The sequence below is a fragment of the Taudactylus pleione genome, unplaced genomic scaffold (genome assembly GCF_031769625.1).
Source record: "Taudactylus pleione unplaced genomic scaffold, aTauple2 ptg000487l, whole genome shotgun sequence".
NCBI lineage: Eukaryota > Metazoa > Chordata > Amphibia > Anura > Myobatrachidae > Taudactylus > Taudactylus pleione.
This window is the reverse complement of record NW_028284889.1, coordinates 415,355-487,443: the sequence shown is the minus strand read 5'-3', so window position 1 is coordinate 487,443 and position 72,089 is coordinate 415,355. Positions and strand designations below refer to the sequence as shown.

Genomic DNA, 72,089 nt, shown 5'->3' with positions numbered 1-72,089 from the left:
ACTGTATGGGGAGGGTGGCCGCTACTGGGAGCACTGTATGGGGGGACTACTACTGGGGGAAATGCATAGGGGGGATTGTGACCGGGACCAATACATAGGGGGGACCACTACTGGGGCACTGCATAGGGGAGACCACTACTGGGGGCACTGCATAGAGGAGACCACTTCTGGGGGCACTGCATAGCAAATTTGTTGTACTGTACATGTTCACACTGTGACTTGTGTTTTTTTCCTGTAAATGACTTCTGTTTTTCTGCCGATAGCCAAGCCCCCCACCTCTACCCCTCTGCCGGCACAGCCTCCACTAATAGCATTCCATCCCCGGCAGAGGAATGTGTAATAGGGGCCCCAATGTATTGCTTTGCCCAGGAGCCTGTACTGCTGTTAAGACAACTCTGATGCAAAACCAACACATCTCTACTTGTAACATGCTGCACAGTGCCATGTAGCCCCGCCCCCTTTGCTCAGACTTCTCCCTCTTCCTTTCGCTTTTTAGTTTCTGATAGTTTCTAATCTGTGTAATCCAAGGCTGGGGGGACCCGATAGAGGGGATACCTGGAGCACTGCTATGCCCTCTCCCCCCACCCAATCCAGCTCTGTTATTGCTGCAATACCACTCTCCAGCTCAACTCCCCATCCCTCCCCCGCCCAGTTATCTCTCTGCCCGCAGCGCAGCTCCCATCACAGATCACCCCCCCCCCCCCCCTGACCACTACGACTAACTATTACTTATTTGCAGAGGAAGAAGGAGAAGCCGCTGCTGTCCCGCTGAAGCAGGAGAGAATTGTCGTCTCTCCCTGCAACGACAAGTCATACATGAGGCTCTGCTCTGCTTGCTGGGGAGGCGGCTAATGTTACCCACATCCCCGCGGTGCATGGCCAGGCATACTGCTGTCATGTCTCGCCCCTGTCACAACCGGGCCTGTGCATGCGCATTCTGGATTTCAGACGGAGCTGTGGGGAATGCGGGGTATTCAATAGTTTTGCGGGGCAGCGGGAGGCTTGTCAAAAAATCGGGAGCGGTAGAGTTGGCAAGCATGCTCTGTATGAAAGAAAATTCATATGTAACCTGTCCTGCCCCCTATGTATGTGTGATGCTGGGAGCTGCAGGCCAGGCATACCACTGTATAGCATGAGGCCCAAAAGTGCTTTTGGGGAAACTGCAGATCATCATTATTTTGATAAAGTGTTGTTTATTTGAACACCATGTGTAGGCTTCTCTGTGTATTGAGCATGAGCACCAATTCCAGTACCAGTTAAAAATGAAACTCCACCTTGAGCAGTTTAACCTGTCTTCTTTATCTTGCTGCTATCCATGCTTTTGCTACAGATTATAAGCCCTCTACTCTTTAGGGTTAGCGTGTTTTCATTTTCAGATTCCTTCATAGGAGGTATGACCAGGAGTTGTGGCCAAATCTGCAGTAATTTTACTACCATTTTATTTGGCAGATTTCAGACCATTTTCTTTCCATTCTAATAAAGAGCCCTTCATGCCTCTTTATGTGTGTCAGAGCCACCTCGTGCCTCTTTATATGCATCAGAGCACCCTCATGCCATTTATATGCCTCAGAGCCCCCTTGTGTCGATTGAAATGCACCAAAAATCCTCTTATACCCCTGTATATACATCAGAGCACCTTGTGCCCTTTATATTCCTCAGGGCCCCTTCATGCCCTGGGGGGTTCTGGAAGAAAGAGGCCTGGTCTCATGAATCACATTTTCTTTTACATCATGTGGACAGCCAGGTGTGTGTGCGTTGTTTAGCTGAGGAAGAGATGGCACCAGGATGCACTATGAGAAGAAGGCTAGGTTGCGGATGCAGTGTGGTGCTCTGGGCAATGTACTGATGGAAATTCATGTGCATGTTACTTTGACATGTGCCAACTACATAAACATTGTTGCAGACCAAGTACACCCTTCATGGCAATGATATTCCCTGATGGCAGTAGCCTCTATCAGCAGGATAATTCTCCCTGTCATACTGCAAAAATTGTTCAGGAATGGTTTGAGGAACATGACAAAGAGATCAAGGTGTTGAATTGGCCTCCAAAGTCCACAGATCTAATTCCAATAAAGCATCTGTGGAATGTGCTGGAAAAACAAGTCTGAACTATGGAGGCCCCATTTTGCAACTTACAGGACCTAGAGGATATGCTGCTAATGTCTTGGTGACAGATGTGGTATCTGTCACCAAGACATTAGCAGCATATCCTCTAGGACACCTTCAGAGTGTCACGACCAAGGGTTCCTAACCGGTAAGTCTGCGGTCTTTGCCCGTTAGGGGGCTCTGGCGTGGACCTTCCAGTGGTGGTGCTGGAGTATGGAGACAGGCACGGGGTGCATCTGGTGGTTCTTTGTTGGTAGGCTGTGCCAGCTTGGGAGTGTTGCACAGCGTTCCCAAGCTGCAGCTTTATGGGCGCCACCATCTTGCATTGGGCCATGTGACCTAGGGAACCAATCCCCTAAATGTCAGCTGTTCTGTCCGGCCAATCACGCTCTGTTGTTGGGGATTTAAGAGAGTTCACAGCTTCCTTACTTTACCAGTGCAACGTGTATCAACTGAGTCTGGTCACATTTATCTGAGCTCCTCTACGCAGCTGACTTCGGTTCTGCCTAGCTCTCTGCTGGTTTCAGGTAGCCAAAGGATTCCCAGCACCTACCAGCAACTCCTCCTCCCGCTACTGCTGTAATCCCACTCACCAGCCAGACTACATTCTTACTGCATCGACCCCTGTCTACAGTTTGTTTCCCTCTGTATCCACCCCGGGTCCACAAAACAACCAACCCCTGACAGTTTGCACTGGCCTAATGGATTCGGCCAATAGACAGTAGTCCAGAACAGTTCTGCTTCAGGACATAGCTACCCGACTGGGTAACATGGAGACACTACAGCAGCAAATGGACCAGTTCCTACAGGAAGTAACGCACCGGCAGGGGCGTATCTACCCATTGGCCAGGTTGGCACTTGCCAGGGGTGCCAGCCAAAGGGGGGGCGCCGTCCGGCAGTGCCACCAGCAACCAATGGGTGGACTACCCCAGGGGCTTGAACTAGCCCCGCTAGTCCCCCGGGCCTCAAGTGTAGGGCAGACCACAGTGAGAGCGGTCTGCGCTACACAGTTACAAACACACAGCCACCAGTGGTGGCTGTCTGTCTGTTATAGCAGCCAGCCAATGAGAGTCAGACAGACTTTCATTGGCTGCTGCGTCGTCCACGGAGGGAGCCGGCTGGAGCTCACTCATGAGCTCTGTCTTCTGGCTCCCTCCACAGCGGGTGATGGGAGAGATGTCATGTCATCTCTCCCATCCATAGTGCAGAGCAAGAGCGGGCCCAGAGGAGTGGACAGTGGCAGTCGTCGGCAGGAGCGGGGATCAAGTAAGTTGCTTTTTTTTTCTCTGGCACAGCACGGGGGGGGGGAGTATGGCTACTGGGGGAACATTATGGGGGGGATGGATGCTACTGGGGGCACTGTATTGTGGGGGACACTACTGGGGGCACGTTTGGGGGGGATGGCCGCTACTGGGGGCACTGTATTGTGGGGGCCACTACTGGAGACATGTTATGGGGGGGATGGCTGCTACTGAGGGCACTGTATTGTGGGGGCTGCTACTGAGGGCACGTTATGGGGGGATTGCCGCTATAGGAGGCACTGTATAGAGGGGACTACTACTGGGGGCACTGCATAGAGGGGACTACTACTGGGGTCACTGCATAGAGTGGACTACTACTGAGGGCACTGCATAGAGGGGACTACTACTGGGGGCACTGCATAGGGTGGACTACTACTGGGGGCACTGCATAGAGAGCACTGGTACTGGGGACACTGCGTAGGGGGGACTACTACTGGGGGGCACTTCTTGAAATTATGGGGGAGGCGGGCGCCAGTCCATTACCTTGCCAGGGGTGCTCGGATCCCTAGATACACCCCTGCGCACCGGCAAGATACCCTGCAGGCCTCACTGACCTCCACTAGATCCCCTGCGGTTATATCTGTACCCACATCAGTGGTTTCAGCTTCAGGAGCAGTTCCTCATCTACATCTACCTACCCCAAGTAGATTTGATTGGAACACCAAGCTATGCCGTGGATTTATCAATCTGTGTGATGTACATTTTAACCTACAGCCCTCCAACTTCCCTACCTCTAAAAATTAAGTGGCATATATTGTGTATTTGTTATCCGGCCTAGCCTTGGACTGGGTTTCCCCGCTCTGGGAATGCTCTGACCCCATTCTGGACAACTATTCAGTGTTTCTGAAGGAGGATATTTGATGAACCAGGGAGAACTACTTCTGCAGCATCTGCTATTATGCAATTGAATCAAGGCACTCGTCCTGTCAGCCAGTACGTCATTCAATTTCTTACATTAGCATCAAAGCTAATGTGGAATGAGGAGGCCCTAACATCAGCCTTCTGGCACGGACTTTCTGATCACATTAAACATGGTCCATTAACTTTTCACCTCGTCCACCCATCTACCTGCCCCCTAGATCCCATACTTCCCAGATCCTCCGCTCTCTCTCATCACTTGCTCTAAATTCCCCCATTTCTTTAACCTCTCAATCCATTGGTACTGTCCTTTCCTCCTTTAAACATCTCTCACTCTCCCATTCTTAAAAACTCTCTAAAAATCCTGACTACCTCTCAAACTTCCACCCCATAGCTTTTCTTCTGTTCGCTTCAAAACTCTTAGATCAACTAGTCTTCCATCGCATTTTCATCTCATTCCCAGCTTGATTAGCTTCAAACTGACTTTTGCTCTCTTCGTTACAAGGATACTGCTCTTCCCAATGTCACAGTGACCTTCTCACCACTTTGTCTAAGTGTTAGTTTTCCATTTTCATCTTTCTTGACCTGTCAGCTGCCTTTGACACTGTTGACCATCCTCTCCTATTTCAAACTCTCTGCTCCTTTAATGGATGTCCTACCTTTATAACTGCTGTCTAAGGGGACATGGCGCGCCGTCTGCGATTAGGCCACACCCTCTGTCAGTAATGTGGCACATACCGGCTCTTAACGGCCCTGCAAGGGGGTAAATTTACTAAAAGACAATTTTGGTTCTGTTTAAAACAGACCAAAATTGAACCAACATCCACACAAAATTGACCACAGTATTTCTATTCAAAATGGATCATTTACTAACAGGTGATCTTGGGTTCCATTTTGATTTCGATGGTGCATTGATTTCTGTTTGAAGGTCTATTTGAAGTTCTAAATGTGTGTTATTTACCCTCAATAGAACTCAAAATCAACTCAATATTTACACAAAATTATACAGAAGCATTCATATTGGCCAAAACATGTCACATTCACTGTATTACCCATAAACACCTTCATCCCAGTGCTAATTTGCACATATACGATTTTTAAAAAGTCATTGCTATGCCTAATTTATACTGCCACAGCCATGGAACTGCATGTGTATTCTATTATACACAGGAAAACATCAGCACTTTATATGTGGGTGGCTTTACAGATGTCTTATGAAGACAAAGGTCTAATGATAAGAATCAAGGCACACTTTACATGACCCAAAGCTCATTGCATGCAAGAATATGAATGAATACATAGATAAATGCCTATCTCTCAGCAAATGACTTCATCAGTAGTCATCCAAGTAGATGACTCCACTGAAACTGTCCTGGCCAAAGTCCCCAATGATCTGCTTGCAGCCAAATCCAGGGGCCACTTCTCTCTGCTTATCCCCCTGGACCTCTCTGCAGCATTCAACACCATGGATCATCCTCTCCTCCTCCTCACCCTTCAGACTTTTGGCATCTCTAACACTGTCCTTCCTGGTTCACCTCTTACCTCACCAACCGCTCCTTTTCTGTGTCTGCCAATGACTCCACCTTCCCCCCTTCCACCCTTCCCGTTGGAGTCCCGCAGGGTTCTGTTCTGGGCCCCCTGTTCTTCTCCATTTACAGCTCTACACTAGGAGAACTCATCAGCTCCTTCAGCCTCCAATACCACCTCTGTGCCGATGACACGCAACTATACCTCTCCTATCCTGAACTCTCCTCTTCTGTCCTCTCTCAGGCATCCAGCTGCCTCATCGTCATCTCTTTGTGGATGTCCGAGCGCTCTCTGAAGCTCAACAAGGACAAAACCACTCCTCGTTATCACTGTTGACAAGACCATCATTTCCCCTGTCACCCAACTTCGCTGCTTGGGTGTCACCCTTGACTCCACCCTCTCCTTCACCTCACATTTAATCTCTGGCTCAATCCTGTCAGTTCCAGCTATGTAACATCGCTCGCATTAGGCCTTTCCTCTCCCAGAATGCTACCAAACTGATTGTTCATTACTAATAATTTCTCGGCTCGACTACTGCAACCTTCTCCTCACTGGCATCCCACATTGCCATCTTGCTCCCCTCCAATCTGTTCTCAATGCTGCAGCTAGAGTTATCTTCCTCTCCCGTCATTCCACTTCTGTTGCTACCCTCTGCCAAAACCTGCACTGGCTTCCATTCCCCTACAGAATCCTCTTCAAATGCCTCACTTTCACATACAAAGCCCTTTCTAACTCCACTGCCCCCTACATCTCCAACCTCAGCTCCTTACATACTACCTCCTGCCCACTCTGGTCTGCCAATGACTGTTGCCTCTCCTCCACCCTGGTTACTTCATCTCATGCTCGTACCCAAGATATTGCCAGTGCAGCCCTCACTTCACTGGAATGAGCTCCCTCGCTCGATCAGGCTCTCCCCGACCTTGCAGAGCTTCAAATGTGCACTGAAAACCCACCTGTTCATCAAAGTATACCCTTCCACCACATAACCGAGTCACCAGGTCACTCTCCTTCCTGCCTCAGCCATCTCTAACTTGCCTACTTCCTGCACTCAGGTCCCTTCTACACACTCATGCCTCATGTCATATGCCTGTTTCCCCTCTCCCCTAGATTATAAGCTTCTGGAGCAGGGTCCTCCTCCCTACTGTCTTACAGCCCTCTTCTAAAGCACTTCAATGACAGCCTTCACCTTCCCAGCTGTATTGTGTATGGTGAATTGTGTTGCTATTTGTTACTTGTGCTATGTTTATATTTTGGTTACTGTATTGTATTGTAATGTTATGTGCACCCTGTACTGTATGTATGGAGCTGCAGATTACTTGTGGCATCCTAAAATCCAATTTTATAATAATAATAATGATGAGGAGGTTGCAATGGCAATGCTGCAAAACCTTATGCCAGAGTATGATTTCCTAGTAGTGGCTTTGGAGTCTTGGGCTATGAAGCTATCAACACAGATTGTATGGGCTGAGCTGCTGCAGTTTGAAGAGCACATGCAGTACCTGTTAAGACCAATGCTGAAAATTCTATCCTGCTCTCAAAAGGCATAAGACCAAACAAGCCAAAGTACAAATGCTTCAAGTGTCACAAAATGAGACATAAGGCAAGTGCAGTGCAGAGCACGTGAACTAAGTGTTGCTTCATCATACAAGTGTGTGTTAGAAATGGATGGTTAGTCTGGCAATTAAAGTCTGGTGACAGCCTTGAGGGCAGGTATGCAGTGACTAGTCATGGCCAACAGGCTGAGGGTGTGATGCAGCCTTTTAGCTGTTGAGGCAGCCTTGAGGGCTGATTTGTATTAACTAGTTGTGGCCAAGGGGCCCAGGATGTGATGCAGCCTTTGGGCTGTAGAGGCAGCCTTGAGGGACTGTTTGTATTAGCTAGCTGTGGCCTGCAGGCCGAGGATGAGATGCAGCCTTTGGGCTGGGGAAGCACCCTTGAGGGCTGGTCTGCCTTGGCTAGTTGTGGCCTGGGAGCTGAGGGTGAGATGCAGCCTTTGGGCTGATGAGTCTTTGGTGGAGTGTGCACAAGACGAGGAGATATTACCAATGTCGCCAGGTTGACCCTGGCGGTGGTGTGCCAGTTTGCACACTTGAGATGCTGAGTTGCGACCAGTGCCACCAGGTTGACACTGGCGGTGGTGCACTGGATTGCACACTTGGGATGTTGAATTGCGACCACTGCCGCTGGGTTGACACTGGCTGTGGTGCGCAGGATTGCACACATGGGACGCTGAGTTGCGGCCAGTGCCGCCAGGTTGACACTGGCAGCGGTACACTGGACTGCAAACATGGGACGCTGGAATGTGGCCAATGTTGCCGGGTTGACACAAGCCACCAGATGCTGGCATGTGCCCGGGATGGGAGTACACTCTCAACCGCTGGGATGACACACGAGGCTGAGGGCAGAGATACACCACGTGCTGCCTAGATGGTTCAAACAGCACACAGCAGTTGGAAATGCCGCCTGGGTGGAACAAACAGCAGGGAACTACAATCAAACTGGACACCAGGAACTCGAGTGAGAATCAGGATACTGGAACAACCAGAAGCACGAGTAACTCTATCACCGGCATCGGAGCAGTGCTGACAGCAGCAGGATATGGATTTTCGGAGCCAATCCGGAGCAGCCCCAGAATGACAGACGGGAGGTAGGTGGAGTCTCAATGAACACTAGCCCGGCATTCAGCTCGCACAGCATTGTCTGTGCGGCGGCTTGTGACAGTGTGATAGAAATGAATGAATCAGCATTTAATGTAGCAAGCAGTTACCGCAAAGACTGTTTGTACATGTACATGTAACGAAAGTTTAATTAAGAAATTAAAGTCATGTGATCCTGAGAACATTAGGGGAATAGGAGATAAATGCCATGTCAGGAAAATTACTGAACGCTTAAGAATTAAAACCGAAACAGTTGTCACAGACATAGAAGATGTACTATTTGTGCCAGATCTAGGAACCAATCTGATTGCCATCAGTGTACTGGAGAAAATAGAATATGAAGTCCAATTCACAGGTTAGTGTGTTGTGTACAACAAAGGACAGACTATAGTTACCACAGCAACCCAGTGCCAACAACTGTATTTCCTGAACACTGAAGAGTGTTGTGTGATGGCAGTTTCTGACTCCAAACAGTCCATGGAACTATGGCATAGGAGACTGGGTCAACTAGGGTATGATAATGTACTGACGCTTTTAGATGGCATGACAACAGGGATATCGGTTAACAATCCTGAGAGACCAGGCTATTAAAGTTGTGTGAAAAGTAAGCAAACATGCTGCCCCTTTCCTAAATCAGCATCCAGAGGAATTAGTGCATACTAATGTATTTGGAACAATAAACTGTTAATAAATAAACAATAGAGTTGGAGTCAATGAGCAGGATCCATTACTTCATGACGCTCATAGATAAAGCCACGAGGATGACACAATTTTACTTCCTGAAAATGAAGATGAAGTTACAAGCAAAATTGTTGAGTACAAGAGTCTAGAAGAAAATCAGACATTTGTGGAGAATATGAAATTATAGATCTAACTGCCTACCTCAAGAGGAATGGCATACACCAACTACTCACCAGAACAGAGTGGCATAAGCGAAAGAGCAAATAGAACAATAGTTAAAAGAGCACGGGCTATGCTAAATGATGCAGGTCTGGAAAAGATATTCTGGGCAAAAGCAGTCCAAGTTGCAGCCTATCTTAAGAATCGAGCACCTACAGATGCAGTCAAAGACAAGACACCTTTGGAGGCATGGTCCAGAAAAAAGCCAAGTGTCAGTCATCTACGTGTTTTTGCATGTAAACCATATGCCCATATCCCTAAAGAAAGGAGGCGCAAACTACAGTAGATCCCAAGTCCACCTTGTGTATCATGCCAAGATACTGTAAACAAAGCAAATTATACAGATTGTGGGACACTAAAAATCAAAAGATTTTAAAATCAGAGACATAGGGCTCTATTTATTAACATTATTTTTACTAAAATAAAGTGAAAAAGGGTGTTTTCACACCCTTTTTACATTATTTTAGTATCACCTATAGTTATTACAGGGCAATTGGAGTAGAATTCGTAAAATTCTACTCCAACCCCTAAGTATCACTTATTTTTTGTAATCAGATCGCATTTCCCATAATTGTAATGGGAAATATGATCTGACCAAAGTTACTAAAAATAAATTGTAAAAAAATATCGGGGAAAGCCCTGTGATAATAACGCCACCTGGATGTGGCGTTATCCAGGGTCTCCCCCGGTTACCGGCCTCCTACTCCTCCTACTCTTCTCTAACGGGCAGAGCAGAGCCGGGAGTCGGTCCCAGTAATCAGCTGTGTGGTCTAAACAGACCGCAAGCTGATTACTGTAAAAAAAAGAAAAAAAAATAGTCACATTTTTTTTTTACTTACCTGACTCCAGGGACCGGTGATTGGGCCTCCGGTGATGTCTCCCCTCCAGTCAGCTAGTCTCCCATAGTGCACTGCGGCCCGGTCATCAGGTGATCGGGTCCCAGTGCAGTATGGGAGATCACCTGATCGGAGGCATGGAGGACATCACATGAGGCCCGGATCATGCAGGTAAGTGCTATTAAGGGAGGGGGGTCGCGCGGGGGGTCCACGATTGTGGGGGGCATGGCTTAATGACAGGGGAGGGGCTTAGCACCGGGGGGTAGCAGCGGCGACCGGTCGGCGCATGTGCGGGTACTTTGTCACAGTATTTTTTGCGAAAATACCGTGACTAGTGTGCGGAAAGGATTCACAGGGACAGAGCTTTATCGCAAGCTCTGTTCCTGCAAGGGATTTGTAGTAAATCCCTGTGATATTGCCTGAATTCGCAATGCGAATTCAGTTGATAATATCACACTACAATATGCATTCAATATGCGGATTGTAGTAAATAGACCCCATAGGACCAAATGGAATAGGGTGAGAGTTCCGAAAATGTGATAGTTTAGCAGTAAACTCTCACACTACTACATTGGTCGAGTTGTTTTTTCAAAATGGGAAAACATCTGGATGAGAGATTAAATCGTGAGAGTTTTTGAGTCTGAAAAACATGGGAGTTTGCATGTTCTCGGATTCTATTACATTGGCTGAGTTTAAAAAGTGTGAGAAAGCTTTCACATTTTTTAAACTCTCACGCTATTGCATTTGGCCCAATGTGTTTTAGGAGACCACTTCAACTAAGACAATCAGGATATTGTAACACAACAAAAATATGTGATGCTAGATATGCCATCAGCTGGAAGCGTGTCCAAGACTGAAACCACAGGTGCAAGTGATCAGCCGTAGAGCAGCAGCAGCGACAAAGGAAAACGTCCTAAAGGGTACAGCGAGGAATTTGCAAACTTAATCAGCTGTGACCCTCAAACCCCAAGAAGCAAAGTCAAGTTGCTGCTGGCAAAAGTGGAAATCACCTACTTCTTGGGAAAGCTGTTCAATAGGGAGAAGCGCATTGAAGTCCACAGGTGTTTCTCCATTTGGAGCATTGTACATTATTGAAGCTGCCTCCTGCCTCCTGCTCTAAGTAGCCTGACAATTCAAGCCGTGCCGTAGCCATACCAACATAGCTGCACGGAAACCTTTTCCTCAGTGGTCTGTTAATCCAAGCCTTGCTGGAGCTTTTACTATCATAGCCAGGACTGGCTGACCAGTCTTTGGCTGGTTATGTTTTTTTGGGGGGGACCCTACGTAATTTTTTAAAAAATGTAACCTTTCTTTAACAGACACATATAACACACAAGCAGCCTTCACATAATGTATCTCACTGATATCTTACTGATATGTGCAGGCGGTATACGATCGGGAAGCCGGCTGCCGGAATCCCGGCAGCCAGCTTCCCGACTGCTTTATCCCGCCATGGGATAAATGACCGGCGTCTATATCTAGATGCCACTGATTTCCCCCGATGCCGGGAGACAGGCGCCCGGCATCCCGATCGAGCGGATGCTGGGCGCCACGAGCGGACAGCCGTGGGGGGGAGGGCTAGGTTTAGGGCACCCTGGGGGGATTTAGGGTTCAGCACCCCCCCCGGGAGGGTTAGGGTTAGGCACCCCCGGGGGGACTTAGGGTTAGGCACCCCGCCGGGGGACTTAGGTTTAGGCAGCGGGGAAGGGGGGGGTTAGGGTTAGGCACCCCCGGGGGGACTTAGGGTTAAGCACCCCCCCGGAGGATTTAGGTTTAGGCAGCGGGGAAGGGGGGGTTAGGTTTAGGCAATTAGAGGGGGGATTAGGGTTAGGCACTTGGGGGGGAGGTTAGGGTTAGGCACCCCTAAGGAGGGTTAGGGTTAGGGGGGTTAGGTTAGATTAGACAATACTTACCTTACCACGATCGGGATTTCCAGCGCTGTCGGGCTTCCGCTGCCGGGCTCTGCTGTTTTGTCGGGTTGCCGCTGCCGGGATTCGAACTCCCAGCCATGCGGCAGCCGGGATATCTTACCGATTCCGTGCAGGCTGCTAGTTCGGGAGAGATTTGCATAGAGAAAACACTGCAATCTCAGGTGAGTAATCTCATATAAACTTGCAACTCAGGGGAGATATCCCAATCTGCATCACCATTGGAAAACTCACTTTCAGCTAAACTCACTTCTTAGTAAATTTGCGAGATGAAAAACGGGAAAAATCACCCGAGATTTGGCGATGCAATTCGAGATAAAAAAAAAAAAAAAAACTCGACCAAACTCGAATTTTAGTAAATTTACCCTTAAGTGTCCAACATCAGAGCCAGAAATTAAGGAAGTGAGGAAGCTTCCCTATCAAATTGCCATTGGAACTTTAAGGTATGCAAGTATTGGTACACACAAGACATCACCCATGATGTTAGCCGTTTAAGCCACTTCACACTCAGGGCCTGATTCAGAGCCGCTCGCTTGCGCTGTGCGTTCGCAAGCTGCCCGATGTTCTGCGTACACGCATGCGCATGTTTCGTTCTACGCGTGCGCGAACTACACACTGCGAATGCAACCCTCTCGCTCGCCCAGCAAAGGCAGCCTAGGGTAATGAGTGACAGGAGAGGCCGTTTGTGGGTGGTAACAGGGGCAGGACACTAATAATGGGGGGTTGGAGATGCGAACGCAGGCATCCCTGAGTGTTTCAACACCGTTTTAGAGGTGTGCATTATTAACAGGCAGTGTCATAGTACACGTCACATGCCTTTTTTTTACACTGATTTCCTCGCAATGCTTGCTGTAGGGTAAAGCTACCTCAAACACTGCGTTCACATCCGATGGTGCTCGATGTACCAATGTTTTAATACACTTCCTGGAGATGACGTGTTGCTGGTGGGCGGCTCTGCCTGTGCGATTGGGCGTACGCATACACAAAGTGGCCGCTCGCTAAGACATGGTGGGAGTGCTTATGCCTTGGCGAACGATAGCTTCCCGTGGCGTCACTTTGACAAATTTGCATACGCATCCAGCGAGCGTACGCAGATAGCGAACGGGCCTGAATCAGGCCCTTAGTCCAGAAAGAGATAACTGGACAGCTTTTAAGTGCAGTACTTAAATGGAACAAACTCAGTAAAGCTAAAGTTCATGATAACTGAAGCTTTGTAGTTAGAAGCATTCTGTGATGCAGATTGGGGATCGGGTTGTTCCTACACAGGCTATCTATATGCAGCCATCAGCTGGCAAGTATATAACAGCCAACCTTTGCCTTATCCAATACCGAGGTGGAGTATATCTCTCTTACAGATAAAGTAGTATTATGGCTGAAGGGGTGTATCATATTAAGTTCACATTTATCATGTCGATGTGCATCAGGTCGACATGAGCATATTGACATGGTTGTAATGTGGACACACATGTTGACAGTGACCATGTCGACATTCATCATGTCTACACAAATTATATTTTCACTTTATAGAATGTTGACCTAACATCCCTGGTGGCCCAACGGTCACTAACCTTGTCCTGGCGGTAGCAGCAATTACAGCGTCTTCTTATGGGTCCCGATGGTCATATGTGCAGCACTTCCATGTGTGAGGAGCGGCGGCTCTGGAAAGTGTTATTCCCCTATCCCCAATCCCTAACCCTACCATTAACCCTCAACCTTGTGTCTAACCCTAAACCCCCCTGCAGCCTAATCCTAGCACCTCCCCACAGCCTAACTCTAACCCTCCTGGCAGAGCCGAACCCTAACTGCCAGCATTACTTCAAATGATGACATTTGAAAAGGTGACAGTGTGAACACGTTGTCATTCTGCGGACACAGAGATGTAATAGACTTACTGTATCTTCCAAGAGTAAACATCGTAGTCATACTTACATACTGTAGATCTGAACCTTAGTCAGTGTTTCATGTGACCAGTGAGGGAAATATTGCTGACATGTTAAATAAAGGTCTGATGTCACTTGTACTAAATATCTTTCTACAAAAGTGTGGACTGTAATACATTTGAAAGGTTGATGTGTTTTGCTTTACATAACACCCTTGTGTTTTGGAGAGACGCCCAAATGTGAAATCTTCATACTATTGTTGTGTAATCAGAGCCAGCCTTGACGGAGGGTGTGTGTGTGTGTGTGTGTGTGTGTGTTAGGAGAGTGCTCTCAGCGTGCTTTCTCTACCACTCGTCACTAGAACCCAAAGCAGCAGTCGGAGGCTTCCCCTATGTCTTTCTCTCCTGATCTGTCCTATGTAACGGACGTGCCCCTGAGAGTGTTCCCCATAATAGAGGATAATAGAGGATATATGCAGTATACAGATGCATTATTATTACCACTGCAGTGCATTACATAGATCCTGCTGCAAACTGCTATATCTGTAGTATAGGAGTGTGTATTACAGACACATTACAATGCCTAGCATCATACCCTGTACGCTCCTGGCTGCAACTAGAAATTCTTACATCCTGTACCTGCTATACTGTGAACTCTGTGTTATTTAGCTTCTGATCTTGCCGGTTAATAAACCATTCCCTGGTTACATTTATCTGCTGTGTGGACTGACCTCCATCACACACCACTGCCATCTACTACCACTGTAGGATCTGCCAGTACTGAGATTGTGCTGAATTGGGATGCTTTGGCTATGCTTGATGCTGAAAGTAATGTTCTGCCGGAACATGCAATGGGAAAAGAGATAGATGAGAAGGACTATGGTGCATGTACGGCTTCGGAAAGAATAACGGTAGCTGTGGCTATATACATCAATGGCTGTGATTGTAGGTAATGGTATTCAAGTGCAAGGGACTGAAGAGGAGAACATATACTGTTATGACTACATGTGATCTTATTAAAAGACACTCAGAAGATTGATAAAGCGTGCACAGAGGAAATCACAGTTGTAGATGAGGTGGATGGAAACTGTGGCCAATTAGATGGGTTATGTACACAGGCCCTGATTCAGAACCGGACGCTCTGGCAGAGCGCTCGCTCTGAATCAGGGCCGTCCCTTCTCCTTTTTGGAGCGGCCTCCTGTCTGCTCGCATAGCTGTGGGTGACCACCCACAGCTATAGCGAGCGGCCAAAATGATAGTTGCGATGGTCAAGACCATCGCGACCATCGGACTTGCGACAAGACCCTGCGGTAGGGTCTCGCTGCCGCAAGCCCTGGAGTGCTTTTGGCTCTATCAGAGCCAAAAGCAGTCCCACTGACATCACTAGTGATGTCAGTGCGGCCGGCCCCAGACGGTAGGCGTTCCCATGGGAAGGTAAAGAGGAGGGGCCCCAGAAGGAGACAGCACACGGGCCTCCTCCTCTCTTAATACACCCCTGCTCTAGTTATTGTTTAACCGCCCATGTGTACATCTAACATTTGTTTAATATAAACAAATGCACTATTTTGTTTCTCCCTCACCACATTGTTACCATATTGTGTCATGTGTGTGACAGGCAGGAATTCACGGATGTAAAACCGCTGGAGGGTGAAACACACAGTCGCAGAACCTGCAAGTCTCGTCTCTCGCACGCAGTGAGTACTCAAGCAGTGGCTAATTTATGCAAGCCCATGCAACGGTGTTCAAACAGACAGGCACACCTGCATTTCTCCAACCACTCCCTTGTCACCACCCCCAAAATACTCACGGCCTGTCACTTACTCTGCGATGGATTCCTATGTGCAGTGCAGTGCATATGCATGCACGGTGCTGAACAATCGGCCGATCTGCGTATGTAGTTGAAGTTGTGTAAGCGTGTAACATGTTTCGATTTGCAGTAAATAATGCTGGTAGGCAGGACCTGCCTTTTACAATTGCCAGGCTCAAAATAAGATTTTGTTACTAGCGGGCACCCTGCGGCTCCTTCCCTGCAGCCGAAGGCTGAAGCTCACTCCTGAACTCCGCCTTCCAGCTCCCGCAGTGGGTGTTGGGAGAGACGTCATGACATCTCTCCCACAGTAGTAAGTGAAAGTAGCTGTTGGATGGTGGTGAGCGCAGGAGTGGGGCTTCAGGTAAGTACTGATTGTGTGAGTGTGTGTGTCAATATGTGTAAGGGGCTCTACTAGTGTGGGCATTGTATAAGGGGCACTACTACTCTGGGCATTGTATAGGGGCACTACTACTGTGGGCATTGTATAAGAGGCACTACTACTGTGGGCATTGTATAAGCGGCACCTCTACTGCGGGCATTGTATAGGGGGCACTACTACTGTGGGCTTTCTATAGGGGCCACTACTACTGTGGACATTATGTGTATAAGGGGCAGTATTGTGGGAATTATGTACAAGGGGCACTACTGTGGGCATTGTGTATAAAGGGCACTACTGTGTCATAACGTGAATAAGGGACATAACTATGTGGTGTAATGTGAATCAGGGGCACTGTGCTGTGTAATGTCAATAAGATTGTGCTGCTATGTTGCGTAATTTGAATTGGGGGTACTATAGTGTGGTCACGCCCCTTTCTTGTGAGACCATGTCCCTTTTTGCTGTCCCTTTACACAAAATGGGAAGGAGGGCACAAATGTATAGTTTGCAGGGGGGCGCCAGACATCTTAGCACTGGCCCTGCTGGTAGGTATGGACTGAGAGTCTGTTCATTTTCAGAGTTGTCATGTTGTTCTGACAACTCTGCACCTTTTCTCAAAAACAGCAGTTAGTACCTAGTACATTTTATACTAGACATTATCCATGTAAGAGAACTGTTGAATATCCTAATTATAAACATTTCTCATTTTTATAACTGACTTGGAAAGTAGATGTGAATTTTCAGTTATCTCTATATAAAATTAGCTGAAGCATTGCCCAGGTTTAAATTTTAGTTATTATATGTTATTATGTGATGTTGTCCAAATCCATCCAGTGGAAGGCCCAAAACAGGTTCCCTGGGTCAAAGTTCTCCCCAAGTCAAAGTTCAGCGTACACCAACAGGAAGTCTGACATGGGACCATAACACCCTAGTATGTCTTCTGGGATCCAATATTACCACTTGTGAAATTTCATCTAAATCCATCCAGTGAAAGGCTCGGAACAGGCTCCCCCGGTTCCTAACAGGCTCCCTGGGTCAAAGTTCTGCCCAGCACACTCCGTCATGGGGTCTGATCAGGACCCCAACTACTCCATTAGGTATTCCAGACCAATTGCTACTCCACTGTGAAGTTTTCATCCAAATCCATCCACTCTAAGGGCCAGAACAGGCTACTTGGGTCATAGTTCTGTCCATCGTCCCTGGGACAAAGTTCTGCCCAGCATACACCAATGAGAGGTCCAACTGGGTCCTCAACCCCCTAGTATGTCTTCTGGGATCCAATGTTACCACTCTGTGAAGTTTTCATCCAAAATCATCCAAGGGAAGGTTCAGAACAAACTCCCTGGATCAAAGTTCTGTCCAGCATACACCAACAGGAAGTCCAACTGGGTCCTAACCCCCCTAAAACCTGGTCAGGATCCAACTGGGCCACCTCATGTTGGTTTCATCCCAATCAGTGCAGGGATGCCTGAATGCATAACTGGACATGCAAACAAACCAACAGACCAATTAATTTTATATATAAGATTTGTTGCTCTGTCACTTTGTTACATTGTTGCTATGTGGTCCAATAACTTACTTTTTGATACTAAATAACTATGCAAGATTTGGCAGCTTTACCTTGGGAGCTGTTGAAGATATTCACCAAGAAACAAACCAAAAAAAGTAAGTCAGAAACAAACTTCTTCTTTTATGTATGTATGTATGTATATATATATATATATATATATATATATATATATATATATATATATATATATATATATGATAAAGTCCCCAATGTAGGGGTCTGCCAGTTAGTTTAGGCTAATCTCTTGAACCACTCTATCGATTTTGATGGGGTTTTGACTATTCTATACACATTGGTCAAAGAAGGTTTGGATGTATCAACCATACATCTGTGGCAAAAGGGAGTCGAGCAGTGACGATTTTAGTTAAGTAAGCCACAGAAAAAAATCTTGCACCAAGCTGCAGTATAGCAGCTGGCCAGGGTGCTGAAACAGCAAGAGAGTATCTGAAACTGAGGCTTGGAATAAAGCAAGTCACAGAAAAAACTGTTGTGCTTTGTGAGTGACTAACTGCTGCTACTGCAGGGCTGGGGGCTGCACTCTTATTGGCTCTCTGAGACAGTGAGAACGAATTAGAGATACCAATGTGCCCTGCTGCCTAGCAGTAGCCTAGAGAGGGGATGGAGTCAGGGACTGAGCAGGGTCATGTCTGAGTCAGACAGAGTGAGAGCCAGCTTCCAACAAACACATGAAGATGCCCTTATGCAGACACAGTAGCCAGGAAGGAGCCAGAGGAGCCATAGCTATCAGGAATTAAAAAGAACCAAACAACCATCGGAACACCATTGAATGATTTCCAACGCCACCATCAGATGGTAAAAAAACTGCCATCGGAACCAAAACATTGATGGTTAGTAACTATCAGATTCCGATGTCCAACTCTATGTTGAACCTGCAGGCGGACTCCAGACACCACTCCTCAGTGGAAGCCCAGGAAATACAGGGTACATTGTGCAAAATGGACATTGTTCAATGCCATGTTCAGCAACTGGAGAAGGGTGCGCAAGGAAGCTGCTGAAATACTGTACCAACAGGTGCCCTGATAATGCTTACGGTAGCTGCAATACAAATCTCTCATCCATGAGTCTCCTGTCCTTCCCAGCACATCCCAATGGCCGGGCCCAAGTCGGTGCAGTGAGAAGCAGGGGGCTGTGGTGAGATGCAGGGGATGGTGGTGACATGGCGTAGGTTGTTATAAGATGCAGGAGGCTTTGACGAGATGAAATTGCTCCTGTGTGAAGCCAGGTTGCTAGTGTTAAATAAAAGTATGCAAATAAAGCATAGCTCAGCCGAACACTTTAAAGTATGCAATATATTTTACTGTCTATTTAAGAAGAACTGCTAAAAATACATAAAGACATACAGTTACAGTAAAACTTTATATGAGACTTTAATTTGCATTTTAAAAATATGACAAATACCTCACTCCCATCATATTTCTTAAGATAAATGACTAAGGGCCTTATTCAGAGATGTACGCAATCCCAACAGTTTACGTACGTCTCTGATGGCGTGAGAGATGAAATGCAGCAGCAGATCAGAGAAGCTGGCAGGAGGCGTCTATTTCCCCACATGCCTCCTGCGCCATTAGCATATTATTACAAAGTGCAACAACGTCCATCTCTGAATAAGGCCCTAAGTCACTAAGTAAACAGTGCCGTCATTTGATTGAGTAGCACCACTTTGCATGTGTGTGTTAATGATTAGCAAATGTACAAATTGCACGAAGTTCAGAGTAAAAGCGCAGATAAATGAACAATCGTATAGCGATACATAAGTATCAGACATAACCTATTAACAATTATTTTTGGATTAAGCATGACAGAAATATATATTTTTAATAAATAATGGTTCCCTGCTAACAGCTCCGTAATGGTTTTTCTTGTTTCTCAACTTTCCTGTTGACATTTACGCGGAGTAAAAACTTTGTTGCAACAGCAGCTAAAAGAAAAAGAAAATATTTCATTTTTAAATATAGCATTTACATGAGATGCCATACATTAATTTTTTTTGTAAGATTCACATAATCTAAATTCTAACATGATGTGTTACTATGCTACATCCCTTTCCTATATCATACTTGCATACTGTATCAGAATGTCTGTGAGACCCCAGAATTTAGGGGAACCCTCCAGGATGCATAGGAGAGTAAGCTATCATTCCGGTTCCTGCAAATCTTCCTAATAAAGTGGATTAATGTTCTAATTCTCCAGCAGGAAAAGCCTTGTATTTAAATCAATCAGCAACTTTTGTTTGCAGCTCCAGTTGTAGGAAATTGTCATTGTATTTTTTAAACACATATATTTGGAGGTTTGTTATAGCCTTCCTATGTATCCACTAGGAATGCTATGTATCCATGATAATATATATTAGAATCTTCTACCAATATCATATCTCAGATGCTGTGGTCCATACTTTATAGAGCTATGGCCCTGATTCAGACCCGCTCGCAGGCGCTGGCCGCTCGCTGGGTCTGTGGGCATTTTTTTTTTCTCCAGCCACTTGCAAAGCTGTGGGAGACCACCCACAGCTTGTGCCTGCGGCCAAGAGACCATCGCGACCATCGGCCTTGCAACAGGACCCTAGGTAGGGTCTAGCCTTCCACAAGGCCGAGTGGACTTCCTGCTCTAATAGAGTCACTAGTGATGTTAGTTAGCCCTCTTACAAATGCTATGCGTTCATCTGGCCACCCCCCCTACCCACCCACAAAACGGGACGAGCTGTCAATCAACATCAACAGCCTCCCCGTCTTGTTGCGAGCCCCGTAGCGACTGAACTTCAGCCGCTCAGCGGGACTCGCGCACGCCGGACATGGCGCATGCGCAGTGGGCAACCATCGGGCCACTTGCAAGCGCACAGTGCTTGCGAGCGGCTCTGAATCGGGCCCTATGTCTGAAATGCACCTAGAAGATTGTAGTTGATAAATCAATCATAAAGTATTTGATTGAGCCATCCAGGGGTGTATTAAGAGCTGAGGGGTCACGTATGCAGTGCCCCCACATCCATGAAGCAGCCCGTCCAATACTTTTTTGAAAATGCTAGCCCATGTGGTGCGCCGGATCAATATACTTGCCCCCATGGCACCATCTTTCTGGTGGTAAATGCATAGAAAAGAGTGTATCTTGAATCTTTTGAAGATCACCAGAGGTGAATAGGATTACCTTTTGATTAAGATCTAGGACTATTTATTTCAACTTCTCTTTGAGATTGGATATACATTTGTAAGAATCCCCAGAAAAAGTAATATTTACCTCTTGAATGAGATACTACAAGTATCAGTTACATAGGATCTTATATTGTATCGATTTTGAGACTATTACATTACTGCTCGAAGACTAAAGGATAACAGCTGAACTGTGTTGCTATTGCAAAACATCCTATGGGACACATTGTTCATTTTTAGCCAGAGCCTGATCAGCTCTGATTTAGTATATTATATTTGTAGATAAGTCTATGAATAGAACGTATGTGTACAGTATGTTATATGGAATCTGCTGCTATTTATTTTTATTTGTTATTCATATTTCTATATTTTGTTATTGCTTTTATGCATCTATTAGATTCATTTATTATTGAATAAATAAATAAATATATATAAACAAATCAAAAACCGGCACTCCACTGTAAGCAAATTGCCCAGGTGCCCTCCTAAAGGTTAATGAATAACCTTATGCAGACAACAGAAAGGGGTACAAGATTCTTCTCTTAAAGGACTTGTGAGTGCCACCATTGTACCCCTTTCTGTTGTCTATATATATATCCAGTGGTTCGGCACTCCAGATATAGCAGCACTGTTGCGCAAGTGCCCACCGCAAAAAAATGCATAAAACAAGAAAAAAGACAGCGGCACCATATGTATATGAACTTTTTATATGTGTGTTCTGATATTATAACTAAGGTGCATCAGCGTAGTGAAATTTATTTTGAATGTAAGACTAATGGCACAAAAAATTCAGAGCTGGCCATGGCTCCTGCCCCGACTGCTTGGTGTCATGAGGTCATGCTGAGGGGATGCCAGCGCCAGTACGGACAGCAGTACTCCTGGAGCATCCTGGGGATGTTCTGAGCTGTTGTACCGGCTGCCGGCTGCATTTCTGGAGCATACTTGGGGACCCCCCCACAGTCTATTTTGCTAGTTTAAAAGTTTGTCCCCCAACTTTTTTTTTGGGCCCCAAAGCGAAAGTAAATTTTTTGGGGTGTCCTGTGGAACTTTTTTTTTTTACACAGAATACCTTTTGGAAACAGTCCAAGGGATGCAGGGTACTTTTTTTTGTTTGCAGCCCAAAACCACAATTCTGCACTTTTTTTCGCCACCTATTCTATGGTGAAAACAGGTGTGAAAAGTCTTTGAAATTGAATATGGGGAAAAGTGAAAACGGCGAAAATGACATCATCAGCGATAAAGTATCACCGATAACGGGTTTTAGCAGCCTAATTGAATATGGCCCTATGGGATAAAAAGTTTTATAAACTGTAACTCAAAATATGTAATTTATCTATTGAAGTGTGGATGCAGCTTAAGCTATATTGGTAGGACCATCACAGAAATATCATCCATAGGGTACAAACTCACAATGTCTCCAAACACTTTATTGATTGCCGCAATGGAGATCCAGGATCAATAAGTCTGACAGGAATTGGTCTAATCCCTATAACCAAAAGGGGAGGTGATAGGTAGGTTCAAAAGATTCTCTAAACAAGAAATATTCTGGATGTTAAGTGGTAAGAAATTAAAAGCCGTCTAGGGATCTCTGGATTTTGAGCACCCACCCGCTGGCAGTGTAATACGGTGTCAGGCGGAGGTCCGGACCCCGAAGCAGCCTCAACCCCTCCACCTACTTTAGTTACACGCTTGCCTACACCCCTTTGACATGAATGAAATGGTGGAACTAAACACTTTGCTTTGAATAAACTAAGATCTATGGGGGTGATTCAAGGTCCGACGCTATTGCCATCACAGCTGCTACCATGTTAGCAGCCGCAATAGCACTATGATGGTAACGCAGCAGGAGGCATCACACCTCCCGCATGTATTACTGTTCCGAGCTGGGTCCATCGGAACATCTGCGTGATTCTCTGCTGGATTGAGTGTCCATGGGGTCATTCAAGCCGGTGAACACAGTTGCTCAAAAGACGGCCTGGAAATATCCATCAACTGACGGAGATCCTGGCCTCCCCCCCCCCCCCCCAACGGCAGTGTCACACCTCGGTTTTAGGTAATGGATGCCGTCACCGCCCCCTCCCTGCCTAGAAACAGCAGCAGACTGTCAATCACTGACAGTCTGCTGCTGCTCTGCATGTGGTCACACAGGACCCTTACTGCCCATGCACAGTACAGGTCTTGCACCAGTGCAGAAGCGCACATCTCTGAATCAGCCAAATATTTTTCTCTAAAGCTATAATTCTCCTGTTCCCTTGCACTTTTATCTCTCTGTTCCCCTCCCCCTTGCATCGGTATCACTAAAATATTAATTGGCTACCTCCACTGCTATTTATGAAAGATTATAGTTATACAACCTTTACATAATTAGTATTAGGAAAATCGTTATGGTGCCTATGTACCATATATTATATATTGAGTATTTTATGTAACAATTATTCCACTATCATAATGAATATTTTATATGTGTAAATATATGTTGTCTGATTTGATTTTATTGAATATTAATTATTGACATCAGGAAGGAAATAAATATATAGCTTGGTAACTTGGCACTGAAAACGTTTTACAAAAGAGGGACTTGTTTATGGTTTAGATCATGTGCTACAAATGCTAAATATTGGAAATTCTGCAACATTATTATATCTCTTTTTTAAAGCGGATGAAATGTTAATTATTCACAGCTGCCAATTAGCAGTCACATTTTGACTAGTATATAAAGCACTTATTTTGGGCTTAATTGATACACCTTTGAGAAAGCAGCCAGTTGGCGCAGCAAAACGCGTCCTACGCTGTTAGCAATACTTGCACTATAAGGACACACTACAGCGATATATCTGCAGATGATGGTCATTTATACACACGCAACGTCCATCAGCTGGTTCTGCCCGCGGGTCCTGGCGGCCGCGCGGGGGGGAGGGGGTGTGTGTCGGAGGCATGTCCCACCCCCTTTCCCGCAGCTGCCGCTGTATGTGCCGATGGACAGATATGCCTGCAGATATATCTGTCCATCAGCTGTGCAGCACAGCCAATGCGATATGTCTGTGAATGATGTCGTTCACAGACATATCGCCTGTACACACTTGCTGATGGCCAGCAGTTATATTGACTGATCAATTGATCGGCCAATATATCGACCAGTGTGTACTCAGCATCACAGAACCTCCTTACCAGCAAATTTACTGTGTCCAAAGGAGAGCCATCCTCTGTGCATTGATGTTCATCACTAAACCAGGATGCCAAACAAATTACCGTATGCTAGATTACTTTGGCATATTTAATGAGCGATACACCTAATTTTAGGTCCATTTATATTTTCAACTAACAGGACAAGTGGAGGATAAAGAACTTATTTCCACAATATTCCTGACTTTATCCGCTGACTTATTTAATTTTAAGGCCTACACATGTATACTGCTATCTAAATGTTTTATAGCTATTTAATTGTATCTGTTGTTTTCTAATAAATGTTATCTTGTATTTTATCTGCTTAATAATTGATTAATGTTGACAGGCCTAGTATGCACTGGTGCGCTGTTCATCTTTGTTTGTATTATTGTATTATTATTGTGGAGACGGACTCTCTGCATTATTCAGCTGTCTATATATATACAACAAGGAAATAGAGAAAGAAGAAATTAGAATTAAAATTAAACTGAGGGTCTTCTCTTTAATGGGTTTATTAGTCAATATCTTCTAGTGAGAAGATCAACTATCTCATCTGTGATCGGATATAGTTTAAATTATACGTCTATTATTGATCCATATCTTGGATCTCCTATGTGAACTCCCACAGTATATAATTTGTATAATCTATAAAATTTGTAGATTATATTCCAAATGTTGCAGATTCAGCTGCTTCTATAATATCGGTACCTTCATATCAATTAACATTTACAAATTATATTCAAAACATCGATGTTATGCCGATTAAATCATTGGTCCAATTATCGCTATACTAATGTTTGGGTTGCCTCTATAAATAGGCAAATAGATCCCTGATGTTGCGCAACGATTGTACGTCGATTAATACCTGCAGATTATATTACTGCAGTCAAAAAAAACAAAAAAACAAAACAAAAAACACTACAGCCACTTTATCATAAATCTCGATGAATATCGATGAATAGCAGTATTCAATTTAAATCTCAATATTACAGATTCAGTTGTTGAAATATCAGCAGCTTTGTATCTTATATAGTATCAGCCGTTTACTATCAATTATCGTTTGAGAGTTGTATCGCTGGAATAAAAAAATCGATGTTATGCCCATTAAATCATTGGTCCAATCATCACTTTATTGGTATTAAGATTACCTTTATGTATAGGCGAATACGTCCCTGATATTTAAATATCTTTATAGAGCTGCTTCTATACTATCTGCAACTTTAACATTTACAGGTTATATTGCCAGATTCAAAACATCGATGTTATACCGAATATATCAATGAACCACTCATCACTATACTGATATTAAGGTTGCCTCTGTAAGTAGGCAAATAGATCCCTAAAAATGAGCAACATTGATACATCGATTCATCTCTGCAGATTATGTTGCTGCAGTAAAGAAAGAAAAAAAAAAGGGGGCTACAGCCACTTTGTCATAAGTCACGACAAATGGCAGTGTATGGTTTGAATACAATTGTAGCAGATTCAGTTGCTTTTAAAGTATCAGCAACTTTGTATCTTCTATAATATCCGCAACTGAAAAATCGATGTTGTGCCCATTAAATCATTAATCCAAATGTTGCTTTGTTGGTATTTAAGTTGCCTTTGTATATAGATGAATGTGTCTCTGATATTTAGATATCTTTTTAAATAAAGTTTTTACATCGATCAATCCCTGCAAATTATCTTACTGTGGTCAAAACCATCGATGTCACACACCAGGTACTGATAGCAGTCTAATAAGCTATCATGTTAGATTACCTGCATATTAAAGCAGAAATCCATCAATATGTTACTTCTATGTAGCAATTGTGTGTCAATGGAATCAATTATCTTACTGTGGTCAAAAACATCGATGTCACACCAGGTATTGATAGCAGTCCAATAAACTATAATTTTAGATTTAGGTAATTTATTTTTTTTTTTTTTACTTTACAGTAGTTGGTAGCACACCACCCATATATACATTTCTGGATAATAAATTATGATTCTATGTTTATAGGGTGGTTGTCGAATAGAATTTGTGCGGTATTCTAAATTTTTTATTCAGCTGTCTGTAAGAAATACCCAGAGTAGAACCTGATATGTTTTATATATCTATATATAAATCTCCCCCATGGTCTGATATCTATGAAAAAGTCTTACACAGAAGAAAAAATGCATCGATTAGATCAGCGGTGAAGCTAAGTTATTACAGTGGTATCCAATTAGCCCCGAACATTGTTCGGGCGCTAATGTATAGCCACGATCGGCAAAAAACTGGGATTTTTCGCAGATTATACCTGTTTTTCGCCAATGTTTTTTTTCACCCTATCCTGTTATTTCTGTCGAAATAATAGGATATTTCTCCCAAAAACACATAGGATCCACGGTCAGCTTGCCGACCTATGTGTGTTCGCCATTTAGGTGGTGAAAAAATGACACTTATCGTGGATTATTTTTCGGGACACATCCGGTCCCAAAAAATATCCACGATAAGTGCCGGCGTCGGGCTATTCAATTAGCCCCACCTCGATCAATTAGCAGTGCTACTTTAGCCCTGCTAATTGGATACCCCCCTTAGTATTTATTAGCGTTCCCCAGTATCTATGCATTAATAGTGGGGTTTAGGACACATGTTTGTCTATGGTCCTGGCCATTACATCTTTATACTAGTGTACCTGTCCAGTACTTCAAGTATGTTCTAGCCATAGTATCTGGCATGGCTCCCGGTATTTCACAGATGACGTGGATTCATAATTACCATGTTACACCTCTCAGCTCATACTATTTACAATTCATTCACTGGACAGACCCAACATTTGTGCTGTAGGTAGTATCTTTGGGCTATCTCTGGTAATTATATTCAGGAGCAGTCATACTTGGGACATTGTTCTCATTTATTGACAAGTGAGAATTACAGTAACTCTTATTGTGGTGCATTACTACATTTACTGGTTAAATGTTAATTTTTAATTTATTTGTACTCCTCTATTCATATATTGCTAGTTATATTTTATTTTTGGGATGGTATGTGTGCATACATTTTATTTAGATACATCATTTGAAAGCATCTCTGCAGTCAGTGATTGCATGTGGAGGCATCAGAATATTTAAGTATCATTAGCGTTGTCATCTACGTAGGGTTTGGTGATAGAACTTACCAGCTCATGAATAAAAGACTGGAAAAGATGGCCAATAACACAGCAAAGAGGATGGGGAGGATGGTGGTAATTGCTATCATACCAGCACTGTGATGATCAATTGTAGTAGAAATCGAATTAAAATCTTTTGCTGCAAAATAAAACATGTGGTCATTATTACCAATATCAAATTGTGATATAAATCACATTCTTATCAAGGCATAATTAGAGCATTAAGTAGTAAATAGTATGAACACCAACACTTCTCTATTTGTGTGTGTAATAATAACCCCTTTACTGTATATAGGTATTTTTACAGTGCTCCCAATGTCTACTTTACATGTGACATATAGGATGAGGTGAATCCTTGGTGCATAAAGGTTTAAGTGTAAATTTTAAATAAGTGTAAACTTAAGAATAAAATGTTTTTAAATAAAAGCAGATTATTTAGATAAATGTGTGCAGCATTGGTATAATTAAATCTTAAACATGAATGCTAAATATCGTTATAAAAAATATAGAAAAAATAAATAAATATATATATATCATATAAAAAACATATAAATAGTAGCAGTTGATAAAAATGATTGTGTGTGTACACTGCACAAACAAGATCTACCAGCCCTGAAGTTTATTATGACAATTACAAAAGTAAAACATCATGGAGACAAGGAGACAAAAATGAAGAAATATCCATAGAAGAAGCCAGATGGATTATACCATAGATACACTTACACCTAAAGGCCTTATGATTGACTGATTTAGGCATATTGCTATGGAATAGCAGGATCAGGATCCCGACCAGTCAGAATGCCGATGGTAACAATACCAACAGTGATGTATTGTTAATGAGGTGGCAATTTCTTGTTATTTACTTTAGGATGATGGCAACACATGTGGCACTACAAGTACTACTGGTGGCTATTTGCATGCTAACTCTTAGAGATCTACTATAGCATTCACATTTTTTATGGAGTATGACATTGGTACCCATCTGCCACAGGTACTATGAGTGCCCCAATGCTAGGCAACATTGGGCTAGTACTCTAGCTGTGGGGTTCAGATAATTTTATGGCTCCCCCATAGGCAGGCTTGCTATATCATCCCTTTAATTCAGGACACATTTGAATTACACAGGTTCTCCGGCTGATTAAAACCAGGTGAAATGGAGACTTGAAGTCAGACAGTCACAGAATCTGTAACATGGTTCTAAATGAAAAGGATGATATGGATAGCCTACCCATAGGGCACCTCACCCAATTCTGATTAGGCGGGGCTTAATAATCTTGTAAAAGCAGATGGAAAATTTTGTTACATTGTGTTTTAGCCTCAACCGCATTCTGTTTAAGGAATTGCAAACTGCATCACATTGGATATATTTTGGATGTGAAAATTGCATCTGATCTATGGCATCTTGCAAATCTCCCTATCGGGTATGTGGGTTTTCAGATATGATTTCTTTGCCACTTTACGTGAGATTTTTTGGAACTTCTCTTCAAGAATGTTTTTAAATTCGCCGCCCTCCCTCCAAAACGCAGCGTTGCGATAGGCTAATGTTTTCCCCTGAATAGTTTCTCCCAACTCTGTCATTCAAGACTCTAACTCTGTCAGAATTGCCACAGACGTCTTAGTAACGTCCCTAACAAGTGTTCCTCTTGTATGGATGCTTAGTTTTGGAGGAAGGCCTGTTTTAATCTATTTGCTGCTGTGGGTTTTCTCATTCCTGTGCTGGGCCCATTTTCCCATATTTTGCAATCATCAAATTCCAACATCAATATCAGTATTTTTTATATTGAAATTTCCAGGGCTGTGGAATAGGAGACATTTTTGGGTGGAGTTGACGTCAGTAGAAACGTTCCAACTCTGACTCCTGCTTCAAAATAAAAACTTATAATATTATATAACTATCAATGATAGCATTAACGCATGTACAGATGTCTCTGGAGCATATTTACTAAAGTGAGAGTTTTTAGAAGTGGAGATGTTGCCCATAGCAACCAATCAGAATCTATTTATCATTTATCTAATACCTTGTAGAAGATAATAGCTAGAATCTGATTGGTTGCTATGGGCAATAACTCCACTTCTAAAAACCCGTACTTTAGTAGATATACCTCCTTGACTCTACATTCACAATTTCCAAGGCACAGTTTCAGATCAGACTCATGCATCTCTGAACATATGAGCATGGTATCTTGCAGAAAAGAAACGCTAAATGGCAGGAGAAGAAAGTCAATAAAGTGTTATTGACAAGCAAAAAAACTCCAAAGACCAGCATAGCAGTGTTTCCTGTTCTGAAAACAATAAAGTTTTGTTTAAAACATGAAAGAAAAACTAGCTACATAGAAAAGTGAAGTTGAATTATGTCTTGTCCAGATTGGTCTGTTTAAGTATAAGTAAAACATGGGGGGAATTCAATTGATTTTTTTTGTGCGCCTTTAAGCAATGGCGCACAACGAAGCTATTCAATGGTTTAGCCATCAGGCGCGAGTGCCGATATTGCCCATTATTTATTGCGCTTGGCTCACCCAAATGTACTGGGTTTAGCTGCATAAGGAGGCTAAACCCATCTAAAGTTCTGGTTCGAGCATCCAAAGAATTGACTTTTTGCAAATGTCTACTCGCCACCTAAGGAGGGTGCGGGCAGAAATCTGGAGACTCCCCTCCTTAAAATTTGAATGTCTGATGGGTGCATGGGCAATTATGGACATGATAGGGCATGTTGAGCCCTTCCACCCATTTACGAAAAACTAATATTTTTCCTTGTCTGGTGGTCACAAACAATCATCAGACATTTATAAAGGGCCCCATAATTTGAAAGATGGCTTCCCCCTCTTCTTAATGTAGGTGTTCCTTAAATATTGTTTTTTTCTGTAGTGCATGGGGTTATTGTCTGATGATCACCATAGCTTTTATGGGGCACCTATTTTCAAAGAATGGACTCCACCCTTTCAAACAATTGTACAGGTACCTCCATCTTTGTACTTGCTATGGTGGGGTAGATAGAGGGACTTAAACTTCTACCCCCGTGTGTTTTTCATACTCTCCATTTATTTTATGGTAAATTTGATAGTGCTTCTGGTAATATTAAAATACTTTTTTATGCATAAATACTTCCATATTGGTGCTTTTCACTAACTTTTTTTTATTTTATTTGCCTGTTCTTTGGTATTCATGATACAGCTCATCTATGAAAATAATTAACCAACTGAGGAACCTCTCAAAGACAGATGTACAGTTTTTTATGTTTAAATAAATTAAAACACTTTATTTCAATATTAAAGACGGACTTTACTTTATCAATAATGTGATCTCTGAAGTCACCTGATTACACAGGAGAACTTGGAAAAACCTTAGCTTATGCAATCCATTATTGTGTTTTTTATGTGTAATTATTTAAGAAAAAGCTTTAAAGAATAGTATTTTGAGTTGATCAGTGATAAGAGTAACATAAAAATAAAAATGAATAAATAAATGTCAATGCATGGAGGACAAAAAAATTATTGTGAAAAATGTAAAAAAGTGTAAATATTTTGTAGCCGCTGATCTTGAGATTAATCACATGAAAATTACACGTGCAATAAAAAAAGGCTACTACTATTTTAACACATAATTCATAGAGATAAATGCTACAATAATTGACTCACGTTTTCTAAGGGAAATGTCCTGTGACAATGTAGATACCGCAATAAGCGAACCATTACGATACACTAAGTATGCAGCACTTCAAAAGACAGAAAGAAAATACTAAACATTAATAAAAAATAACACTAACATTTTAATATACACACAACTATACACACATTTTTATTATCATCATTTAGTTTTTACATACCATTAACATATTATGTCATGACTTTCAGAGACTGTTTAATCATTCACACCAGCCCTTTTCTCAGTAGGCTTAAAATCCAAATTGTATACCACACACAGTCTCGTACTAGAGCTAATTTAATCATCATACGGAGGACACTCATGCAAACACGGAGAGTATATACAAACTGCATATAGATGATACATGGGCCACCTGTTCAGATCCTGAATTTTTATATCCTCCCTCGTGGGATTGAAAGGGTCTATTCAATATAGGGTTTTGTAGGCTTAGTGAGGAGATGAACATAAGACGTATGAGGCTGTTGTATTTTTTTATTTTAAATTCAAAGAACAGTGCTGCACAAATCTCAGGGATCCATGCATGCAGCATTATAGAAGTGCTGTTTTTTTAAGATGGGTTGGCCTTTTTCAAACCAATGGATATCAACGATGAGTTCAGTTTAGAAGGTTAAAAAATTACCTTTAATTAATTGAGTGGTTTTGAGGTGAAACCTGCCATTGATCTGCGGTGGATCCCATCGGGTTCAAAGGTCTGGTGGAGCCAACACTGTAAATTTTGCCCCAAGTATTTGTAATTTCCAAGTTCTTTGATGCTGATAATTAAAAAACTTTTTATGTTCAACCTCATTGTCTGCTCAGTAAAAACATCTTTTTTGTAGCAGCAGCCTCCTCTCTTCAGTCCAGCACACACCCAAACCAACATTCAGAGGATAGACTGGAAGGGATACGGTCCAGAGGAACAAACCTGGGTGGGGGCATCAGATTTTGATGCATCACAAACTATCAGGTAATTCCTGAGAAAACTCCCCCATAAGAGGATTTGTGGGTGACCGGTGGCCACCCTTTCGAGCGGTAGGAGAGGGCGTTACTGTCAGTATCAGTAGTCATGGATACCACTGGTCTGCCTCCAACACTCAGTAGGCCACTGATTGCTGGCCTTCACAATTAGAATCCTTAACAGAACCCAGCTGGGCTCAGCCTCAGTCTAGACATGACACATCTCTCAGGTATTACCACTATCCTCCAGTATCGATGACTCATGTGGGGAATTACCCATCAGCCAGCCACTATAAGAACCTGCTCAGTGCAGTTCTCCAGTGCCTGAATATCAATTGTATTCTACATAGGTGTTCCTGCTTCAGAACTATACTCTCCACTATAGTTTTCTTCCAGTGTTGTTTATACTCTGGTGTTCAGTTTCCTCGACAACACATACTTGCATTTCCATCTGCGGTGTTTCCAGCTAGCTACCCAGCTTACTGGGAACCAACTACACTGGGCAGTGGCTTGGGCCCTTACTGAGTAAAGTCTATATCCTCTTGCAGGGATTCCTGGTAAGGTTGAGTGGGGGTCTTAGACTCCACGCCAGGGTATTAGGTTGTGCCAGTTCCACCTGTTTGCATAAATCATGTGTGTGTGGGTTGGGTACGGGACTCCCGATGGTCACAATGCTGACAGTCAGAGTACCAACAGTGGCATCTCAATGGTCAAAATCCAGACGGATTTTGGTAAGTATTCTAACTCCAATCCTAACCCTAAACCTAACCCACCCCTTCGGCAGCCTAACACTAACTGTCCCATCCCACAGCCTAACCCGACCCTCCCACAGTCTAACCCTAAACGTCCCCTCCCGCAGCCTAGCCCTAACCCTTCCCCTAGTGTCTAACCCTAAACTTAACCCTAATACATACTGTCAGAATCTGTCGGGATTGTAATCGTCGGGATGCTGCTGTCGGTATTGTGACCATCTGCATTCTGACAGTCGGGATCCTGACAACAAGCCGTGTATACTCTGTAAAACTTACTGTCTGTCTTGAGCTCCAAGGTTATTGCAATATACTCGGTGTATCTTATTGCATGTTAGGTGCTGTTCCCACAGTGCCAACACATCCGTCTCTCTCATTGCATACTACGCTTTGTTCTCACAGTGCCAACACATCCAAGTCTCCCATTGCATGCGACACGCTGTTCAAACAGTGCCAACAGCTCCGTATACCCTATTGCATGCTATGCACTTTTCAAACAGTATAAACACTTCCATATATCTTATTGCACAGTGCATTCTATGTACTGTGCAAACAGTGGCAACACATGATTGCACACTACATGCTTTACAAACAGTGCCACTGCATCTGTGTACCTTGTTACCTTGTGCAATGCTACCAAAACCCTACATTTTGTGTACTCAGCTGTACCTCCGTGACTACCAACTCTCGGTGTATTGCAGCTTTACTGTGTCTCTCTTGGAGAACAATTTAGTTGTTTTTTAAGCCTCGATAATTAATGGGCGCCCAGTGTTGTAATTCAATTGTTGTGGGCGCTCATTAATAATCACCCTCTTCGCCCCGGGTTTAGCCATGTAAAATGGCTAAACCCGTCTTACATTCTGGTTAGGGTGTGCTAGCTGCCGTTAACCAGGCGGTTTCTCACACATTTCTGCTCACACCCTCCTGAGGGTGCGAGCAGAAATGTCGATGCAGGCGGCTATTGCGCCCTGACGGAGCAACAATTTAATTGCCCCGTCGGGCGTCTTGAAAAAAAAAAGCCGCCGGCAAAACATTTGAATTGTCTCCTTGGTGTCTTCCCTATAGAAAAAAAATACCAAGGCTTTACAGATGCATTATAATAAAATGGCTAATCTGTCTCCCATTTTTTCCGTAGTCATCCCGGTATGGGGAAACCCAGCATCCCACCCTGGTCTCTACTCGCACATATCAGCAACCTGTAAAGCTGGTTTCTTACACCTCAATTCTTTCCTGAAAGATGGTTCCTTCCTCTAAAAGACCTTGGGGAGTACCTCCCAAATATTCCATCCTTTCTACAAATTGGGAGTATATATAATTATGTGAAGGATTTAAAAATAATTATATGCTATTAAATGTTCACAAGTATAAAAAGCACGTGAACACTTTGGTAGGCTATACATTCATAATGTCAACGATAAAATATTGATAGTTGATTTTTAGGTTTAAGAATAGCTTTAGGGTTAAAATGAGATGTGGGTTAGGATTAAGGTTAGGCTGAGATTAACGTTAAGGTTAGACTAGTTAGGATTAGGGTTATGGTTAAAATGAGATTAGGGTTAAAGTTAGGCTGAGGTTAAGGTGGGGATTAGGGCTAAAATTAAATTTGAATTAAGATTAGGCTGAGGATAGGGTTAGGATTAAAGGTAGGCTGAGGTTAGGGTTAAGGTCAGGCTGATGTTAGAATTAGGATTAGGGTTAGGATGAGATTATGTTTAAAATTAGGTTGAGATTACAGTTAGGCTGAGATTATGGTTAAGGTTAGGCTGAGGTTAGGGTTAACGTTAGGCTGAGGTTAGGATTAGGGTTAAAATGAGATTATGGTTAAAGTTAGGATGACGTTAGGGTTAGCATTAGGGTTAGGATAAGATTATACTTAAGGTTAGACTGAAGTTAGAGTTAAGGTTAGGCTATGGTTAGGGTTAAGGTTACACTGAGGTTAAGATTAGAGTTATGGTTAAAATTAGATTAGGGTTAAGGTTAGGATGAGGTTAGGATGAGATTATGGTTAAGACTAGGATGAAGTTAATGTTAGGCCGTGATAATGGTTAAGGTTAGGCTAAAGTTAGTGTTAAAGTTAGGATGAGGTTAGGGTTAAGGTTAGGCTGAAATTAGGATTAAGGTTAAAATGAGAATAGGGTTAAGGTTAGGCTGAGGGTAGGATTAAGGTTAGGCTGAGGTTAAGGTTAGGCTGAGGTTAGGTTTAAAGATAGGCTGAGGGTAGGATTAAGGTTAGGCTGAGGTTAAGGTTAGACTGAGGTTAGACATGCCAACTGTCGACATATACAATGTTGACAGTATGTCAGTGTTGACATTATGTCAATGTCAACATTGTGAATGTCGACCTCCAGCCCATGCTGACATTCTGATTGTTGACATTCAGAACATTTTGACATTCTGGAGATGACATTCTGAACGCAGTATACTCTACCACAATATTTTAATGGAACTGTAATTTCAAACATTGGGCCTGATTCAGAGCCGGACGCTATTTGCGCTCACTCGTCAAGAAAATAGGGGTGGCTATTCAAATGAACCATTCGCTGTTTGCGGTCTGTTCACGCCTCTAGGTCTGAACAAGCGTACAAAACTTGCGGTCATTTTTTGGGAAACTACGCCCCCTGGCCGCTCGCATCCTACGTCATGTCCGCTATTTATTAGATTAATCGAGTACATCGTCCGGGGTATGAACTGCTCGCTATTCTTGTGGTTGGTTTTTGCTACCACAATTTTGCGAGCAGTTCTGGCTATAAAATAACCCAGTGACGTAGTCAATGACGCTGCTGTTTTAAATATGCACACCCATAAAACGCCCGTTTTGACCTTTAAGCACGCCTGCGATCGGATCTCCACTCCCCGTTTTCAAGCACCTTCCCCTGTTACCACCCACATACGCCTCTTTCTGTCACTCAAATTATCAGGCATTCGCTATTTTGCGAGCACATGAATTTCGGCTGCACTGAGTGGTTCGCGCATGCGTATTACGATCCGTACGCATGCACAGTTGGGCAAACATCGCTCGGAGCGAACGAGCAGCCACTTGCGTCCGGCTCTGAATCAGGGCCATTGTTTTTGTTGTCAGTTGTGTCTAGCATGGGGAACTACATATACTATAGAAGTTTTTTTAAATTATATCACTGTACAGGCTGTGAATAAACTTAATAGTTTCATCTGCATTCTCTTTGGTTGTTCTCTGCAATATATGTTCAGTCCTTTCTGTACCTAACCACACTCAAATTACATCATACTTGTTACAATAACTGAGAATCACAAATGTTTCCCGATAATTGTGAATCTGCGATCAGCATTGCGTGCAATGCTGAATTAGCCCCATAGTCAGAAATACCTGATCATTTTGTTTATTGTATGAGAGCAGCGCAATATCTTTTTTCACATTTGTGATTCTGTTACTGTAAACACCAGTGCTTGCCTTATTTTGAGGAAAGAGAGGCAGCAGCCCCATTTTGTATTATATTCTAATTACATCATACCCAGCATCCCAATGAAATTGCAGATATCTACTTCCTGGTATTCTATGCCCCAATGGGGAAGAGACACAATAAATGTCAACTACTGTACTGAATGGTGAACACATTGGTGTAGCACTTAGGTGACATCAGAGGTGCAGCGCTCGAGTCTGGTGACTTTTATCATTGGTGTAGCAGTATCTTAGAAATCAGGTAAAGTGTCAAGACTAGCAAGAATATGTATTCATCCTGCAATATTTAAATAAGACAAACACAAAGAGAAAATAAAAATATAAAGTCTCTTTATAAACACAATTATACATACCTGTAAGGACCATCTAAAAACAGTGGACCATTGCAAAATAGTGGGTTTGCAGTTAGGAGGCAGTTAACATTATCTCCAATACGTAGTGCTGCTAGCCGATTTGCTGACAGTGCGCATATATCACTAGCAAGGCTTACATCAGCAGCAAAAAGGCCACTATTAGTAAAATTTCTGTATGATGGTAGGTTTGATAGGTTCACCGTACTGAGATCCAAATTTCTTAAGACTGAAAAATAAGAAAGAGAAAAAAATATCAATGTGTTATGAAGTACAAAGTAGCAAAAAGCAGACGTCTGTTAACATGTATGACCAATGTGCAGTCCTGTCAAGAGCCGCGCCGGGCCCCGGTAAAAAAGGGGGCGTGACCTAATCGCGGGAGGTGTGGCCATGCCCCCTTAGGTAAGTAAAAAAGTTTTGCAGTGCCACCGCGCGCTGGCGAGGGGGGGGGGGGCGCAGTGATCCCCCTCAGCACGGTGCATAACCAGTGGTGGGCGCAACCAGCTTGATCGCTCCCCCCCACAGGCATACTGTAGGAGACTGCTGTGGCTGCTTCTTAGAAGCCGCGAGCAGTCTCCAGGGCAGCCCAGCACACACCCTCACTTAGGGGTTATGAGCTGGACAGAGCCTCGGCTTGGGTGCCTCTTCACACAAGAGATCAGAGGCAGAGGGTGGGGACTGTGGGGTGCATCACTCTGAGTCACGTTCAGGGACTAAAAAACACCATTAGGAGCACTGTGGTAAAGGGGCACTCTGTGATAAAAAAAAAGCCATTAGGAGCACTGTGGTAAAGGGGCACTGTGGTATATATTTTTAAAAAAGCATAGTAGCACCATAAGGCACTGTGTTGTGTGTTCTGGGCTTCAGGCACTATGTTGAAAAAACATTATGTTGTGTATTTAGGGCTTCAGGCAGGCACTGTCTTAACAAACGCCATTAGGAGTACTATGATAAAGGGGCACTCTGTGATAAAAAAAAAAAAAAGCCATTAGGACGGAGCACTGTGTTAAAGGGACACTGTGTTATATTTTTAAAAAGCATAGTAGCATTGTCAGGCGATGTGTTGTGTTTTCAGGGCTTCATGCACTGTGTTAAAAAAACATTGTGTTGTGTATTCAGGGCTTTATGCAGGCACTGTGTTAAAGGGGCACTCTGTGAGTAAAAAAGAAAAAAAAATCCATTAGGAGCATTGTATTAAAGGGACACTGTTATATTTTTGGAAAAAGCATAGTAGCACCGTCAGGCGCTATGTTGTGTGTTCAGGGCTTCAGGCACTGTGTTTAAAAAACATTGTGTTGTGTATTCAGGGCTTCAGGCAGGCATTGTGTTAAAAAGACGCCACTAGGAGCACTGTGTTAAAGGGCACTCTGTGATTACAAAAAAAAAACGCCACTAGGAGCACTGTGTTAAAGGGACACTGTGTTATATTTTTTTAAAAAGACAGTAGCACAGTCAGGTGCTGTGTTGTGTATTCAGGGCTTCAGGCAGGCACTGTGTTAAAGGGGCACTCTGTGATTAAAAAAAAAAAAATCCATTAGGAGCATTGTGTTAAAGGGACACTGTGTTATATTTTTTTAAAAAGCATAGTAGCACAGTCTGGCGCTGTGTTGTGTTTTGAGGGCTTCAGGCACTGTGTTTAAAAAACATTGTGTTGTGTTTTCAAGGCTTCAGGCAGGCATTAAAATCCATTCAAAATCCATTAGGGTGCACTGCCATAAGACCATTTTGAGTTCTTCGGGCACTGTGTTAATTTTTTTTTAAATAAAACACTGTTGTGTGCACTGTGTTAAAAAAAAGCAACAAGGGTGCCATTACTAGGTGCACTATGAGGCACTGTGTTGTGTGTTGAAGCACTGAGTTAAAAAATAACATCATTAGGGTGCCACCATTACTAGAAGTGCTGTGAGACAGTTTTTATTGTGTGTTCAGGGCCTTCAGGCACAGTTAAATAATGTTAATAAAAAACTTGTGTGTTAAAAATATATTGTCATTATTAGGGTGCCCCCTGACTTATACTAACGGTTCTGTGAGGCAGTGTGCTGTGTGTTCAGACTAGGGGTGAGCGGGTTCGGATTTCTGAAATCCGAACCCCCCCGAGCCCCCCCGATCCGAGTCCGATCCGAGTCAGGCTCGACTTTTCCCGCCTGACTCGGATCTGACATCGAGGCAAAACGTCATCATCCCGCCTTCCGAGTCTCGCGGGTTTTGGATCCTATATAAGGTACCCGCGTCGGCGCCATTTTCTCACTCGGCTGTGGACAGTGAAGAGGGAGGGTGGGAGTTAGTGCTGTGTAGTGTAGTGTAGTGTAGTGCTGCTGTTGTCCACTACTTCAAAGTCCATAGGGGCTGGCTGTGTTGTGCTGTGCTGCTGTTGTTAATAGGGGCTGTGTCCACTACTTCAAAGTCCATAGGGGCTGGCTGGACTGTGTTGTGCAGTCAGTTCCAAAGTCCTGTGCAGTGTCCCAGTCCTAAAGGGGTGCTGTAGTGTTGTCCAGGGGGTGCTCTGTCCATCAGGGGTGCTCCCCCCAAGTGCTAAAAAAATAATATATTTTCTGTGTTTGTGAATTGTGTGCGCAGTAGCCGCACGTGCATCAACAAAGTAGTGCCAAGCGTGCGCCTGTGTCATAAGTAAAGGGCCGGCTGGCTTGACCATTAAGGGTGCTGTAACCCCCGAAAGTACACTCCAGTCCAAACCAAAAAAAAAATTATTTTCTGTGTTTGTGAATTGTGTGCGCAGTAGCCGCACGTGCATCAACAAAGTAGTGCCAAGCGTGCGCCTGTGTCATAAGTAAAGGGCCGGCTGGCTTGACCGTTAAGGGTGCTGTAACCCCCGAAAGTACACTCCAGTCCAAACCTAAAAAAAAATTATTTTCTGTGTTTGTGAATTGTGTGCGCAGTAGCCGCACGTGCATCAACAAAGTAGTGCCAAGCGTGCGCCTGTGTCATAAGTAAAGGGCCGGCTGGCTTGACCGTTAAAGGGTGCTGTAACCCCCGAAAGTACACTCCAGTCCAAACCAAAAATAAATTATTTTCTGTGTTTGTTAATTGTGTGCGCAGTAGCCGCACGTGCATCAACAAAGTAGTGCCAAGCGTGCGCCTGTGTCATAAGTAAAGGGCCGGCTGGCTTGACCGTTAAGGGTGCTGTAACCCCCGAAAGTACACTCCAGTCCAAACCTAAAAAAAAAATATTTTCTGTGTTTGTGAATTGTGTGCGCAGTAGCCGCACGTGCATCAACAAAGTAGTGCCAAGAGTGCCCCTGTGTCATAAGTAAAGGGCCGGCTGGCTTGACCGTTAAAGGGTGCTGTAACCCCCGAAAGTACACTCCAGTCCAAACCAAAAAAAAATTATTTTCTGTGTTTGTGAATTGTGTGCGCAGTAGCCGCACGTGCATCAACAAAGTAGTGCCAAGCGTGCGCCTGTGTCATAAGTAAAGGGCCGGCTGGCTTGACCGTTAAAGGGTGCTGTAACCCCTGAAAGTACACTCCAGTCCAAACCAAAAAAAAATTATTTTCTGTGTTTGTGAATTGTGTGCGCAGTAGCCGCACGTGCATCAACAAAGTAGTGTCAAGCGTTCGCCTGTGTCATAAGTAAAGGGCCGGCTGGCTTGACCGTTAAGGGTGCTGTAACCCCCGAAAGTACACTCCAGTCCAAACCAAAAAAAAAATTATTTTCTGTGTTTGTGAATTGTGTGCGCAGTAGCCGCACGTGCATCAACAAAGTAGTGCCAAGCGTGCGCCTGTGTCATAAGTAAAGGGCCGGCTGGCTTGACCGTTAAGGGTGCTGTAACCCCCGAAAGTACACTCCAGTCCAAACCAAAAAAAAAATTATTTTCTGTGTTTGTGAATTGTGTGCGCAGTAGCCGCATGTGCATCAACAAAGTAGTGCCAAGCGTGCGCCTGTGTCATAAGTAAAGGGCCGGCTGGCTTGACCGTTAAGGGTGCTGTAACCCCCGAAAGTACACTCCAGTCCAAACCTAAAAAAAAATTATTTTCTGTGTTTGTGAATTGTGTGCGCAGTAGCCGCACGTGCATCAACAAAGTAGTGCCAAGCATGCGCCTGTGTCATAAGTAAAGGGCCGGCTGGCTTGACCGTTAAAGGGTGCTGTAACCCCCGAAAGTACACTCCAGTCCAAACCAAAAAAAAATTATTTTCTGTGGTTGTGAATTGTGTGCGCAGTAGCCGCACGTGCATCAACAAAGTAGTGCCAAGCGTGCGCCTGTGTCATAAGTAAAGGGCCGGCTGGCTTGACCGTTAAGGGTGCTGTAACCCCCGAAAGTACACTCCAGTCCAAACCTAAAAAAAAATTATTTTCTGTGTTTGTGAATTGTGTGCGCAGTAGCCGCACGTGCATCAACAAAGTAGTGCCAAGAGTGCGCCTGTGTCATAAGTAAAGGGCCGGCTGGCTTGACCGTTAAAGGGTGCTGTAACCCCCGAAAGTACACTCCAGTCCAAACCAAAAAAAAATTATTTTCTGTGTTTGTGAATTGTGTGCGCAGTAGCCGCACGTGCATCAACAAAGTAGTGCCAAGCGTGCGCCTGTGTCATAAGTAAAGGGCCGGCTGGCTTGACCGTTAAAGGGTGCTGTAACCCCTGAAAGTACACTCCAGTCCAAACCAAAAAAAAATTATTTTCTGTGTTTGTGAATTGTGTGCGCAGTAGCCGCACGTGCATCAACAAAGTAGTGCCAAGCGTGCGCCTGTGTCATAAGTAAAGGGCCGGCTGGCTTGACCGTTAAGGGTGCTGTAACTCCCGAAAGTACACTCCAGTCCAAACCAAAAAAAAAATTATTTTCTGTGTTTGTGAATTGTGTGCGCAGTAGCCGCACGTGCATCAACAAAGTAGTGCCAAGCGTGCGCCTGTGTCATAAGTAAAGGGCCGGCTGGCTTGACCGTTAAGGGTGCTGTAACCCCCGAAAGTACACTCCAGTCCAAACCAAAAAAAAAATTATTTTCTGTGTTTGTGAATTGTGTGCGCAGTAGCCGCACGTGCATCAACAAAGTAGTGCCAAGCGTGCGCCTGTGTCATAAGTAAAGGGCCGGCTGGCTTGACCGTTAAGGGTGCTGTAACCCCCGAAAGTACACTCCAGTCCAAACCTAAAAAAAAATTATTTTCTGTGTTTGTGAATTGTGTGCGCAGTAGCCGCACGTGCATCAACAAAGTAGTGCCAAGCGTGCGCCTGTGTCATAAGTAAAGGGCCGGCTGGCTTGACCGTTAAAGGGTGCTGTAACCCCCGAAAGTACACTCCAGTCCAAACCAAAAAAAAATTATTTTCTGTGTTTGTGAATTGTGTGCGCAGTAGCCGCACGTGCATCAACAAAGTAGTGCCAAGCGTGCGCCTGTGTCATAAGTAAAGGGCCGGCTGGCTTGACCGTTAAAGGGTGCTGTAACCCCCAAAGTACACTCCAGTCCAAACCAAAAAAAAATTATTTTCTGTGTTTGTGAATTGTGTGCGCAGTAGCCGCACGTGCATCAACAAAGTAGTGCCAAGAGTGCGCCTGTGTCATAAGTAAAGGGCCGGCTGGCTTGACCGTTAAAGGGTGCTGTAACCCACAAAGTACACTCCAGTCCGAACCAAAAAAAAATTTATTTTCTGTGTTTAGCCGCACGTATATATCAAATCGATATAACATAAATGGAGGACCAAACTTTCTCCGATAAAAATAAAATAGAGAAAGATCAAGAACCACTTCCTCCTAGTGCTGAAGCTGCTGCCACTAGTCATGACATAGACGATAACATGCCATCAACGTCGTCTGCCAAGGCCGATGCCCAATGTCATAGTAGAGGGCACATACAATCCCAAATGGCAAAGTTCAGGAAAATGACCTTGAAAAAGACATTTAAATCAGCTGAAGAGAAACGTAAACTTGCCAATATGCCATTTACGACACGGAGTGGCAAGGAACGGCTAAGGTCGATCCCTAGTATGTTCATGACTAGTGGTTCAGCTTCACATGACGATGGAAGCACTCCTCCCACTAAAAAAATCAAAAGAGTAAAGCTGGCAAAAGCACAGCGAAGAACTGTGCTTTCTAAGAAGATATCACAAATCCCCAAAGAGAGTCCAAGTGTGGTGGTGGTTGCGATGCCTGACCTTCCCAGCACTGGACGGGAAGAGGTGGCTCTTTCCACCATTTGCACGCCCCCTGCAAGTGCTGAAAGGAGCACCCACAGTCCACTTGCTGATATGCAAATTGAAGATGTCACTGTTGAAGTACAACAGGATGAGGATACTGGTGTAGCTGGCGCTGAGGAGGAAGTTGGCGAGGAGGATTCTGATGGTGATGTGGTTTGTTTAAATCAGGCTCCGGGGGAGACAGTTGTTGTCCGTGGGATGAAAAAGCCCATCACGGTCATGCCTGGGCAGAAGACCAAACATTCCACCTCTTTGGTCTGGCAATATTTCTATCCAAATCCGGACAACAACTGTCTTGCCATATGTACCATATGTAAAGGTGAAATAAGTAGGGGTAGGGACGTCAACCACCTAGGAACATCCTCCCTTATACGGCACCTGCAGCGCGTTCATAAAAAGTTACTGTCAAGTTCAGAAACTTTGGCTCAGACCGTAAGCAGTCCAGGGACACCTAAATCCCGTTGTCCTGTTGTATCCAAGCGCCTGCAAACCACACCGTCAACTCCCTCCTCGTCAATTTCCTCCTTAGTCAGGATCGGAAGTAGTCCTGCAGGCCATATCACTGGCATGACTGACTCTCCTATCCGGGATTCCTCCGGAGGATCCTGCATTGCTACGCCTACTGCTGCCGCTGCTGCTGTTGCTGCTGCTGCTGGGAGTCGTTCATCATCCCAGAGAGGAAGTAGGAACACCACTACTTTTACTAAACAATTGACCCTCCAACAGTCCTTAGCGAGGAGGATGAAGTACGACAGCAGTCATCCTGAAGCAAAACGTATAACTGAGGCCTTGACTGCTATGTTGGTGTTAGACGTGCGTCCGGTATCCGCCATTAGTGCAGTGGGATTTAGACAATTGATGGAGGTAGTGTGTCCCCGGTTCCAAATCCCGTCTAGATTCCACTTCACTAGGCAGGCGATACCGAGACTGTACAGAAACGTCAGAAAAAGTGTCCTCAGTGTCCTGAAAAATGCCGTTGTACACAATGTCCACTTAACCACGGACATGTGGACAAGTGGAACAGGGCAGACTAAGGACTATATGACTGTGACAGCCCACTGGGTAGATGTATCACCTTACGCAGCAACAGCAGCAGCGTCACCAGTAGCAGCATCTCAGAAATGCCAGCTCGTTACAAGGCAGGCTACGCTGTGTATCACCGGTTTCAGTAAGAGGCACACCGCCGACAACCTCTTAGAGAAACTGAGGGAAATCATCGCCCAGTGGCTTACCCCACTTAGACTCTCCTGGGGATTTGTGATATCTGACAACGCCACCAATATTGTGCGGGCATTACATCTGGGCAAATTCCAGCACGTCCCATGTTTTGCTCACACAATAAACTTGGTGGTGCAGAATTTTCTGAAAAGCGACAGGGGCGTGCAGGAGACGCTTTGGGTGGCCCGAAAAATTTCTGGCCACTTTCGCCATTCAGCGACTGCGTGCCGAAGACTGGAGCGCCAGCAAACACTCTTGAACCTGCCCCGCCATCACCTGAAGCAAGAGGTTGTGACGCGGTGGAACTCAACCCTCTATATGCTTCAGAGGATGGAGGAGCAGCAAAAGGCCATACAAGCCTATACATCCACCTATGACATAGGCAAAGGAGGGGGTATGCACCTGACTCAAGCGCAGTGGAGAATGATTTCCGTGTTGTGCAAGGTTCTTCAGCCCTTCGAACTTGCCACACGTGAAGTCAGTTCAGACACTGCCAGCTTGAGTCAGGTCATTCCCCTCATCAGGCTTTTGCAGAAGCAGCTGGAGAAAGTGAAGGAGGAGCTAAGACGGAGCGATTCCGCTCGGCATGTGGGACTTGTGGATGAAGCCCTTCATTCGCTTTGCCAGGATTCCAGGGTGGTCAATCTGTTGAAATCAGACCACTACATTTTGGCCACCGTGCTCGATCCTAGGTTTAAAGCCTATGTGGTGTCTCTCTTTCCGGCCGACACAAGCCTGCAGAGGTGCAAAGACCTGCTGGTGAACACACTGTCAGCTGAAGCGGAACGTGACACGTCAACGGCTCCTTCTTCATTTTCTCCCGCAACTGGGGCTGCCAGGAAAAAACTTAGGTATCCTAAGCAACCCGCTGGCGGTGATGCAGGGCAGGCAGGACCAAGTTTGGACATCTGGTCCGGACTGAAGGACCTGGCAACAATTTCTGACATGTCTACTGTCACTGCATATGATACTGTCACCATTGACAGAATGGTGGAGGATTACATCGGTGACAGCATCCAAGTAGGCATGTCAGACAGTCCATACCTGTACTGGCAGGAAAAAGAGGCAATTTGGAGGCCCCTGTACAAACTGGCTCTATTTTACCTGAGTTGCCCCCCCTCCAGTGTGTACTCCGAAAGAGTGTTTAGTGCAGCCGGGAACCTTGTCAGCGAAAGGCGTAGGAGGTTGCTTCCACAGAATGTGGAGAAGATGATGTTCATCAAAATGAATTATCAGCTCTTCCAGGGAGACCAGCCTCCAGAAGGTACAGAGGGACCTGTGGTGGTGGATTCAAGTGGGGACGAGTTAATACTTTGTGAGGATGAGGATGTACACACTGAAGAGGGTGAGGAATCGGTGGATGAGGAGGATGAGGATGACATCTTGCCTCCGTAGAGCCAGTTTGTGCAGGGACACATTAATTGCCAGCTTGTTTTGTGGGGGCCCAAACGAACCAATCATTTCAGCCACAGTTGTGTGGCAGACCCTGGCGCTGAAATGATTGATTTGTTAAAGTGTGCATGTCCTGTTTATACAACATAAGGGTGGGTGGGAGGGCCCAAGGACAATTCCATCTTGCACCTCTTTTTTTCTTTGCATTATGTACAGTTTGGGGCCTAGTTTTTCTAACTGCCATCCTGCCTGCCACTGCAGTGTCACTCCTAGATGGGTCACGTGTTTGTGCCGCCCACTCGTGTCGCTTAGCATAGTCATCCAGCTACCTCGGTGCAACCTTTTGGACATAAAAACACTATTGTGAGGTGTGAGGTGTTCAGAATAGACTGGAAATGAGTGGAAATTAAGGTTATTGAGGTTAATAATAGCATAGGAGCAGAAAAACCTACAAATTCTGTGATTTTAGCTGTTTTTATGCTTTTTTTCAAAAAAATACAGATCCAAAACACAAAACCCAGAACCCAAAACACGGAAGGGTGGTTTTGGCAAAACCAATCCAGATCCAAAACACGAAGAAAGATCCAGATCCAAAACCAAAACACAAAACACGAAAAGTGGCCGGTGCACACCCCTAGTTCAGACACAGTTAAAATATTTTAATATAAAACTTGTGTGTTAAAAATATAATGTCATTATTAGGGTGCCCCCTGACTTATACTAACGGTTCTGTGAGGCAGTTTGCTGTGTGTTTAGACAGGGTTAAAATATTTTAATATAAAACTTGTGTGTTAAAAATATAATGTCATTATTAGGGTGCCACCCGGCTTATACTGGGGGCGCTGTGGGGCAGTTTTTTGTATGTTCTGGCACAGTTAAAATAATTACAATAAAACTTCTGTGTTAAAAAAATATAATGCCAGTAGGCTGCCACCCTTATACCAGGAGTGCTGTGAGGCAGTTTGTTGTGTGTTCAGGGACTTCAGGCACTGTTAAAGAATGTTAATATAAACTTGTGTGTTCAAAAATACATCATTATTAGGGTGCCCCCCAGCTTTTAGAAGGGGTACTGTGATGCTGTTTTTTGTGCACAGTAAAAAATATAACGTCATTTCATACTCAGACACTCTGGTGTACCTCATAAATGTACTACAGGGGTGTATTACCAAATTAGGAAGGAGGGAGGAGGGGGGGCATAGGCAAATGAAGGGGGGGTTCCGGCTGCCTGGAAACCCCCCTTCCCAGCACACATCCATGACCACAGTAGAAATAGTAATATAATAGAATTTTACTAGTGAGTGCTGCATCTTCTTCTCATAATTAGCACCACCTTTTAACATGTATCAGCCAGTAATAAATAACCTGTGCACCAACTAGGAGATCTGAAAAACATGCACTGTTAGGGATGTGGTGCTATAGACCCCAATATGTACATATATGTCCAGGGCAGTGCTAGGTTATTCTGCTGCTCTCCTGGACTTTCTCCAATACTCTGGAATGGTGCGCACTTCTAAAATAAAAACATTCAGCTCAGGCAGGATGGGCCTACTGCCAGATCTAATGGCTTACTGTGATCTTTGGTCCTGTATATGCCGGAATTATGGCACACAATATACTTTGTATGACGCATATTAAAGCTGGATAAGTGCTAATTATGCCCTCTTCATGGACTGGCCACACACACTCTAAAATCAAGCATTTGGAAACCCCCCCTCTAGAAATCCTGCGTTTGCCACTGCGTGGGTAGTATGTCCTGCTTGTCTTGCAACTCTTGTCAGGAATTCTTGACTATTAATATGTATTCTTTTATGGCCGTTTCTCTTCTCAGTTACTGCAAAACAGCTCTTACAAGGCCATGTCTCAATTTATATATTTTTTTACAATTATTCAAGCGATCGATCAATCAATCATTCTGCTTTTCACCTGCCTCCCACTACATACTCCACCAGTGCCACTCTGTTTCCTAGATGTGCAATATCCATTTTTAAACTGCCCTGTGTTTGTGCTGCTGCTCTGTCGCTTAGATTAGTCAGTCAGCTCACTGCAGCCTTTGGCCAACATGGGTAAAAACAATATTGTAAGCTGTGAGGTGATCAAAGTGACTGGAAACGACTAGATAGTAATGTTATTTAGGTTAATAATACTCTAGGAACAAGCATAGGCCTACATGAAATAATTTTAGCTATTTTTATAAATATTTTAAAATAAATCCAGATCCAAAACCAAAACACTTGAGGATGGTTTTAGCAAAACCAACATACGACGATGAATTACAGTAGAACCAAAACCAAAACATATCTCTAGTAATTATGCTATACTCTGATACTCTTTTCCTGTTTGCCCTGTACGGAGTTCCTTACTCTTTGTAGCACCTTAAAAATAATGTACATTTTAGTCAGTAGTATAGCACTGGTACAATATAATGCTAAATGCTTGTTTCTGAAATACTTATCTATATTTCACTTGTGCACAAATATGTTTTATATTTTGTAGTATGCACATTGCAACTATGCTATTTTGTTGTAACCGGTAAACATTCCCTTGTTATAGTTGGTGCGTCTAATAATAATGCAGTTTAATGTAAAATGCAGATTTCCTTGTAACATGCATTCCTGTAAAAATAGTAAATTACCATTCTGGATTATAAAGTAAAAATAAATATAGTGTGACAGGGTGGTTACTGTCTGCAGTTCCTATAAACTATCTGTTGGATTAATTCTGAATACATACAGTATAGATGTCTGTATATCTACTTACCCCTGCTTAAACCCACTAATGTCACTACAGTATCGGATGGTAAAATCCCAGTTTGTTGTATAATGCAGCAGGTCCTTAGCAGTGCCAAAGTTGTAGCTGTGACATAGCCAACATTAGAAGATGGAAAGAGTTGAGGGGGACAATTGATGACTAAAGAAGAAAATAATGATAGATCTGTTTAGTCAAATCCAGATATACAGTATATATTTAAAAACTATATTTCCAATAAAAGAACACCTATGCAGAATTATTTTGCACACACTAAGGAAATAAATACATAAAAAGTAAATATACAATACATTTAAAAACTCCCTCAAAAATCATAGATCACCCTTCAAAACTGTCTATAAAATAATAAATGGATTATTTACCAAATTTAGGGATCAATTCAATTAGCTGTGATCAGTGGCAGATTTTACCTAGTCGATGCAGGACTGCAGACCCCCAGTAAAAATCCGCTACCACCAGTGTGCCCCCAAAGATTGCAGTGGCTTCCCATTGGAAGTACTATCTGCTAATCACATGCTGGACTGCAGATCGGCAGACAGTGCTTCCAACAGGAACAATTTCTGCCAGCTTTAACATGCTTTTAGGGCTGTAGTCGATGCAGTCCCTAGATGCCGCGGGGGAGAAGGGGGGTGGGAGTGCGCATGCACAAGTTCCCCAGCCAGCTGTAATGTGCTTCTAGGGGCTACAGCCAATGCAGTTTTTTTTCCCTCTCCCCTTCTTCCCCTACACTGTCTGCGGCTTGTGCACTTACACAAACCTGTTTTTTTTTCTTTTCTTTATCCCCCCTTTCCTGATGGAGCTGCAGTGTAGCGGCAGGTGCGGGCAAAGCAGAGGGAAGTGGCGGCAGCCCCCCTCGAGGCGACAGATAGGAGCTGCCACTAGTTGTGATATGTAGGCAATGCCTTCAATGAGCCGTAGTGGCAGCATTGGAACGTCGGCAATGGCACTCTATATTGCCCCTAAATTACCCTTAAATTGCATATTTTAGTTTGCAGATCCACAGGGGTGTGCATTGAAATGAGCGAATTAAGGCTAATGTATGTACGAGTTCTATGCTCCTAATTAAATTGACCACTTGGGAGGTGATTCAATTGTTTTATTGCACCCGATCTTCCGACTAAAGTGACGGGAGTCTGGGATGTGATATCCAATTGTTTTCGGGTGCCCATGCTCTATTGTGCATGTCACGCCCAAAGAAACCAGGTTTAGCAGTTTGGGCACCCAAAACCAGGACTTATTGTACATTTCTACTCGTGACCAGAAAGGCCAGCACCGGCGACTATCACACCTGAATGGAACAACGATTGAATTGTTCCATCAGGCTCCCAGTAGTTAAAGCCGCCATAGCAAACAACTGAATTCCCCCTTTGAGTAAGACTATTGCAGGTATCATTTAATTGAACTCTCTCTCTGTGCAACATGCAATGAGAAGTGATGGTGCACATTTGATGACTTATGTTTTATTTCCATAAGTAAAGAAAATGTATAGAGGCATAGCACTAATGCTCTAGATCAGTGGCACCCTGGGGTGCTTCAGGGTACTTGCAAGGGTGCCTTGGGTTGGTGGTCAAGTACCAAATAAAATTATTTTATACCAGTGTGATAGGCAAAACCAGTGCTAATGGCTGCCAATCAAAAAATATGTGGACAAAAACAAGCACAGCCTTGTAAACCATCACATAACTGAACCTAAGGGTGACATATAATCATAATGCACTTCATTTAATTTTTGCTGAATTTCCCTGGGGTGCCTTGGAAAATATACTGATACTCTAGGGCGCAGTGATTCGAAAAAGTTTGGGAACCAGTGCTCTGGATTGTCTGTACTTCTTGCATGCCACTTCCAACCATACTTGCCTTTTCTCCCTGAAAGTCGGAGACTCCAGAATTTCTGTTACTCCTGAGAGAGTAGCCTACCCAGCCGAACCCCAACCACCACAAGTACATCATGATACCATTTGTGGTGGATGGCATCATTAAGCTGCAACCCTGGTGCATGATTGCAACATGGTTTGATCCAGGAACAAATTGCTCCTTTTTATTTTACTTGCTCCTGTCTCTGAATCATGCACTGGGGATATGGATAGGAATACATGAAAAACATCTAACATTATGATGCATTTTAACAGGTTCTAAAGTGAGCTCCTCACTTTAGAACTGCATATGACAATCTCTTATATTAGCAGCTAGTGTATGAAATAGCTTGTGCCACTTTCTAAAATTTTCAATGCAATTTAGAATGCAATGGTTACTCTTAAGCTGGATACACACATGGGCGACAGGCATTTGTTCCAACATTGGAATGGATGCTTTGAACAGCATAATGAACAAGTTAATGAACAATGGAACAATCACTGTTCTATCCTTCATTTACTTACTACAGGTCGCTAGCGATATCGCTAGGTTTGTTGTGCAGTACATCAAACCTAGTGACCACCGATAGTGATCGTGGGAGTGCGCAAACGCCCATACACACTGAGCGACGTAGATTTGTCGTCACGAAGCGGCAAATTGACCCGACATTGCTCCAGTGTGTACCCAGCTTTATTTGACCTATTTTTAATGTGCATTTCATGCATTTATTAGAGTTTGACAAAAAAAAGAAAATAATTTTAAAAAACTTTGTGTTTAGATGTGAACGAGTTGGGTACAGGATGCTGGTGCCCAGGATCCTGACTGGGTTACAATACAGACACCTACCATTAAGTAGGCTAACCCTAAACTATCCCTATGCCTACTCCCCTCCCCCTGCAGCCTAAACCTCCCTCCAGCATCCTAACTGTAACCATCCCCCTAGTGCGGGGATGGGCAATAAGCGGCCCTCCAGCTGTTGTTGAACTACAAATCTCATCATGCATTGCAAACATTTTTAGCATGGCCAAATAGCAAAACTGTGGCAGGGCATGCTGGGATGTGTAGTTTTACAACTTCTAGGGGGCCGCTTATTGCCCACCCCAAGCCTAGTATCTAACCCTAACCCCGATACTAACCGTCGGGATGTCACCGGTCGGAATGCTGGCGCATGGGATTCTGATGCCAGCATTCTGCAAGCCGGCATCCCAACTGCCGGGATCATAACTACATCCCATTTGAACCCCCAGTTAATGTATTGTTTTAGAAAGTAAGTGGGGAATAAATCTAAGTCATATTAGCCCTATTTGTTTACAACTTTCTTTTATGTTTATCTTATAATTGTACAGAAATCTATATATAAAATCAAATGTCCTGACTGACTAACTGACTGACTCACTAACTCATCAATGCCCAGCCCAAACTCCTGGACCTAGAAACATGAAAACCAGGGAGTATATTCCTTCCATGATATAGTGCCCACTATGAAAGGATTTTTTTTAAATTCGACTAATCAGGGGTGAAAAGGGCTAAAGGTTTCCTCCTACTTTGCAATGTCCCGAGGGTTTCTACATCTATCTATCTATCTATCTATCTATCTATCTATCTATCTATCTATCTATCTATCTATCTATCTATCTACAGTCTCTCACTCTCTGGGGGTTTCTATATCTATCTATCTATCTATCTATCTATCTATCTATCTATCTATCTATCTATCTATCTATCTATCTACAGTCTCTCACTCTCAGTTTTTTTCACATCTATCTATATATCTACAGTCTCTCACTCTGCAAGCTTAGCAAGGCCCTTTGGACCTTGTTGGATGTTGTCCTATTATTGCTGGTTGCAAAGAGGCCCCAATTTCAGTACAAGCTTCAGGGCTCTTAAAATATAGATCAGCCACTGCTACAGAGGTGAGCGAGTATAATGTGTTACTACAGAGGTGAGGGAGGGTAATGTCTTACTATAGCAGTGAGGGAGGGGATGCATTACTATAGAGGTGAAGGATTAATGTGCTACTGGAGTGGTGAGATGGAAATGGAAATAGTAAATATCTAAGGGTAAAACCGGGCACATCAGCTAGTATATTTATATAAACATTAGTAGACAAACACAATCAGTACACTCTTTTACTATTCCACAAACCAGTTAAAGCACCAAGGCTACCGCTAAGACTGGCAGACAGTGCTTGATCAGGAACTCATAAGGCACTAGGCAAGAACATGGTTTGGACCCCTACCTTTCTCTCTTTGTCCAAAAAAGCATACACATATAAATGTGTCAGGCAGGAACCTACATTGCCTAATGAATGCATATAGTGTCAGATACCCAAATCATTCAGGCACTTGTCAGATCACTAATGAATAGGGAAGGACATCGGAAACCGATGGTTAGCAACCATCGATGTTTCAGATTCAATGGGAGTACTTTTTCCATTGAATACCGGGAATTCGATGGTTGCCAGCCATTGGATGCAGCTTTCCGATGCCCATCCGATGGCTGGTTGCAGGGGTAAAGCACACACCAGCAACAGTGCCAATCTGTGTGACCATAGAGTTACTCAAAAGTTTGATAATCAACTGATCTGTGTCCAATGCTGCGTCTTTGTACGCATTCGATTGGATATGTGAAGTCATTGTGGGTGTCTCAATACAAATCCCAGCGGCTGCGAAATTTGCATATTTTCACACAACCGCTGTGTACAAATTAACAGCTGCGGCGTCGCTAGTATACTTCTCTGAGTCAGGCCCAGAGTGCAATGACTGAATTACAGAATTATTTTTGGGGCAAGTTGTAAATGAAAATTAACATTTTCACCTACTTTTGGATAAAAGAAGTGTCAGACCCATTCATCATTCCTGTAAAGCAGGAGATATCACAGATATCTCCTGGTTACAATTCCCTCCCCGATAATTTCCACAGTCCACAGCTTTTTTTTCGGAACTTGTGAGTTATACGGTACACCACTCTGAGGTGGCGTACAGCATCCGAAACCCTTCCGAAGATGCCTTTTACACTGCACCTTGTGATTCATCTGGGTTAATTCATCCGGAAAGAGCAACCTCTGGCAGCACGGAGGTGAGGGAGACATCGGAGCTGGCAGCGGAGGGGGGTGGTATGGGGTTGAGGGACACAGTGAAGTACTGGGGAGAGTAGCTGGAGGTGGTACAGAGGACCCGGCAGGACCCGGCAGCGCAAAGGAGGAGGGGGAAACATTGGAGCCTGTTGTGGGTAGGAAGACACTGCAGTTTAGACACCGGACAGTCAGTAGGATGAAGGGGAAAAGTATTACATTTCTGAAAAGCTGTCTCCGCAGAAATAGCAGCTTTTTAGAAGTGATACTTTAGTATTTGAGAAATAATTAATAGGTCAAAATTTAACAATAAACTTGTGGCAAGTTCAAAACTGAATTATCACAAATTATATTTTATATCATGATGAATATGGCCCTTAATGATGGACGAGCATGCAGGTATTGCACATGCTGAAAACAGCTCTGCTACATGACTGGCTGTGTGCTTCATTGTAGTGTCACAAGTGTGCAATCCAATTGGTGCCTCCATCATTAATTAATAAATGAGCAAAATATATATTATTGGACCTATTGTTTGATTCATAAATAATATTGTCCCCTTTAGATTTATTAAACATTATATTGTTTGCGTAATGATATTATTTTTCATTTGATTGAACGTGCCATCAAAATCTCACTGTATTACATTTCCCCAATAATCACATCAAAGCCAACACTTGTCCTGTATATAGTAACGGATAGAAATGTCATATCCCCTGATAAATGACATTCTTACTCCCAACAGTCATAAACAAGATACTATACTAGTCCCAATTCTGCAGTTTTTTGCAACAAGGATTTATGCTATTATATTTCTTGGCTTGACAAAGGAGTTTAGGTCTCCACAATGTTGCTATTACTGAGGGCCTGATTCAAAGGTGGTTGCTAATATAGCTGTGATTGCGTCTTTATAACTGGTACTTTAAACGGTGATTTTTGAGTCATATATGGAGTGTTCCTACAGGACACATACTGTAAAAGTACAAAGTAAATGTTGGCTAGACCATGGACACAATGCTATAGGCAGGGGCATAACTAGGTATTTGAAGGCCCCATAGCAAAAGTTTATAAGGTCCCCTATGTACCCTATGGTGACAAATGTATATAACACATGTAACTTTGACAAGGAAGATGGATCCCCTCAGCTCTGGGCCCCATATCAGCTGCTCCCCTTTGCACCTATGGTAGTTATTCCCATGGATATCAGTATAGGATATTCTGAATTCACAGCCCGTCAGCATTTATTTTGAATAGCCATTATACGGTTGGGATATTCCTCATACTGTTCATCTTTTCCTATTTGAAACACTGTTACTAATGCAGTCACCAAGCAGTGAACAGAACTCACTAGTGGATGACATAAACCATTATTGCATGTTTTACAAGATAACCTTCTTATGATCATATTAATGTAGGAAACAAATAAAAAGGCATGTTATAAAGCACTAAAATTAAATTCAACTTACCCTGTTGGCTATTTACAGTGGAGACACCAATTACTAAGAGTATTGTCACTGACCACATAGCTGGTACATGAGATTGCATCTCTCCGGTATAGTGATGTCTCCTCTCTCCTGATCTAAATAAAATATTGATTCTGTTCTCAGCTGATATAAACTCTCAAACACAAATAAAAACAATAATTATCCTACATTCAGGTCAGGGATTTGCCCTGTGGGAATTTTAGTGCAATTAAAATCGCTTCATAAAAATAAATTGTGAACATGCTTGTGCCAGTTTTCCTCCCATCCACTGTGATACATAGTAATCACACAATTATTATTTTACTACACACTTCACTGGAAATGAGCTATTGCCAAAGAATCATTGGATTCCTTCCATTCTTCCAACAATTCTTTAATACACAATCATGGTTAATAACATTGAAAGTAGTAACGGAGGGTGACATTTAATTTCATACTTTTCCTCTTTAGTCGGTTCCTCTAGTAGTCGGGTTGTTTGCACAGGAAATTATTTACTTCACAATACATCCAGCATATATTTTGAGGATTTCTATCCCCGGGGGCAATGTGATCAGTGAGGGAGGGTATAAAGTACGTGCCCAGGCCTGTCAGGGGTTCCAGCATGGAGATGTAATCATACCCCCAGGATGGTATTGTCATACCCCCTTCAGGGGTGTGCATCGGCAGAGGTTCCCGGAATTCCCAATAGTGTGTGACCACACATGCTCTCCCATCGGGGACCAACAGATCTCTTGGCATCTCCTGTCTATCGTTACCATATATAATCACTGACTAGGGTTGGGTAATTAAAATATACCATATAGACCACATCACTGTTTATTACCTGTTAGCATTGACCAGGTCATCTAACTTTTAGGGGCAAAGTGAGAAAAGCCCTAGGACTGGCAGAAGCAGACTTTTTTCCCAATGATCAAACACCTTATAAATATACTTTATTCTGTGTTATTCATATTTATTATGTTTTTAAAATAAACAATAATATATTTTTATAACGATCCTTTTTTTTCAACAGCTTTAAAAAGAACAAAGTGTATGCAACTTAAAGATAGTAATAATCTATACTAATATAATAAGAACGTTGTGTCTGTCTGTTGGTTCCAAGTTGGTACAAAAAAATTGCTGAACCGATTTTCATGAAAACTGTGTCATTATGTAGTGGAAACTCCTAGAAATAACCTGCAATTTGTTTCATCTCGATGTCAAGTTAAAACTGAGCAATAACAAAAACAAAATGTATTGACATCATCAATACAAGAGATAGGTGTGGCACCATGCACACATCAATTCACTTGAATATGATAGGCTACATAGCAGCCTGTACACAGGGCACACAGTGACATGGGTGTGAGTGGTAGGTGAATAGAATAGACTACATAGCAGTCTGTGCACAGGGCACACAGTGACACTGGTGTGAGAGGTGGGTGAAGGCGCTGCTGCCACTAGTCTGTATAGCGTTGCTGGTCATGTAGGCCACTCCCATGACAGAGCCCCTATGCACAGCAATGCAACTAGAACACCAAAAAAAAACAGATGTTGACAAAAGCTATCTCATTATAAATTTCAGTTACATGCAGCGCTTAGAGTGGTCATATAGAAGTGGTGGAACTCACCACCCCCCCTCCCTTGGCGCTTCTTTAATAAAGGGGCATGGTCTCAAAAGGAAGGGGCGTGGTCACACAATAGTATCCCCAATTCAAATGACACCACACAGTAGCACAATCTTATTCACATTACATCACATATTAATGCCCCTTATTCATGTTATGTCACACAGCAGTACCCCTTATACACAATGCCCACAGTAGTAGAGGCCCTAATACACATACTTCCCACAGTAGTAGTGCACCTTATACAATGCCCACAGCAGCAGTGCCCCTTATACAATGCCGACAGTAGTGGTGCCCCTTATGCAATGCCCACTGTAGTAGTGCCCCTTATGTAGTGCCCCCAGTAGGGGTGCACCTTATGCAGTTCCCACAGTGATAGTGCCCCTTCTGCAGTGCCCACAGTGTTAGTTCCCTCTTATGCTGAGCCCACAGTAATGGTGCCCCTTATGCAGTGTTCCCAGGAGAGGTGCACCTTATGCAGTGCCCCCTATGCAATGCCCCCAGTAGTAATACCTCTGTAGTAATGTCCCCAATAGTAATGCCCCATGTAGAAGTAATGTCCCCTGTAGAAGTACTGCCCCCAATAGAAAGGTCCCCTGCCCAGTGGTAATGTTCCCTGCAGTAATGCCCCCAATAGGAATGTCCCCTTTAGGAGTAATGCCCCCTTTAGAAGTAATGCCCCCTGCGGTAATGCCCCCCTGTAGAAGTAATGCCGCCTGTAGAAGTAATGCCCCATATAGAAATGTCCCCTGCAGTAATGCCCTCTGTAGAAGTGCACCCAGTGGTAATGCTAATGCCCCCAATAGTAATTCCCCTTTAGGAGTAATGCCCCCTTTAGAAATAATGCCACCAATAGTAATGCCCCCTGTAGAAGTAATGCCCCTGAAGTAACGCCCTCTGTAGAAGTAACGCCCCCTGCAGTAATGCCCCCTATAGAAGTAATGCTCCCTGCAGCAATGCCCCCTACACACACAAACCCCCCCCACAATACTTACCTCAAACTCTGCTCCTGTGTCCGCTGTCGTCCAGTCCACCTGGCTGCTCCTCTGAATTATGGGAGAGACGTCATGACATCTCTCCCATAGTGCATGCTGCGGGAGCCGGAAGCTAGAGCTCAGGAGTGAACTCCAGCCTCAGCTGCCACTATGGGGAAGGAGCCTGGCAACCACTGGTAACAAAATCTCAGCGGGCGCCCGCTGGTAACAAAATCTCAGCAAGCAGCCGGTAAATGGAGCCTCCCTGCGGCTACGGACTGAGGTGGGCTGGAGGAGGCAGAACTAGTTCCGTCTCCAAATAGAAGATGACAGAACGCAGTTCCGCCCCGTTCCGGCCCACTTTAACCCCTGATTACATGTATAAGAATTAAAATAGTCTTTGACTATAGTGGGTGAATTTATCAATGGAAATAAAAACATAATGTAAAGCAAAGAATAAAAATAATAGTAATAAGTTAAAATAACATAAAAGAAAATAAATATGTAGGGCCTGATTCTGAGCCACACACAAAAATGCGCACAGCAGTGTCTATTGATGGTCACCCATCTGTGACTTTATGCATATGGACTACAAACTCCTTCCCTGTGTACATATGTGAGGCCGAATGTGCAAAAGACTAAGACGTTCACTTTAGCACCCGTTCACAATGTAATACTGACTGGTGCATCCTTATAAGCCACTAAGATTTGCAGAGGCCTATAGGTAACTGGGTCAATCCTCTTACAGAAGACTCTCTCCAGAGAACTACTTACAATCTGCTTAGCAAAGCTTGTAACAACCTTTGCATTTCAACTATGCGGGCTTCGTCAAGGCTAAGGTGTTTTTTAACACTTTGGGGCATATTCAATTAGGTGCGAAAAGTTCTGTACTTTTTGCATGCCGGCTTTTCGCCGACATCACTGGTTTTCTATGCAAAAAAGTATCCCGCTCATCCCCACTTATCCCTGTATTCAATTAGAAATTGGCGAAAACGGGACCCGGCGAATTCGGACCTGCCAAAAAGTGCTGTCAGATTTGGGGTAATCAGTCTGACACCCCCTAAAAGATGCACTGACATTGGGGATCACTATGGATACCCCCGAATAGCCCTGCTGAAGGTATTTGGGGTACTTAAATGCTCTCAATAGCTGCTAATTAGCGTCTTTGCACAAGTGGTGAAGAATAGCATTTAGCAGTTTATTTTTCCGAAAATAAGTAGTCCCAGCAAATTTGGGGTACATGAAAATGGGTGCTAGCTTATTTTAAAGTTGCTAAAGTGAAGTTTTAAAAAACCTAAAAAATCCACCTGCTGCAAGCACCTGTAAAATTCAAAACACCTGGGGAATACTTGGTGACCCCTCTGGAGTCTATTTTGCTATTTTTTAAGTTTGTCCCCCAACTTTATACTTTTTCAAACTAATTACTTGTGGTTTTCTTAAGTTTTATTTAATTTTTTTTTGACACAGTTTATATTTGGGGGGCTGTCCCAAGAGTGCAGGGTGGTTTCCGCAAGTTTGCACCCCAAAACCCCAGTTCTGCACTTTTTTTTCTACAGGTTTCATAGGCAAATCTTTTTCGCCTTTTCCGGAGAAACTGACTTTTCGCACCTAATGGAATATGGCCCAAATCTGGCTCATACTGTATATGCCCACAACTACAGAGACCTACCTGGCAATGGGGTAAGTTAACCTTTACAACTCCTGGTCAATATTGCTGATGCCTTGGTGAGATTTTGTGTTGAAATAAGTGATCAGAGGATTTGGACTGTGGTGGGCAGGGCAAGTTAATTACCGACTATCTCTGCTCTCCTTTCTTGCATCAGTAGCTGTAGGGAACGCTGATCCTTGTAGTGCAATATTAGAGGTTCTTGGAGTGGTTCCTGGTGAGTTGGCTCTCAATTTAGAAACACATTAAAATATGACCTAAAATGGGTTATTATTATGTAGGACCACCTGAGCCGAGGTGCCTTGGCATGGCGGGTGGCTTATGATATATATTTGCAATGTATGTAACTGCGTGCTTTGCATATTATTATTATGTAGGATGCATGTCTCTTTTGCTGGCCCATTACATAGTGCTGGGGGAATTCTGTGTTTTGTTTTTTCTTGTCTAGATTAAACCCTTCCTTACACGTCAATAAATTGATTTTGAGCAACTGTATCGAAGTGTTGCAAGAGGCATTACTTCTTAGGGGGAAGGAAGAGGGATGAGTAGAGAAACTCAAGCTGGGCTGATACGGAGGATCAAAGGACGGAGAACCACAAATTTCCTAGAAAATAATATTTTATTTTCCATAACAAACTTTTATTTAGTTATTTATTTGTAGTAACAGTGGGGTTTAAATTTGTTACCTTGAAGTCATCGCCTTAAAAAGTGTGCTATTTAATACAATGTCAGAGTTATGTGTTAAAAATACATACTGTATGTTTAGCAGTGTAAACACAAGATTTAGTTTGGAAGAGCAAATTTATTGAAGGCTAAATGGGCAGAAAAGGTACATCCTCGGGGGCATACTTTGCCGTGGAGACCAGCCACATGGCTTCTTTTAACAAAGTTTGACACATGGAACTGAAATGTGTGTTAGTGCAATGTATTAAAAACAATCATGATATCACCTCACTATTCTGATAAATTTCAACTGTAAATAGAGATGTGTCCTCCTACACCTAGCGTTTTTGCGCAATATGGCATGGGACACTTGGCGCGACTTAGACGCAGCACCACGGGTAGCGATTCCCGCAATTTCATAGTTTTCCCTGAATTTGGTCTAACTTGCATCATAGTCACATATATTCACTTATTGTGTCCTAGGTATTCAGGTTTAGTATTTTTGTCGCAAAAGAATAGGTATAAAGTTACCGATTATGCACAGCGATGTGAGGCATGGCACTGGTCATTGGTATCGGACCTCTGTCTCTTACCTTTCTGCCAGGCACACAGAAGATACGTGAGATGCAAGTGTCAGTATTCAGGGTGCCCGTGCATTGTACTTTTGTTGCATTAGTGATGTGAATAGATGCATATTTTCAGTTAGTAACAATGGTACTAGAGTGGTAGCAGGTTACTCATATTTCTCCACTCACATAGGATCACTTCTAGGGCCTGAATCAGAGATGGAGACTAATGCTACCACAGCTACAAATTTGTATGCAGCACCTCCGCAAAAAATATGCAAATGTTGCAGCCACCGGCGACTTCGTAAATCCTAGTGACTGTGTAAAAAGACGCAGCATCACTCGCAGATCAGTCGATTAACAGAGCCATTTTTACTGCATACGGGATCGCAGTCGCAGGCTGAGACACACCTTGAAAATGGTCGCGATATGTCTGCATTTGAGTCATCACCCCCCATCTCCACCCACAAACGGTCCCTGCATGTCAATCACTTTGCAAATAAATCCCCACTGCGAGTGACAGCGGTAATGAAAATGGCTCCGGCATCTCAGTTCCGGCGGTGATTCTGCGCGACTATAGAGTTAATCAGTAGTCTGATAATCGACTGATCTCCGACCGAGATGCGTCTTTGTATGCAGTTGCTTGGATTTGTGCAGCCGCTGGTGTGCGTCTGCGACATTTGCATATTTTCGCTCTTCCGCTGCATACAAATATGCATCAGTGGCGGCATTAGGGTACATTGCTGAATCAGGTGCATAGTTATATAAGGGCTCTTATTCACATTCACAGCTGTTTCTCAGCAGGTTTTATTTGTTTTGCTGCAGGCTCTCTCATCACAGTAAAATGTAACAATAGTAACAATAATTACTATTAAACACAGTAATTTATTTTACTATAATACAATCAGGATTTTTATGAAGCACGTGTAATTAGTCACTGCAATAGAATCAAGCGCTGAGTATTATAAATAGTGTCATAATGACCTCAATTATTCAATCCAGACTGAAAAAAGGCATTTCAGGTTTTTCTCACAGGAGCACAGATGTAGATAAGTTACTGTAGATTGATCTGATGCTATAAAAATCCATGTAGATGAGAACTCAGTTTATAACTCTTATACTAATATAAATCTACTCCTAAAAAAGACAATGTATATTATTATGCGCACATTATCTCCAGACACTGATGGTGGAATTATTCACCCACATGCTTTTCCAACTTCATCATAAGCCACACCTACTCACGTCCTTTCCACCCAAAACCCTTGTATAATTCTCTGTACAATAGTTACCATATCAAGGCATATATATATATATATATATATATTATTATTATTACCAGTTATTTATATAGCGCACACATATTCTGCAGCGTGTTACAGAAAATATTTTGGCCAATCACATCAGTCCCTGCCCCAGTGGAGCTTACAATCTATATTCAGTACCACATGCTCACACACATACACACTAAGGTTAATTTGTGTTGGGAGCCAATTAACCTACCAGTATATTTTTTTTTTAGTGTGGGAGGAAACTAGAGTACCCGGAGGAAACCCACGCAAGCACAGGGAGAATATACAAACTCCACACAGTTAGGGCCGTAGTGGGTATCGAATCCACGACCTCAGTGCTGTGAGGCAGTAATTCTAACCATTACAGTATCTGTGCTGCCCCATATATATACATACATGCATACACATATAGTTACATACTAGTCACTATTGCTGCTTTATATATATATATATATATATATATATATAAATTAACCTTAACTCGCACAGAAGTTGGAAGCAGCTAACCTAAGTATGATCCAAACACATAAATACCATGATAAAAGCTTGAGGGTGCTAGGATGTGGAATATAATTATAATATTGTAGATAAACAATATTTTTTTTATTTTTATACGTCTGGATGGTTCTTAAAGTCTCTTTAATCAGTTCGTAATTGTTCTCTTCATATGTCGGATAGAATAATCAAGTTTTAAGGTATCCTGGAAATACACCCACTCAACAATAAAATCACCCAAGAAAAAAGGCCGAATGGCCCTTCATTAATTAATTAAAAAAAATATTTATTTTTGATAAAATATGCACAAATATACAAAAACCCACTGCCTTTGTGGGACAGATATTCAGACCCACCAACTCCCCTGCGGATGTGAACTCACTGGTGGGGGACCTCACAGATGGCAGAAGGGACACCACTACCCTACGCGTTTCGTCCAATGCAAAGGACTTCCTGAGGGGTAAAATCAAATATTAGAAATATTTGTTTTGACAATTGGAGAAAGATAATTCACCAAACGTTGTACAGAAGAGTTAATCACCATGAAGTTTATAAACTCCTACAGGCTAGCAAGCACTCCAGCCATTGAACTGTATCACTGTCAACCTTGTTTTTGGTCTATCTGGCACCTGGCACAATGTACCACATGAACTTATGCTGCCTCTATTAGTGTTCAATCCATTTATCTCTTTCAGCAATACCCTGGGATAATAAATCCCTGCTACCATCCTCCTGGAATCATCACCTGGAATTGAAACAAAATCAGTACTTTTGAATCCTGCCCATCCTTCACCTTCTCCACCAGGTCTGTCTGTAGTGTGCTTGTGAAGGTTTCCATTTCTTAAAGCCTAATATGGGGAGGAAAAACAATAAACTCTTCTAGGAAGACTTCCATTCTTATCTAAATTAATTGTCTCCACCCATCCATTTGATAGCTTTAGAGTTTACCATGGGGTATATTTACTGGAAGTGGAGATGTTGCACATAGCAACCAATCAGATTCCACTTATTATTTATCTAGCACCTTCTAGAAGTTAATAGCTAGAATCTGATTGGTTGCTATGGACAACATCTCCACTTCTAAAAACCCCTAGTCATTTTACCCCCATGTGTCTACTTCCATGTGTGATTTCAAAAATCTAGTTTTACTATCATTTGCAATTGTTATAGACTGGACAGTGTTTTAACAAATAGGTGCCTTGGTTTTCTTTATTACTATAACTTACTCCAAAGTGTACCTATATTTGGTAGATGTATTCTTCCCTGTATTATTAATATTCACCCTTTTCCCTTCCATTGATTTGTGGGTAAATTGTTTAGGAATCCTGTTATTGGTAACATGTGGTGGTAGGAAGAAACCCATTAGTAATACCTTTTTTTACATGGATTTGTGTACATAAATTGTGAATATTTGTGTCCACTATCAACAAACACATATTATTAATGCTGTGTAGTTTCTCCATTACTATATTCTGCAGTACTATATTGGAATTGTGGGATTTGTTACTCTTTCATTGTGTAATGCTGCAGCAGTTCTGATGGCATTTATTAGATCCTGTGTCACCTGACATAAGTGGATATTGCCATGTCACACTCCTGTACTATTGACTATAAAAATAAGGAAAGGATTATTCTTGCATTATTTGTATGCAAACTTGCTGACTTTTGTATGTCCCTCTCCACGAGGTCCATGGAGAGGGTGTTCCAGGTGGTCGGGATGTGGTGGTCCAGGTGGTCGGGATTTCCAGCCTCCTCTATTATGTTTTCTGTGATCCCTAGCTTTGTGACAATGGGGGAAGTATTGTGATGGCACAATTCATAGAAAATCACGTCATTATGCCCCTTTCTCTCACCTATTCTACTTGGGAATTGAGGGAGAGTTGCACACTCTCCTGTGGGTGGGAAGACTGTCCCCAAATTTACAGTCTCCCAGAAGTTTCCATGTTTGAAGAGAGATAGCGGTGCTGCAATAGTCCTTATATAGAGTTTTATAAAGTGATGGTCCCAATGTTTTCCCATGATACTCTGAGGTAGGAGCAAAGCATGAAAAGTAACTTTGCATCTGGAACACAACATGATGCAATGTAAGGGATGGAAATATGTTATTTTTCTGCATGCAGGGTAAACACTGGCTGTTTTTGCATGTAACCTACAAATGCTGGAGCTTTATTATACATTGCTACCAACTCAGAATCTGGCCCTCTAAGGGGTATATTTACTAAAGTGAGAATTTTTAGAAGTGTTACCCATTATGTTCTAGAAGGTGCTAGATAAATGTTAAGTAGAATCTGATTGGTTGCTATGGGCAATATCTCCATTTCTAAAAACTCTCACTTTAGTAAATATAACCCTCGTGTTGCTTGATGACCTTATATACACGCAGACACTGTTTGGTAGCCTTGCTAGCTAAGTCCATACAAAAAGGACCAGAACATGTGCTGTCAGCGAATGCATAGAACATGTGTGTATCATGCATGCCTCTCCAGCAATCACATCATCCCAAGGGGAGGAGAGGGAGCAGTGGGAGAAAATAGGAAGGCGGCTTCTACATCCTCCAAAAAACAAGACTCACCATCACAATGAAACAATGAACAGAGAGAGGATGGTAAAGTCAGACAAGAGAGGCTTGTTTTCTGCTTCCAGATGAGAGTGCAGCATCAGGGGGGGAGGTGATGGGCAGATCAGAGTTGTGGGCAATTAAATGTGTAGATATACTCAAATACCGCTTTGTGCACATATTTGGAAAAGAGATCAGTTTTATGAGACAGGCAAAAGAAAGGTAAAAGCCTATAGCTTCAGTGAGAATCTCTTTGCACCATCCAGCTTGCATTTTTAAGTGCAATTCAATGAGATTAAGGAAAATGTAGATCTCCAGTTAGTGTCATATATAATACAGACTATCCTGATGTTCTCTCTCTCACACACATAGTTTAAGATATGAATAAGGCTAAACACTGGAAATAGTGACACAAATGATTGGTCGGCTTTAGTGATATTTGTAACTTTTTTCAACATACACATTTCTGATCAGATCTACAGACCTGCAAAGTGTTATAACAACTTTTCTTATAGGAGCAGAAACCAAATCTGAAATAAGGGTAGTCTATGGGCATGCTGATTGTTTTTACAAATCATATTTACTCCCTAATTATAGGATTTAATTTGCCATTGAATTAATTGTTAATGCATGTTCCCCAAACAGAGAGGGGCTAGTGCTGCTTGTACACAGGATTATTGTCACAAAACAAATGCTGCCCTTTTTTCACAGATAATCTGAAATTAATTAACTACTGTATGTTTTATTTAGAGGTGTGTTACACGCACAGACACAATAAAGAAGTAAACAACAGTGACATTTTATTGGCACGATCAGTGGATTAATATAAATAAAAAAAAGAGAACAATGTGACAGAAAGCGCTGCAAATTGGTTAGATTAATCACACATTTGGTTCAGATAATTCTAAGATGTTTAATAAGATTACAAAATAAAAATGGCCATAGATTCTCCAAAATAGACAATATATTGGGATATACCCCTAAAAATGACAAATACAGCTCACATACATACAGCAATGGCTCAATCTAGTTGGGAATATATTTGAACTGCTTATAACCACACCATCAATATAATGACTGCAAAATTGTTATATAACAGCTCCACACTTCTTATTACAAAAACAATGAAAAGCAAGCATACAGGTTTAACCCAGGGTTAGTCAGGTTGGGTCAGTTTGCACTTGTGTGTATTTTTTTGTAATGTAATGCGATGTTGGCAAACTTCTCTGTAGCTGGAGTTAAGACCCCTCACTTCTTGTTTTTCAGCACAGCTTAGTTGACGTGCGTCTGTGCAGGGAGATAGACGGGTGCAAACGTTCAAAAAGGTAAATATGAGCCAACCTTACAGTCGATGGTACAATTTTGTGCCAAATTAGTGTAGTGTTTATTGTTTGTTTTTTTGTTATTTATAGGTTTTTCTTCAAAATGGATCGCGAGGAATGTAAACGGCAATGTATTTTATCTTTTTTATCGGAATCTGATTCAGAACAAAGTACAACGTCAGTCGCAAGACAATTTTTATGCCATACTGAATAGGTCTGGAATAAATGGGTATATAATACATGGGAATCATAATGGTAAACCCATAAAACCGCCCGATTCCTGAAAAACTTAGGTCTTGCTCTTATAAATGACCACTTCAGCACTCGGAAAGATGTCTTCCGGCTACCGAGAGAAATGCGAAAGAGAATTGGAGCTTTCCTTGGAGAGTCTTCTGAGGAGCCACCAGCAAAAGTTCAAGGTATATGGAAAAGATGTCAAGTTTGTCCTGCTAAAAACAGATCACAAGACCACCCACACATGCACAAACTGTAACAGGTTTATTTTCCCCGAACATATTGTTCCATACTGCAGCAAGGGTGGTGATATGCAGCAAAAACGTGATTAGTATAAGACTTTGCATTTATTTCCTAAAGATCTCGTATTCACTTACACCAAAATTTTAAATTTATGTCAAAAAGTCAACTTTTATCTAGTGAGACTAAGGATGTTTATTATTTCATAATAGTAAAACAAAGGGCCTGTTTCAGAGCCAGACGCTCTGACCAGAGCGCTCGCTCTGAATCAGGGCCGTCCCACCTAAAAATGGAGCGGCCTCTTGGACGCTCGCATAGCTGTGGATTACCACCCACAGCTTATGCGAGCGTCCATGATGATGGTCGCGATGGTCAAGACCATCGGGCTTGCGATGAGACCCTCCGGTAGGGTCTTGCTGCCACAAGCCCTGGAGTGATTTTAGCTCTATCAGAGCCAAAATCACTCCCACTGACATCACTAGAGATGTCAGTGGGGCCGGACCCAGACGGTAGGCGTTCCCATGGGAACGCCTCCGTCTGGCAACCACGCCCCCGGCATGCCCACCAAAGGGGGCGTGCTGTCACTCACCATCGACAGCACGCCCCCTTTGGTGCGAGACCCATAGCGACAGCTTGGCTGTCGCTATGCGGGTCTCGTGCATGCGCACGACGGAGCTCCCTCCGTTGTGCGCATGCGCATTAGGGCACCATCGACCCGCTTGCGAGCGGGTCTGAATTAGGCCCAAAGTTCCTAAGATGACTTTTAAGGTCTTTTATTTGACATAAATAACTTTTTTATGAGTCTTTTAACTAAAATATACCTATGGATTTACAAATCTTTCCAAAAAAATTAGAAATGTGGGTTTAAATATTTCAGGGTAATTTTGACCCACCTGACTGCCGGTGTAACAATTTTCTACCATACTGACACCGGGTTAAATTGCCAATTAATATGTTTCCTTATTTGACTGAAGAGAACCACACAGTCACTTCTCCATTAGTCTGGTGACTATTTGTTTTGGATCGTTTTTCCTTCGAATGGATATAACTTATTTATTATTTCAGTATAAAAAATATATAAACAGTGCCTTTTAAGCTGCTAGATGTTTTCAGGATTTTAACACTCTTTCTCCCCTGTAATCCACTTATTAAGCGGAAAGCCACACATAGGATTGTTTCATCAGTGTTTTCACTGGCAATTTATGTTTAAATTACTTCCCTTTTTAAAAAGGGCAGTTAGCAGTCCGCTCCTTCTATTGGGTGTGCTGATAGTATTACACCAGTGGTATATTGCCGGTAGTCCAATTCGTCAGCATACACTTTTATTGGAATATTTAGCTCAGTCCTCTAGTGACCTCTGAGTCTCTCAGTCTCTGTGATTATACTCACTGGGAGCCTTGTGAAGGAGATATTATTATTCCTATCTGTTCTCAGCAGCAGCGCACTTTCAGCTGAGTATTCCTTCGCTGTATGCAGCATGGAGCCATACACTTGTGGGAGTTTGTAACGCATTTCTCCGCATCTCTTTGAGTCTCAGGGGTGTCCTCAGACAGAATGTATATATATATATATATTTATATGTGAGGTGTTCTAGTTGTATTGCTTTGCATCGGGGCACTATCGTGGGACAAGTCTTATCACTAAAAAAGTGAAGGTCTCTTTTTAGCCACAAAGATTCAGGTTTTGGCTAGCTTAATTTGAACCTCATATACTGTAAGGTATATGGGTCATGGAAAAGAAGTCAGTACATTAATGTCCACTGACATCACAAATCAGGGGCAAATGCAGGATTTTCTAAGGGGAGGTTTGTTTCCATATCTGTGTATTATTTATGTATGGAGCAGCTAGGTACACACCTATACAATCTTCGAGTCGCTCTTGCGATATATCGAGAGAACGGCCGTTGGATTGTATAGGTGTGTACACAGTCCCAATGCAAGAGCGTTAGCCAATACGCGGCTTATAACGCGGGATCAGCTGGTCGAATCTTTATGTGCTGTTTAATATTTATCGGGCAAAAGAAGAAAAAAAGCTTCCACCAAGGGGCACTCACGGTCTAATTACGTATCAGATCATCCCATCAGGGACTCCATTTTGTGATGACCCAAGAAAACATGAAATCTATATAAATAAAATATAACCTTTAATTCATCTTTAAACTATAATAGCCAGCAAAATATTACATATTAAATATTAAAGTGCAAAAGTGTGTGAAAGTGTTTTTGTGAGACAATACCAACAATATATGTAAAAAATCATGTCCACTCTCAATTTATGTATCGTTATTATTATATTCAATATTTATTACATCCTTCCAATTCATCAACGGTTGTGACTAGATACAATCATATGTCTGTAATGTCACCACTCCTATCTACTCAGGTGTTGATTTACTACTATATCAAATTTCCATAATGATAAATAATCTTATCCACACTGGTTCCATCTTTCATTGTGTGTTAAACCGTGTGTTGAATAGTATGTCCTGTTTGGAAATTATTATGGACTATCTATCTCATATGTGCAGATAATTATTATACATAATGGACTTGTATAAGTTGGGACATATTAATAAATTATACATGGTACATTATGTATAATAATTATCTGCACATATGAGCTAGATAGTCCATAATAATTTCCATGTTTTCTATAGTGCTCTGGCTTTTTCTTTCACTTCAACAGTGAAAAATGTATATTGGGAAGATTATGTAAAATGTTTATTTTCAATGTGCTGGGCTCGCCCCCAGCGTGACTAAAAATGGGGGTGTGACACAAGGTCATGCTCTTGCAAATGTCATACCAAAGGCGTGCGCACAAAATGGGGCGTGGTCTTGTGACAGCTAGGCTACGCCCCTTTTTGCCTATGGCGCGTGCATGCTATTCCCTCTTTTGATTGACTACATATATTTTTTGTCTCTTTGCCTCCGACTGGTTGGCCACCCCTGCCCTAGAGGCCCGTACACACTGTGCTATGTCTGCACAGTATGTACAAGGCTCACACGCAGCTGACCGGGGGTCACACTGCACGGCTGATCGGGAGAGTTTTACCGGATCAGCTGCTGATTGTACAGGTGTGTACCGGGCTTAATATCTGATTGGTTTAGAGATAAAAAGATCCCCCATGGGTTCTGTATAAAGAATATACTAACTATAGGGAGCCACTACTGGACAGCTATTTTAAATAAAGCCTCATTTGACTTAATCCTTTTGGTAATCGATTAATTTGCTAGAGAGATTGTGGATACAAAAGAGATTTAAAATTTTTGCATTTGAAAAGTCACACTCTTTTTACCAGTATTTCTAATGACCCTCTGAAGACTAACTTTCCAAACTAACAGATCAGCTAGATAAATATAAAAGAGATCACATTTAAAAGAGAAAAGCTAAACACTGTTAACATGGATTATGCTGAAAACAGAATAGTATTAGACTGGTTGAATATCCAACTTATAGAAATAGAATCAGCAAAAATAGAATTCCTTTTAAATCCAGAAAAAATAACTGTGATGCCGACATATCCAGTGCATGTGCCGTTTCAACTAACGACTTAGAATGTGCTGGCCCCCGGCAGCCAAGTTTTGTTACAAAAGTCCCCTTTAGGGGTAAGTACCAGGGCTCAAAAGGATGCGCCAAAAGACTCCACAATCGCTGAGGCAAGCAGTGGGAAAGGATCTGTAAAAGCAGCCTGCAAAAAGAAGTACACTGTAGTAGTATTTAACTGATCATCACAGGCTTTAACTAGTGCAGGCCCTCTGTCTTCAACCATGGTCTGTCATTTGTACCTACGAATTATCACAATACCTATAATAGAAAGATAGACATATAAGTTTGGTCGGCAGCTAAGGTTAAAGAAGCAAGTAACCACTGCACAACCAAACATACCAGCACTCTTGTAATTTACCTAAAGCAGAAGTGTCAGCCCGTAGAGATCTGGGAAAATACAAGGACATAGTTATCCGCCCTGTGGACAAGGCTGAAGGAATTGTAATACTAGATACAGCAATGTATAAAGAAAACATTTATCAACAACTAGCGGACACATCAGTCTATAAAAAAATTAGACTCTGATCATAGCATATTTTCAAAAAAGAAAATAGATGAAATTCTGAGGGTGGCTGTTGAGGACTGCAGAAATGTGCTGACTCACTGATTGGGTGTCCGATCACCCCTGTATTGTACACTGTCCCAAAGCTCCACAAGGATGCAATTCGGTCACCACTACCTACAACCAGTGGTACAGTCTCAGGCCTCATTTCTAAAGGATACTACAAACTTCATTCTGAAACTACAATCTTTGTCTGATATGCCTTCTGCACTATAGACGTCATTAGTCTATATACTAATATACCACATCACAAGGGTTAGCAGCTACACAAAAACTTCTCTGTAACAACTTACAGTACCCTGGTACAGATGTTACATTTTTATACATTTTACCTACTTTTGACCAGAAAATATTTCCTATTTGATGGTCAAAAATTTCTATAACTCAAGGGTTGTGTGATGTGATTATGTGCTGCATCATCATATGCAAACTCATTTAGATTGCCCTAGATTGCAGAACATCTCGTCTTATTCACCCGATATATAGACAATATCCTAATACTATGGTCTGGCACAAAGGGACAATTGCTGGCGGCCTTACACTTCATCAATACCACAGGCGAGGATATCAAGTTCACCTATAATATTAGTGACTCTGAAATAAATTTTTTGGATGTTTTAATTTGAAAAACAGAATATAGGCTGCAAACATCAATATATGATAAGTCAACTGACCGCAATACGTTACTTCAAACATTCAGTTATCTTCCACCTGCCTAGAAGAAGGGCCTTTTCTTCTCTTAACTCTTGAGAGTACACCGAATCTGTAGCAACCAATCAAATGCAATTCATCAGGTGGACTTTATCACCAGAGACTACAATCCAACATTTCTGCAAGAAGATAAATCAAAAGTACTTGCTATACCTATAAAAAGACACATTAATTAAATATGGCAGTGCAAATAATCAGAATAAAAAAATGATCTGGGTGAATTCCTACACAACTTCTAGTAGAGCCATAATGAAAACTGCATTGGCCCACCATCAGCGAGGACCCTGCCCTGGATTGTATGAAGCAACACCATAACTGTGGGTTCTGGTGCAGTCCAGGACCCCTCCAAATGACATCATGCACTGAGGGCAGGGCCACAATTGCCAGCAATGACAGCAATTCCTGGAGCATTCTCAGGATGCTCCAGGGGGCTGTAAGGCCAGTGGTGTGCACGTCTGAAGAGTCCTAGGGATGATTCAGGTGGCATTGCTGCAGGGATTCTGGCTGCATGGTACTGTTCCAGGCACCTTGCTAGCCAGATGCAGCAACCGTGGGTGAGCAACGGTGCTGACCACAGGGCTCTGTGTGGTGGCACCATTCGCAAAACCCTAGTTGCAGCCCTACAACAAGTCTGGAAAAAATATTAAGGACTATGTGATGCATGCAGATGTTACTATGCACAAGGATTCTAGGCACAGTCATTTTATGTCCAAGAAACCTGGCAACTACTGATGCACAGGTTGTGTAACATGTAGCTTTTTGGAAGTGAAGGATTCATTTTCCCATCCACCCTCTGGAGCTGCAACTAAAATTATATCTAACTTCACCTGCTCCAGTATATATGTAGTCTACATCATTTGATATCCTTGTGGTTTCCTCTATGTGGGGAAGATAACAGGTCAGTTCAAATAGCGTATGGCACTCCACTGATATGCCAGGCGTTAGAAGGTAAAGACCAACCGGTGGCACAACATTTCAGAGAGTTTAAATATAATCTTGCCACCATTAGGTACAAAATGATAAATCATGTGTCTAGCTCACTTAGAAGGGGCGACAGGGATAATGTCCTTCTTCAATGTGAAAAAAATGGATCCATAGGCTACATACTGTGCACCCATATGATCTTAATGAACATCTATCCTTCAATTGCTTTTTATAATTTATATTTTCAGACATTTTAGACAAGGCTAAGGACAAGAGAGGATCAATTATTGCAAAAATAAAATTTTAAACTGTGTTAATCAAATGAGCACACATCAGCCACACGCCATTCCTGATAAGAGAGAATCAATAATTGCAAATTACAGCCCTGAAGCATTTAAGAAAGATGAAACGCGTTGAATGGTTTTGCGTGGGGACCCTCTTTAAAGGAACTTTCCTAATTCCAC

General features: G+C 42.9%; 1 protein-coding gene across 1 annotated transcript; it reads right to left on the bottom strand.

Annotated features, from left to right (window-relative positions):
- Positions 1-19,635: 19,635 nt before the first annotated feature.
- Positions 19,636-54,327, bottom strand: LOC148502646 (uroplakin-3b-like). Its single transcript, XM_088449557.1, has 6 exons — positions 54,249-54,327; positions 47,847-47,996; positions 36,346-36,571; positions 30,844-30,920; positions 27,218-27,347; positions 19,636-19,687 (listed from the first exon to the last, which is right to left on the bottom strand). Exons 1-6 carry the CDS (start codon positions 54,325-54,327, stop codon positions 19,636-19,638), a joined length of 714 nt encoding a protein of 237 aa, XP_088305683.1.
- Between the last annotated feature and the right edge of the window lie 17,762 nt (positions 54,328-72,089).

Excerpts from the sequence above, each read along its gene's own strand:
- LOC148502646 (XM_088449557.1), bottom strand. The coding sequence starts at position 54,327 with ATGCAATCTCATGTACCAGCTATGTGGTCAGTGACAATACTCTTAGTA. Across the intron at positions 47,997-54,248 it reads CACTGTAAATAGCCAACAGG|TCATCAATTGTCCCCCTCAA; the intron begins GTAAGTTGAATT and ends TTTCTTCTTTAG. Across the intron at positions 19,688-27,217 it reads AGTCTTTTATTCATGAGCTG|CTGCTGTTGCAACAAAGTTT; the intron begins GTAAGTTCTATC and ends TTTTTCTTTTAG.